The sequence below is a fragment of the Coregonus lavaretus genome (assembly GCF_964263955.1).
Source record: "Coregonus lavaretus genome assembly, chromosome: 1".
Taxonomy (NCBI): domain Eukaryota; kingdom Metazoa; phylum Chordata; class Actinopteri; order Salmoniformes; family Salmonidae; genus Coregonus; species Coregonus lavaretus.
The window spans coordinates 79834333-79906421 of record NC_139988.1 but is presented as its reverse complement, the minus strand read 5'-3'; the positions used below and the strand labels follow the sequence as shown (position 1 = coordinate 79906421).

Sequence of the window (72089 nt, the reverse complement as noted above, 5' to 3'; positions counted from 1 at the left end):
AGAGAGATTTAGCTTTAGCAGTGCGGAGAGCCTCCGTGACACAGAAAAGAGCAGTCTCAGTTGAATGACCAGTCTTGAAACCTGACTGGTTTGGATCAAGAAGGTCATTCTGAGAGAGATAGCAAGAGAGTTGGCTAAAGACGGCACGCTCAAGAGTTTTGGAGAGAAAAGAAAGAAGGGATACTGGTCTGTAGTTGTTGACATCGGAGGGATCGAGTGTAGGTTTTTTGAGAAGGGGTGCAACTCTCGCTCTCTTGAAGATGGAAGGGACATAGCCAGCGGTCAAGGATGAGTTGATGAGCGAGGTGAGGTAAGGGAGAAGGTCTCCGGAAATGGTCTGGAGAAGAGAGGAGGGGATAGGGTCAAGCGGGCAGGTTTTTGGGCGGCCGGCTGTCACAAGTCGCAATATTTCATCTGGAGAGAGAGAGGAGAAAGAAGTCAAAGCATAGGGTAGGGCAGTGTGAGCAGGACCAGCAGTGTCATTTGACTCAACAAGCGAGGATCGGATGTCGTCAACCTTCTTTTCAAAATGGTTGACAAGGTCATCCACAGAGAGGGAGGAGGGGGGGAGGGGGAGGAGGATTCAGCAGGGAGGAGAAGGTGGCAAAGAGCTTCCTAGGGTTAGAGGCAGATGCTTGGACTTTAGAGTGGTAGAAAGTGGCTTTAGCAGCAGAAACAGAGGAAGAAAATGTAGAGAGGAGGGAGTGAAAAGATGCCAGGTCCGCAGGGAGTCTAGTTTTCCTCCATTTCCGCTCGGCTGCCCGGAGCCCTGTTCTGTGAGCTCGCAATGAGTCGTCAAGCCACGGAGCAGGAGGGGAGGACCGAGCCGGCCGGGAGGATAGGGGACATAGAGAGTCAAAGGATGCAGAAAGGGAGGAGAGGAGGGTTGAGCAGAGGGAAGAGATGATAGGATGGAAGAGGAGAGAGTAGCGGGAGAGAGAGAGCGAAGGTTGCGACGGCGCATTACCATCTGAGTAGAGGCAAAGTGAGTAGTGTTGGAGGAGAGCGAGAGAGAAAAGGATACAAAGTAGTAGTCGGAGACATGGAGGGGAGTTGCAGTGAGATTAGTAGAAGAACAGCATCTAGTAACGATGAGGTCAAGTGTATTGCCTGCCTTGTGAGTAGGGGGGGACGGTGAGAGGGTGAGGTCAAAAGAGGAGTGGAAAGAAGGAGGCAGAGAGAAATGAGTCAAAGGTAGACATAGGGAGGTTAAAGTCACCCAGAACTGTGAGGGGTGAGCCATCCTCAGTTAAGGAACTTATCAAGGCGTCAAGCTCATTGATGAACTCTCCAAGGGAACCTGGAGGGCGATAAATGATAAGGATGTTAAGCTTGAATGGGCTAGTGACTGTGACAGCATGGAATTCAAATGAGGAGATAGACAGATGGGTCAGGGGAAAAAGAGAGAATGTCAGCTTGGGAGAGATGAGGATTCCTGTGTTACCACCCCGCTGACCAGATGCTCTCGGGGTATGCGAGAACACATGGTCAGACGAGGAGAGAGCAGTAGGAGTAGCAGTGTTTTCAGTGGTAATCCATGTTTCCGTCAGCGCCAAGAAGTCGAGGGACTGGAGGGTAGCATAGGCTGAGATGAACTCTGCCTTGTTGGCCGCAGAACGGCAGTTCCAGAGGCTGCCGGAGACCTGGAACTCCACGTGGGTCGTGCGTGCAGGGACCACCAGGTTAGAGAGGCAGCAGCCACGCGGTGTGAGGCGTTTGTATAGCCTGTGCGGAGAGGAGAGAACAGGGATAGACAGACGCATAGTTGACAGACAAGGGGAACAGAGGGAACACTTATACACATACTAATTAGGGGAATGAAAACCAGGTGTGTGTGATTGACAAGACATGACAAGTGGAGTGATGAGAATGGGATCGGCAGTAGCTAGTACTCCGGTGACGACGAACGCAGAAGCCTGCCCGAACCAGTAGGGGGGGCAGCCTCGGCGGAAGTCGTGACATCTTTGTTTATTTTGGGTACCAAACTTTAATTTAACAAGTGCTTCCTATTCCTCTGATGGAAGTTGACTGTGATGTCATAATCTACCTTTTTTTTTGTTAATATGGAGCTCATTCAAGGAAAAAGAAGTCGCGGTAACACTTATCTAATACTGTGAACTAGCAGTGGACTACTCTGCACCCCATACAAGATACTGTATATCTCTTAATTCTCTCAGACATAAGTCCACTGCATGCCAATGAGTGACTACATACGAGAGTACAAGTGTTCCAATTTTGTGGGGGATTTATTTAGAGGTAACCCTATATTTTTCGGAGCCATACTTGTGGGATTTGCTGATGGAGGGGAGAGGATGATGGGTAATGGAAGTCTGTTATGCTTCATGTGGCCTCGCTATTGACTGTGACTGACAGGGTTTCCATCTTATTTCACACCCAACATGGTCTACTCTCATTTTTGATGTACTGGAAAATAATGATGCTTAGAATATTGTGTGCCAAATGTGGCAAAATCTTGGTCTGCAGTAGTAAAGGCAGTTACTTTTTCTGAAGAATATTTCATTTTAATGATGAGGGGAAAATGAAGACTTTCCCTTGAGTTTATTCATTTTTGACTGTTAACGTTATTTTATGCTGTTATACCTGTCCACGGCCGACGTTAAATTACAAAACAATGTTGTGTTGAAGCTTGACTCTGATGCCCATTGGTTTTATTCAGACTTTTTGGTTGAATATTGTGAAATGTATGACTTTGTGTCAGACTGAGCTTTAAACTTGACCTATGTCTATATGACAAGGAGCTCTGTCTCCATGGGATTTTCTATGGCAACCGTCCTCCTCTGGCAAACGTCCACCTGCCCCGGTGGTCTTCCCCTACTGCCACAAACACCTCAGTGGTCCAAGGTTTCAGAAACGCTGTGGCAGGGACATACAAAGTGGCCAAACATTTCAGAGAGGACCAAGGAGGAAACAAGTCGAAGCTGTCAGGATTTTACATTTAAACAGCTCACAGAGGAGACGCTGGCAACCCTCAGTGCACGTCTGAGTCAACGTGTCATATAAAAAGGCAACAAGCATTTCATCTCCTCCACTTGAGAAAGTGCAGCTCCCACTTGGGTTCCCAAATAAAACACTGTGCGTTCTTAAAGCGCTGATACAGGGGGTTGAATAATTCATAGCAGTACAGACAGTGTCCTTATGTAGCGCTTCAATAAAACAGAATCCCATAACATCATCACACTCTACTCAGAGCTTGACACAAGTCACCTGGGAAAGTCAGCTGTACCCTAAAAGCGGATGACTCAACCTCACAACGTTATTTACAAGTTCCTATGTTTCTTCATTTGCATAAGATTCAATGTTCTGCAAGTCAGGTTTATTTGAGCTTTTTTTTTTTTTACTATAAAGTGGAGAAAGAGAAGTATTTCAAAAGTGGAAGCTAGGAGCAAGGAGACATAGGCCTCTGTTATGTCATTTGTAGATCAATTGTCGCAAAGATCCTAATTAGAACAGTGAGGAGGATACAGCAGGTATATATATGCCTAAGACAAACCTTTCCTTTTCAAATGTGGCTGTTTGTAATCTATCTGTTTTTACAGGGGCACAACTTTCACTGGGGACGGGGGGGACATGTCCCCCCACATTCTGAAATTGCATTTTTGTCCCCACCAGTTTTATCATTGGAATGTGATACAAAACAAGGCAACGGTGTGCTTTATGACCATGCGGACGCCTCAGAGCGGTCAGGTAGGCTGTTTGGAGTGTTTATCCTACTGGGTAAAAAAAGTAATAATTATTATTATGCCCCCCCCCCCCCACATACACACTTTTAAAACCAAAGTTGCGCCTCCTGGTGTTTTTAATACTGTATTGTAAAAAGAATAATCAAACTGGCACTATTTTCCATTTGATTTATTACTCCGGATTGGCTATGTATGATCATATAAGTAACCTGATTCAATGGAAATAAGAAAAATAACAATCCCATGATACTATGTAAAGAGGGAGAGGCGACAGACAAACCTCTGAGAACCCAACACAGAGAGAATGGCCCCCGTTAGGAATAAAGAGATGGTCTGTGTGTTTCTGTTTCTTTGAAATGAATGTGGCTTGGGTATGCTTCCAAAAAAGTGCTGCCCACTTGTTCTGGTTGATTTGTTACTCTTGGCAGCGTCACAGTTTCTCACCCCTCTCTTTCATGTGCTTCCAAAGTCAAGTCGAACAAATTCATTAAACAGAGTTAGCTCCCCCGGGAGACAGAGGGTGACAGCCGACAGGGATGATTACACGTTAAAGGATGAGAGGGCTGCTGGGAGGAAAAGGAGGGGGATGATTGATAACTCATTCAACTTGACAACATCATTGTGTTCATGCAAAGTGTACAGTTAGTTCAAGGTTCGATTTCACTCAGTCTGGGTGGAAAGACATGAAACAATGACAACTTGACACTTCCTGGCTTGAAGCCAGAACTTCCCTTTTGGTGCTGTTCTCCCCCATAGAGGATATTAACAGTGACCCTCCTTGGATACGCTTCCCCGACAACCACTCTGCTATAACGTTAAACTGACTCCGTTCCAGCCCGGCTACATGTTCCATACCCTGTTTATTGGAGTTATACTGTATGATTAGGATGATATGAACCCCTTAAAGTTAGGAGGAAATCATATGCTTTGAATTAAACCTACATGTATAGCTTGTGATACCGCTGATGGTATAGACTTAGGTGTAAACTCATAAATCTCACAAGTCACAAGTCTCACTAACAGAGCGAAAAACAAAGAACATTATACCAGTATTTACTATATTTAAGGCCATTTGAATTTATATGATAATTACTGTGATAGAAAAATACATCGATAGGAATGTACATTATTGCATGACATGCAGTGCATGACATTTCCCCATCCATCACTATAGTATACAAACATGGGGGGTAAAGTGGTGTGAAAAGGGCTTTTACAAGCATATAAACAGTGTAATGTTACAGCCTATTAGTGTTTGGGAGACAGCTGTGTTTGTCTTAATTAATGACCCATATCAACAGCCTTCATCCAGGTCAGGAGAAAACCACAGCACACTATCGCTGAACTTTGATTCACACAGAAGCTCCATGCCCCAAGGCAGGTAAGAACAATTTTTCAAATAGGATATCTACCATCTCATTACCACTCACACAGTTGAATAACATACATTATAGTATACTTGTAGATCCCTTTTTTGGTTCCCTTTTACATTTACATTTACATTTAAGTCATTTAGCAGACGCTCTTATCCAGAGCGACTTACAGGTAGTGAGTGCATACATTTTTATTTTTTAATACTGGCCCCCCGTGGGAATCAAACCCACAACCCTGGCGTTGGAAACGCCATGCTCTACCAACTGAGCTACATCCCTGCCGGCCATTCCCTCCCATACCCTGGATGACGCTGGGCCAATTGTGCGCCGCCCCATGGGTCTCCCAGTCGCGGCCGGCTACGACAGAGCCTTATGATTTCCATGTAGAACCTTTTCCACAGATGGTTCTACATGGAACCCAAAATAGTTCTACCTGGAACCAAAAAGGGTTATCCTATGGGGACAGCCAAATAACCCTTTTTTCTACGAGTGCAGCCATTATTATAAGCCGTCCTCCCCTCACCAGCCTCCTGTGCTTTAGATATTCTTCAAGTGGTGAAACTAAATCAACTGCTATGATAGCGATCCATTTCAATTATGATAATGATTAGATAATGTAAACCATATTTATCTTCAGAACAGTAGAAAGGTAAATAAAGAAAAGGACAAAGACTGTTTGAATTTATTCTGTTTATCTAAATTAGCAAGGATGGTTGGAGGCTTCAATAACACTCTGACAGATACTCATCCACAGACACACGCCCTGGCTACATGATGTCCATGTGTCCCAGGCCTCTGGGCAGATGCAATTTACCCTCCCTTTGTTCTAGCTGAAACCTGATTAGGAACATATACTGTAATTTCCTTATTAGACTGTCCTAACTACTTTCATCTGCTGGACGCTGGCTGAGCAGGTAGTGCCTTAATCTAATAACAATGAACCTGGATCTGGGTCCAGCTGACCTGACACATGTTGAAAGGGGACGTTGCACTTGGGTCATCCTTTTCCATACGCCACGGAAGAATTGAGTTAAGACTGTTCACAGAAGGATCCCTCACTCCTGTGGATGGATGGATCCGCTGGTCTGTCCATAGAGGCACTGTGCTGTACCTGCTATGACCCTCTGTAATATCTCCATATGTTATATGAAGGGACGTTAGGGTGACATAGAGAGGAGTGGTGGAAGATCCATTATGGAAGAAAATAGAGATGAAGCCCAAACTTGGGTGTTTTATTGAGGGGTTCTGACAAGTAGAATGAACTACTACCTACTATGGCTATCTCCCAGAAAAGGTGGGCACTTGGCTTACATGTTCTGTATTTTGTTAATAAAGTCCAGTACACATTTATGAGAATGTCATGCAAATAAATGTAGATACAGAATGTCTTTAGATGACAGCAGACATGGGCCCAGATGCGGCTCAACCAGTCCCTAAGCACCTGCCCTTTTCCCTCCTATGAAAAAGTGCATAGCGGGGGGGTGCATAGCGTTATCTATCCAAACATAAATTGTAAATACAAAGTCCAAAGTAGCCTACAGAGAAATCTGTAACCCCTGTAAAAGGTTCAGATAGTCATTCTAAAAGGAGACTCACCACATAGATATAAGCGTACATGATTGAGTCGTCATTTGTCTCTGGGCCCAAGTCTCTGAAGTCATGTTGGGTATTTATTGAGATAGTGGGCCCCCTTACGTTCCACGATGTGTGTATGTGTCTGTTCAAGTGCGTGTGTGTGCATATGTGAATCTCTGGGGTATACTAGTGGAATGCAGCCTGTATGGATTACACTTCCTGGGCCAGGAGCAGGAGGGCTGGGCGGCAGTATGTCAGTATGTGCCAGCAAACTATTGTCCCCGCTACCCCCCTGTCGGCTCCACAGGAGGTGGGTGGGAGAGTCATAATGGCCTTATCTCAGAGTTCCATCTCTGGGTTCAGTTCCTCTGACCTGTCCCGGGGCTCTCAGGACCTGCGAACCGCTGGGGTCAAGGCCGAACCAATAAACCCTCCCTATCTTCCATCCTTAATCACCCCCCCCTCCTCCCAATTTTTATTTTATTTTATTTTTCATACTGGCCCCCTGTGGGAATCGAACCCACAACCCTGGCGTTGCATACGCCATGCTCTACCAACTGAGCTACATCCCTGCCGGCCATTCCCCCCTACCCTGGACGACGCTGGGCCAATTGTGCGCCGCCCCATGGGTCTCCCGGTCGCGGCCGGCTATGACAGAGCCTGGATTCGAACCAGGATCTCTAGTGGCACAGCTAGCACTGCGATGCAGTGCCTTATACACTCCCTCTCTAAATAAGGGCATGTTGAGTCTATTGGCATTCAGGTATATTCAGCCCTCTTCATAAATCAGGGGCGGGTAAGTTTAGGGCAGGGGAAAGTATTCTTGGAAACACTGGTTTTATCTAATAGAAGGGAGTGTAACTGAAATTCCTTATTGACTTGTTTTCCAAGCAAGATTACCAGTGCCAGCACAAACCGAGACCTGGTGAAGGACCATAAGGCCTATAAATAACTGCCTGTTTTGACTTTAGTCGGTTGCTGACAGACAATGAAGATCTTCTCTGTTATTTGTGCTTGTCCTGTATTTGTCAGAGGGTTGTTTTCAAACATACTCCTTCTCCTCTTCCTCCCCCTACACCCCCACCCTGGTTTCCTGAAGTTATTCTTTGGGTCGAGCCTGTCCTTCGTGTAATTAATAAAGTTGAGAAAGCGAGCGCAAATAGACTTTGGGGTTTTCTCTTTAATGGCTTATCAATATCAGGAAGAGGGGGGAACAATGGCGTCCATCAATCTCCCAGCATTCCTTTGTGAGGGCCGTCGGTCAGGAGGGCGGTGGGGCTCTTGATGAGTGATGGATGGAGGGAGGGAGGGGGACTGATTGACTAGCGCCACCGCCACTTCTCCCCCAAATTCCTCACCCACCGCTCCAAATTGGTATGGTAACAACCAGTGAAGCGTCTCACACACACATACATTTACCTATAGAGGCAGGTACAGTATAAATATTTAGTGCTGCTGTCACACTGGCCATTGGTGTTTGTGTGTAGCTACAGGGTTTATGTGTGTGGAGTTTAGTCCAGTCGAACAGTAGGGCTTTTAGCAGAACTCTGGAGGTGCCCTCGGTTAATCAATCCAAGCGGTGTTTTCAGGCCGGACTCTCCCTCCTCCCTCCCTCCCCCTCTCTCTACATGCCAGTGTAAACTGTGTTCTCCTAACTCACGACCAGAGCCCTGCGAAGAAACCAAAATACTTAATGTTTAATGTTCAAATAATTATAACGCAACCCCGTGCTCTGTTTGGGCTTAATGTTCGATCACTGTTGTTTTGCGGATTAATGGGAGTAAATGTTCCAAATGCCAACCAGGGCATGTTGTCAATGTGAATTACACGTCATGGCTCCGATTTAGCTCTCCCTTTGGTTCCAGAGGGCCAGTAAGCTGGCCTGAGACCGGGCCTTCCTAGAAATGCTGTTGAACCATCACAATTCTCAAAGTGTTTGCATTCAAGGCATTACTGGTCAGCCCTATCAATTACCATTCTTGGCAGTCGTCTGAAATGGAGCTGATTTATTAAAGGGTGGTGCCCAAGTTGAGATACTCGGCACGGCTTTGTGGGCTTTGCAAAGACTTCAAGATACAGGGGGGCTGGGGGGACGGAGCTTTGAACCTTATTTCATCTCAGCTTAATAACATTTATTTGAATACCGGCAGACATAAACTGCAACGTTTTTACATCTTATAATGATTATGGGGCTAAAGAGCGCTGTAAATATTGGAAATAGCAGTCCCTATGTATCTTCATGGGCCTCCCTGGAACAAGAAACATGGCATCCCACTGCATAACATTACTGTTAAAGTCTGGAAGTCGCCATTGGGATTCCTCATGCTTTGTGTTAATGTGTGTAATCACAGGGGGCTACAGAAGGCCGCTTTTACAGACAGCTGAAGTCAGAGTACGCAACGCTGCACATTAATTATGTTTCTTTACACCCTCACCTGATCGCCGCATAAGAACCTAACAGCTTCACTAACAGCTCCTCTTGCCCCTGTGAAAACGTACTCCCAGACAGCTTTTGTTAATTATTATGAAATGCCTGGTGCCGACCGGGTGGGTAAATGAGAGAGAGAGGGGCAATGAGGCTTGGACGGCTTGGGCAGCAGTTCATTGAAGTACAACGGGCCGCTGACTGCCATGTTTCAGATGTGGTGACCTGACACTTGAATGGTGATGACTCTAAGATCTTTGTCATGCCTTTCCACTGTGTGTTCCAATGTTATCCATTCCCAAACAACACCCATGATGTCTCCTTCCAACTCAGTGTGTTTGGAGTGTTTCTCTATGTTTCTATGCCTTCATGATGCCTGTACAACTCCTCAGGCTCTCCAGACACCTGAAGCACATTTTCCTCTTCTCTCTGTTTAAAGCTGTGTTTATTTGTCACTGGGGAGAGTCAGAGAGAACAAACAGTCTACTGTCCCTGCCCTGGATTGTGTCTCCTCTCCTTCCCTCTGCGACTTCCTCCCCCTCAACGTGTGTTTGCTCTTGTGACTGTCAATGCAGAGTGTATTTGGAGAGCAGAGCACGTCCTATCCTGTAACCTGGCTGGGAGCTTTATCTCACAGTGCCCTCCTCCCCCTTGCCATGCTATTGACCAGGGTCCATATGTCTCTGGTTAAAGGAAGCACTATAATAGGAATAAGGTGCTGTTTAGGACGCAGCTTAGAACTCTTTGCCCTCTCCACCTTTAGAAGAAATATCTCCCTCCGAAGCCTTGGCTTCACCTCTTGACAACTCCTGAGCAAACTTTCCCAGACTTTTCATTTTGCTAAAAGCCAAGAATAACTTATTGAGTTTCTAAATTATATAAATGATCTCAAAGTGATCTCCAATGTGGTCCTGTGGTCATTTACGCAAGTCAATTAGGTAAAGTATTCAGCATCTATTACTGGAGTAGGAACAAATCGTCCCTAAATGATCTAAATGATTGATTTCTATAAAAATAATAATTTTAGAAGTATAACGCAATGGGATCCATTGGAACTCCATCATAAAGTGCAAAGCATGGCTGACCTATAGAGAATAGATCTATTCTGCTACTTTCTATAAATAGATTGTTTCTGTTTTCTCCCGAAAGGTCATCCATGGTCGCCTCCATAACATCTTAATTGATGTTTGTGTCTCCTGGAAGCTCAGAAATGTCAAGTCATTGTGCCCCTGTTAAAACAAGATTCAAGGATAGAGCCTGCCCTCCTTCCATTGTGTTCATTATACAAACAAATAACACGGCTCAGGTCAGCTCGCTCTGTTTTCCTGTACTGCGGCGAATTAAGGAATTCCCATTTTTTATGATTCAACAACATGGAGGCCTTATGATATTATGGCCTCCCATCGGACTTTGATTGGCTTGTAAATATTTAGACTGCTGTGGCAAAGATGGAATCATCTCCCAGTGCTCTCTGAGACACGCACATGCACACACATACACACACATGCACGCACATACACACACATGCACGCACATACACACACATGCACGCACACACATAGACACACACACACACACACACCACTGTGGGAACAGAATGTGACCAGGGGCCTTCTCCCAAAAAGCCTTCTCCCCAATTTTGGTCCCGGCAGGAGGAATGCTATTTGTTTAATTACGTGTCCCTGAGTGGCCCCATGGGAAGAAGCATTTTTTATTTCTCAGCCCCTAGCTGTCTCCCTCAGCCTGGCTGTCTACTCTTCTGGCTGGTCTGGGGTCTGTGCAGTGGGGGCTGAGACGCTGCCTGCCAGGGGTTACCGGGGCCCACTGGTTCTCAGACTAGCCGAATGACATGCAGGGCTAACCCTCTCCCCAAAAAAACATCACAACCATCACAACTTACCCTCCTCACCAGGACTCTCATCAGAGGGCCCTGTGGCTCTATACCCACCCTGGGCTACCCCTTTGCCCCTCTACCCACCAGGCAATGGCAAGTGGGGGCTCTTGAAATAGGTGAGGAGAGGTTAGAGGCGTTCTATACTGATCACATGGATCATATGTTTTGTCAATCACCCTCGTAGTAATGATGAACAAGCAGAAAATCATCCATAATTGTCTCTGCATGGTGACAACATATTATCTCAGGGTCAAATGTGACACACTGGCCCTCAAAACTCTCACACGCATGCATCCATACACTCACAAACAACAAACTCTATGCCTCTAATACTGTTGATGAGGCACAAGACAACAGCACATGGCAATGCAACAATTGATCATAGAACTGTCAGAGCTTAAGGTACGTGTACAGTGAACAGGATAATGTGTATCCTGTTTGTGTGTGGCACAGAGTGGGATAGAAGTAGAGAGAGGGGAAATACTAGAGTCTGAGTTACCGTTACAGACAAGGGTGCTCCTTCCCTTAGGGGAAGACATGAGATATTGAGGAAGAAGAGGGAGAAAGAGAGGGAGAGGGAGAGAGAGAGGAGTGAAAGGCTGCCTTCCTCCGTGTCCTACACAGACAGACACACCAAGGACGGCCTATTCTAAAAGGCCATCGCCCCGATACAATCGAGGAAGGGATGTGCTGCTGCATTAGCAGACTGTAAACTATGGGAGATAAAACAGCCCCATCCATCTATGGATATACCTCTCCTATGAACACACCAATTGTTCTGCCTCAGAAAACACTGTTTTATGGCTGAGGGCCACAGTGTTTCAGGTAACAGGTTGTTTGTTGTGACTGAGATCCAAGAGACACTGTAGGCACAGGTGAGGAAAAAGAGAGAAAGAGAATAGATAGATAGATAGATAGATAGATAGATAGATAGATAGATAGATAGATAGATAGATAGATAGATAGATAGATAGATAGATAGATAGATAGATAGATAGATAGATAGATAGATAGATAGATAGATAGATAGATAGATAGATAGATAGATAGATAGATAGATAGATAGATAGATAGATTGATAGATTGATAGATAGATTGAAAGAAAGATAGATACAGTTGAAGTCAGAAGTTTAAATACACTTAGGTTGGAGTCATTCAAACTCGTTTTTCAACCACTCCACAAATTTCTTGTTAACAAACTATAGTTTTGGCAAGTCGGTTAGGACATCTACTTTGTGCATGACACAAATAATTTTTCCAACAATTGTTTACAGACAGATTATTTCACTTAGAATTCACTGTATCACAATTCCAGTGGGTCAGAATTTTACATACACTAAGTTGACTGGGCCTTTAAACAGCTTGCCAGAAAATGATGTCATGGCTTTAGAAGCTTCTGATAGGCTAATTGACATAATTTCAGTCAATTGGAGGTGTACCTGGGGATGTATTTCAAGGCCTACCTTCAAACTCAGTGCCTCTTTGCTTGTCATCATGGGAAAATCAAAAGAAATCAGCCAAGACCTCAGAAAATAAATTGTAGACCTCCGCAAGTCTGGTTCATCCTTGGGAGCAATTTCCAAACGCCTGAAGGTACCACGTTCATCTGTACAAACAATAGTACGCAAGTATAAACACCATGGGACCACGCAGCCGTCATACCGCTCAGGAAGGAGATGCGTTCTGTCTCCTAGAGATGAACGTACTTTGGTGCGAAAAGTGCAAATCAATCCCAGCATAGTACCTTGTGAAGATGCTGGAGGAAACAGGTACAAAAGTATCTGTATCCACAGTAAAACAAGTCCTATTTCGACATAACCTGAAAGGCCGCTCAGCAAGGAAGAAGCCACTGCTCCAAAACCGCCATAAAAAAGCCAGACTACGTTTTGCAACTGCACATGGGGACAAAGATCGTACTTTTTGGAGAAATGTCCTCTGGTCTGATGAAACAAAAATAGAACTGTTTGGCCATAATGACCATTGTTATGTTTGGAGGAAAAAGGGGAATGCTTGCAAGCCGAAGAACACCATCCCAACCGTGAAGCACGGGGGTGGCAGCATCATGCTGTGGGGTGCTTTGCTGCAGGAGGGACTGGTGCACTTCACAAAATAGATGGCATCATGTGGAAGGAAGATTATGTGGATATATTGAAGCAACATCTCAAGACATCAGTCAGGAAGTTAAAGCTTGGTCGCAAATGGGTCTTCCAAATGGACAATGACCCCAAGCATACTTCCAAAGTTGTGGCAAAATGGCTTAAGGACAACAAAGTGAAGGTATTGGAGTGGCCATCACAAAGCCCTGACCTCAATACTATAGAAAATGAGTGGGCAGAACTGAAAAAGGCCTACAAACCTGACTCAGTTACACCAGCTCTGTTAGGAGGAATGGGCCAAAATTCACCCAACTTATTGTGGGACGCTTGTGGAAGGCTACCCGAAGCGTTTGACCCAAGTTAAACAATTTAAAGGCAATGCTACCAAATACTAATTGAGTGTATGTAAACTTCTGACCCACTGGGAATGTGATGAAATAAATAAAAGCTGAAATAAATCATTCTCTCTACTATTATTCTGACATTTCACATTCTTAAAATAAAGTGGTGATCCTAACTGACCTAAGACAGGGAATTTTTACTAGGATTAAATGTCAGGAATTGTGAAAAACTTAGTTTAAATGTATTTGGCTAAGGTGTATGTAAACTTCCGACTTCAACTGTAGATAGATAGATAGATAGATAGATAGATAGATAGATAGATAGATAGATAGATAGATAGATAGATAGATAGATAGATAGATAGATAGATAGATAGATAGATAGATAGATAGATAGATAGATAGATAGATAGATAGATAGATAGATAGATAGATAGATAGATAGATAGATAGATAGATAGATAGATAGATAGATAGATAGATAGATAGATAGATAGATAGACAGATAGAGATTAGCCAGCCATCATGGAGCAATGAGGGAGCCTTCTTCAAACCACCTGACCCATTGGAAAGCTCTCATCCTGGGCCAAACGGACTGGACCGGAGGAGGTGTGGGTATCACGCAGTACAGTCCTGTCTTGTACAACAATGATGTGCACAATACTCAAGGAACGGCCCATTCTTATGACACATTATCTGTTAAAACTGTCTGGTTGGTTGAGATCCAAGAGTGTAATGTCCAATGGATGCCCAAGAGGAAATGAGGTCAGAGTTGTAGAGGATGTGTAGTAGTTATAGAGGATGGAGGCCTTGTCCATCCAATAGGCTACATTGTTATTGGACTAGTCTTCCCATCCACCCTTCAGAACATGATTTAGAATTTTAACAGTCGGATGACTCATCCAATCACCTCGACTTTGAACACCCACCTCCGATGTGCCCCGATCCCACCAGCCAAAGATCTCACGCTTGGAGGAGAAGGACCTGAGGACCTCCACATCTGTCCTGTTAAAGACTTTGCTGAGGCTCAGCTAGCACAGAGCGCTCCGCTCCGACTCACCAGAGTCTGTGCAGCATCCAGGGAACAGGTTCAGAGAGGAGTGGGGAGGAAAAGGGAGGAAATTAGAGGTTGCATCCCAAATGGCCCACTATTTCCGATCTAGTGCGCTACTTTTGACCAGGGACCATAGGGAAACCCATAGGGATCTGGCCAAAAGTAGTGCACTATATAGGGAATAGGGTGCCATTTGGGATGCAGCCAAAGAGGGGCTGAGGTGGATGAAAGGAGAATGCGTTGTTCCTCTCCAAACTATGACGTATTTTTTTCCTTCTCTTCCCACAGCATCCACCAACTAAACCCAGGGCCCAGGCAAGGCAACATATGGCCTGGAGGAGAGGAAGACAATCGAAGCAGATGATGTTTGTTTCATCATAACCACAGAGATGGGGAAATGGTTCCAAATGACATGGGGACGGGTGCATTATCAGATCGAAACGGTGATTAAAAAAACACATGCGCATTTCCTGTTGTTGTGATTTACGAGTGTTGCTTTTCCAAATCACGTCAACAGATATTATGCGTTTGGGTATGTCTAACTATTTTGGCGACAGTACAGTACTGATTGTAAAATGAGTAAGATTGAATTATGATAATTGCTATGAAATCATATTTCTAGAGGGAGCATCTTATTGCCAGACATTACACTGTACTACACAGTTAAGGTTATGGATGAGCGTGTATAACGTGGAGCGAACTGGAAGTACTTGTTGGATGCAGATCCTTCGCTGAAATGGGATAGGATCAGATTCCTCATATGCCAAAGAGGTTAAACATAACAATGAAGTACAGTAGACCTCAGCAATAAAATAATAGCAATCTCTGGTGGCATTCAAATGGTTAAGCATTTAATCTTAACTGAGGGGGAAAGGGTAACCTAATGCATGTTAATAAGGTTTAAAAAGGCTTCTAAAGTTAGTAATTTCCACTTTAACATTTTAGACTTGATTTGCCCTAATGAAAAATGTATCAACCCCTACACAAAATGTCCATTAATTACAATCCACATTGTTCAACACTGACTGCATCAAACAAATATGGCTACTTATAGTTTCTGGGCGGTATGGCAACAATATCCTTTAGTTAAGAAGAGAGTGCAACTGCTAAAGATCAAATGTATAAGTCTTTATGACACAAGTAAATCACAGAAAGACTATATGTGTCACAACTCCCTCCGAAGCTGCCTCATCTCCTTGTTCGGGCAGGCTTCGGCGTTCGTCGTCACCGGCCTTCTAGCCACTGCCGCTCCTCTTTTCATCATTCCATTTGTTTTGTCTTGTTTTTCACACACACCTGGTACATATCCCCTCATCAGTCGCTGTATACTTGGTACATATCCCCTCTGCTCCTCCATGTCTTTGTGTGTTATTGTTCCATGTGGAGGTGTCACTAGCTCGTGTTGAGCATTATGTTACTTTTATCGCCGGGATATTCACCTGTGTGTTTTGTTTTCCCAGTACGCATTTAAGTCGCACTGTATTTGGTTTACGCATTGCTGCGGACTGCTGTATTGGCCGATTAAACCCTACTCTTTGATTCACACCTCCTGCGCCTGGCTCCGTCCTACTCACCTTGTTACAATATGCAGCATAAATGTCTACCTGGTTGACCTTAAGTTGAAATTCAGAACTTCTGTGTGTTGTTAGAGCAGCTTTGGACAGCCAGTTCAAATGAACCTCAGGTATATAGAATTTCCTTTGACACTGTGTGTGTAGGAAGTGCATGAAAGAGTATACATGAGCTTCTTTATGTGTAAAAGCACAAAGCAAAGCATACACTTTATAAAAATATACTGTATGTCATTGAGCGGAAGGCCCCACCCAACCCTTACCTGAATGCCCATTCAAAGAGCGACTGTAAAACAGGATATCTTTACCATTAAAAAGTAAACGAGGCTTAACAAATCCTAACAACCATCTATTAAAAATATGAATACTTTATTGTGTTGGTGGTCTGACTAGAGATCTTTAAATAACAGGTTCCACATGCCATCAATTCCCCAAGGCAGGCACTATAGCTGCACTTGACTTTGAAAGATTTTCACTTTCAGCATGTATCGACGCCCTCTCTCGCACACAAAAGAGAAATGTAAAAAATGCCCTCTTACCCCTCAATTAGCATTCTATGAGTCAGACAAACGCAGGATTAATCGTCTTAGACACTTTCGACTTCCTTTCCAAAAACCTATTTGATTCTATGGGGAGGTTCGCAGGGTGATGATTAAAAAGTAAAACAAAACTTAAAGGCATGCTGACAGTGCAGCTCCCCAGATAGAATTCTTCATTAGTAACACTGTCTAGTCTAGTGAGATACCATATGTCATAATCTATAGCTTCTGCTCCCATTGGGTGCACATTACTGCCCAAATTACAAGGTATTTATCACCTCTAACTTTAACCCAAGACGATGAGTTGCAAGACAAATCCAGTGTAGATGGCCAAATCAAATCATTGAGATTATGTATCATGGTGAGTTTTTCTACAAGCTGTCTCATTATATGATTAGAGTATAAACCTGGCGGCCTGTGATTTCAGTGAGATATTATTATTCCACAACATAGTGTTGGGGGTTGATCAGAAGTAAGTATGGCAAAGATTCACAAAACAGATTACTAATTTCAACCTTAAATATTAACGTGATACAGATGCATCAGAAAATATTGTATTGCTTCGCTGAAGTAAAGGCCATTGTTCCTTGCATAATCCAACATTTGTACTACTCATTTGTAATTACTATATTTCCAAATTCCCTTTTGCTTAAATTAAGTTAATGAAAATGGATTGAATAAAGTTCGGTTGAACTTCATCTGTGCTTGCAACAGAGATACTGTACTGTGGGCCAATGTTGAAGGCAATCCCACAGCTGGATGCAGTGAGTCTGTGTTTTGGCTGCTTTGCCTCCCTGCCTGCCTTCCCTCCACATTTCTGTTCAGCTGTCAAATCAGACAGACCCAAACCTCAAGAATTCAAATTACACAACCAGGGTTGGGCTCTCCTCTCCTCTCCTCTCCCCTCACCTCTCCTTCCCTCTCCTTGCCCCCCTTCTCCTCCCCTACCTGCCCATTCCCTCCTCTCCTCTCTCCTCTCCCCTCCTCTCCTTCCCTCCTCTCCCCTCTCATCTCCTCCCCCCTCCTCTCCTCTCCTCACGGTACTTACAGGCGGTTCAGTGGTTTCTCACATCTCCCTTCCTCTGCCAATCAGCCGTATGTAAACACTGCTCTCTCCCAGCTGGTCGATGAGCCCCGAGACAAACCGCGCCACACATAAACAGGAAAGCCAATGAATGGGGGCAACCTTCATTTCCCTACATGCCAACCGCCTGTCGCTTGTCAATCGAGATGCATCTAGCTGCAGCCCCCGCAGCAGCCTGTGACTTAAACTAGCCTGTCACTAAAACAAACCTGTCACTACAGCCAATACTATCACAATCTACTGGCTGTGGTTAATCCCTACCACATACACTGAACAGAAATTTAAACGCAACATGTAAAGTGCTGGTCCCATGTTTCATGAGCTGAAATAAAAGATCCCAGAAATGTTCCATATGCACAAAAGTTTAGTTCTCTCAAATGTGCACAAATGTGTTTACATCCCTGTTAGTGAGCATTTATCCTTTGCCAAGATAATCTATCCACCTGAAAGGTGTGGCAGCTGGATACTTGATCTTCATGTGTCCTGGCATTTTATAGAAATGGAATGGAATAAGAGATGGCAGGGTAGTATCTGTCATGAGAATGTACATGTCCATCACTGTGGTGAAAGACAGAGGGAAGTCCCAGTATTACGTTTTTCCAACAACCAGACTCCCATTATCTTCATTTGGCATTTTGGGGCATTATTTGGAAACAAATAACTCTTGCCGTTATATATTTTTCAGGTTTTCTGTTTAGGGTTAGACATACTACAGACACAAATCTAATTTGTCAAATGCTACATAAACAACAGGTGTCGACTAACAGTGAAATGCTTACGGGCCCTTCCCAACAATGCAGAGAGAATGAAAATAGAGAAATAATAGAAAAGTGATAACACATAATAATAAAAGTAATAATAAATACACAATGAGTAACGATAACTTGGCTATATACTGTACACGGGGTACCAGTACTGAGTCGATATGCAGGGGTACAAGGTAATTGAGGTACATATGTACATATAACTAGGAATGAAGTGACTAGGCAACAGGATAGGTAATAAACAGTAGCAGCAACGTATGTGATAAGTCCAAAAAGTTAGTGCAAAAAGGGTCAATTCGGATAGTCTGGGTAGCTATTTGATTAACTATTTAACTAACTATTTAGCACTCTTATGGCTTGGGGATATAAGCTGTTCAGGGTCCTGTTGGTTCCAGACTTGGTGCATCGTAACTGCTTGCTGTGAGGTGGCAGAGAGAACAGTCTATGACTTTTCAGCCTCCTGAGGGGAAAGAGGTGTTGTCGTGCCCTCTTCACGACTGTGTTGGTGTGAGTGGACCATGATATATCCTTAGTGATGTGGACACCAAAGAACTTGAAACTATCGACCCGCTCCACTACAGCCACGTCGATGTGAATGGGGGCGGGCTCGGTCCTCCGTTTCCTGTTGTCCATGATCAGCTCCTTTGTCTTGCTGACGTTGAGGGACAGGTAGTTGTCTCTGACCTCCCCCCTATAGGCTGTCATTTCGTCGTCGGTGATCAGGCCTACCACCGTCGTGTCGTTAGCGAACTTAATGATGGTGTTTGAGTCGTGTGCGGCCACGCAGTCGTAAGGTGAACAGAGAGTACAAGAGGGGACTTAGCACGCACCCCTGAGGGGCCCTCGTGTTGAGAGTCAGTTTAGGCGGATGTGTTGTTGCCTACCCTCATCATCTGGGGGCAGCCCATGGGTCCAGGGTGTCTGTGATGATGGTGTTGATGTGAGCTATGATCAGCCTTTCAAAGCATTTCATGACAACAGATGTGAGTGCTAAGGGGGATAGTAATTTAGACACATTATATTGGCGTTCTTGGGCACAGGGACTATGGTGGTCTGCTTGAAACATGTAGGTATTACAGACTGGGTCAGGGAGAGGTTGAAAATGTCAGTGAAGACACTTGCCAGCTGGTTAGTGTCCTGCTCCTTGAAAGCGGCAGCTCTAACCTTTAGCTCAGTGAGGATGTTGCCTGTAATCCATGGCTTCTGGTTGGGATATATACGTACGGTCACTGTGGGACGATGTCGTCGATGCACTTATTAATAAAGCCGGTGACTAATGTGGTAAACTCCTTAATGCCATCAGATGAATCCCAGAACATATACCAGTCTGTGCTAGCGAAACAGTCATGTAGCTTAGCATCCGCTTCATCGGACCACTTCCGTATTGAGCGCTTCACTGGTACTTCCTGTTTGAGTTTCTGCTTGTAAGCAGGAATCAGGAGGATAAAGTTATGTATATGTATATCCAGATGGATTTTTAATAATAAATTGGCCTAGATTCTTTCTTCGTAAGGTATGTTAGAGATTAGAGAACATTTCTGGCGCTGTCCCACCCAAAGACCTATGGAGCCACATATGATACACAAACTTGAGCTAATGTTTGCAAATAAAAAGGGTGTGCAGACTGATCTTTATCAAATCCACCTAATAAAGTAATTTGACAGCTTTTTTTTCATATGATTAGTCATTTTTGGTGGAGGGAAATGGATTATTATTATTTGGGCCAAATATTTAATGTTCCCATTATCTGAGTGTGCGCATAAACAAATGCGTCATGAGCATTGCGCGTACAATAACACATAGACATTTTCCCACACTGAGGCCAGGCCTGGCAGCGAGGACTGAACCTCAGAGCTCCCGACATCAAGGGAATTCAAACCATTGCAGTACAGAACACCATAGTGCATACATACTAGCATGGATCACTAGAATACAGTAGATCACAAAAGCAGATACTGCTAGTAGTAGGGCCTATGCAACATAACTTCAGAATAGATCACCAAGGAGAGGGCTGTTCAGAAAAGATATCCAAAACAGATAATATCATAATGGGGCCACCACAGAAAATATTGTACAACCACAGGTTACAGAGTAGAAACCACCACAGAACAACACGACCACCAAACAAACATGTACAGTGCCTTCAGAAAGTATTCATACTCCTTGACTTATTCCACATTTTGTTGTGTTACAGCCTGAATTCAAAATTGATTCAATAAAAAAATTTCTCACCCATCTACACACAATACCCCATAATGACAAAGTCAAAACATGTTTTTAGAATGTTTAGCAGATTTATTGAAAATGGAATACAGAAATATCTCTGAGTGAATACTTTGTAGAAGCACCTTTGGTGGTGATTACAGCTGTGAGTCTTTTTGGGTAAGTCTCTAAGAGCTTTGCACACCTGGATTGTACAATATTTACCCATTATTCTTTTTAACATTTCTTCAAGCTCTGTCAAGTTGACTGGATGTATTGATACACCATCCAGTGTAATTAATAACTTCACCATGCTCAAAGGGATATTCAGCGTCTGTTTTTTGTTTTTTTTACACATCTACCAATCGGTGCCCTTCTTTGCGAGGCATTGAAAAACCTCCCTGATCTTTGTGGTTGAATCTGTGCTTGAAATTCACTACATGATTGAGGGACCTTACAGATAAGTGTATGTGTGGCTACAGAGATGATGTAGTCATTCAAAAATCATGTTAACCACTATTGTTGAACACTGAATGAGTCCATGCAACTTATTATGCGATTTGTTAAGCACATTTAAACGTATTTAGGCTTGTCATAACAAAGGCGTTGAATACTTATTGATACTTATTGATACTTAAGACACTACTAAGGTATATGGCATTGTTTTAAGAAAGTCATAACAAGGATCATTTTTCTCTTTGATTTTGAATTTGAAGACTCCTTGAAGTACAAAAAAAGATCTAATTTTTTTGTTATTTAACCCCTTATTTTTGTCACTGAACAGTCTCCATATATGCACTACATGACCAAAAGTATATGGACACTGCTCGTCGAACATCTCATGATGGTCTGGGGCTGTTTCTCATGGTTAGGGCTAGGCCCCTTAGTTCCAGTGTAGGGAAATCTTAACGCTACAGCATACAATTACATTCTAGACGATTCTGTGCTTCCAACTTTGTGGCAACAGTTTGGGGAAGGCCCTTTCCTGTTTCAGCATGACAATGCCCCCGTGCACAAAGTGAGTTCCATACAGAAACTGTAACATAACCAGAACACCGAACCCACTCGGGATTGGCTGAGCCACAGCGGTGAACCTAGGGTCACCAGTTAGACGTAAATCATTGGTGTGAAGAGAATCTGTCAACAGAACCACTGCAATTCCACTTAATAGGAATTGAAGCACACGGAAATGGCGTTTGATGTGAAAACATGATGTTAGTAGCTCGTTATGATAGAACCGTATGTGATCTGGTGATTCGTCATATCTGACGGCCTTGGATCTTGAGCGGAACAGGCAATGGATCATGAAAAATATGATCTGTGTAGCGTTTCAGGAAGCCATTAGTGAAACTACTGATGTAGATGATTGGAGAAGGGTTGTTTCCTTTTACTGGCGCAGCGTGGGTTGCTATTTACAGAGCTCTGATAATGTCTGTGAGGGCAAACGTACGCCAGCCTATAGTACCAATACCTATCACTATGATTGGTGCAGGTCCAGGGCATAGACATGCATGCCCTTTTGCCTATATCCAGGCACACAGGCACACTTACAGAATATGCACTCACACACACGTATGCAACAGACAAATAAAAGCTTCTGCAAAGACACACCTAAACATGCACTGCATAGACATACACTCTCTCTCCCTTTCTCTCTCTCACACACACACACGCACACAAACACACACAATCTTCAAAGACAGACACAATCTCTCTCTCTGTCTCTCTGTCTCTCTGTCTCTCTCTCTCTCTCTCTCTCTCTGTCTCTCTCTCTGTCTCTCTCTGTCTCTCTCTCTCTCTCTCTCTCTCTCTCTCTCTCTCTCTCTCTCTCTCTCTCTCTCTCTCTCTCTCTCTGTCTCTCTCTCTCTCTCTCTCTCTCTCTCTCTCTCTATCTCTCTCTCTCTGTCTCTCTCTCTCTCTCTCTCTCTCTCTCTCTCTCTCTCTCTCTCTCTCTCTCTCTCTCTCTCTCTCTCTCTCTCTCTCTCTCTCTCTCTCTCTGTCTCTCTCTGTCTCTCTCTGTCTCTCTCTCTCTCTCTCTCTCTCTCTCTCTCTCTCTCTCTCTCTCTCTCTCTCTCTCTCTCTCAGTCTCTCTCTGTCTCTCTCTCTGTCTCTCTCTCTCTCTTCTCTCATACACACACACGCACATGTTCACACTAATGCTCATCAATCACCCTTTCTCCACGGGGGGTATCCAGGACAGAGCCTAATGTCCGTTATGCAACCGCCCCTGTGTTGTGGTCCAATATTGGTTTACACTCCCAGGGATACGGCCTGCCTGGCTTGGTACTCTGCCCAAGCACTCCTCAAAATCAAAGCCATTTATAATGAAGTGGTGCACGGACGTTTGCTTTCCCTTCATGAGGAGAATAAGGGGTCTCTGTGCAGATGGGACTACTTTTTCACATCACTGAGTGGCCCCCCTCTGCTAGCCTCGGGCCCCGGGGACCAAGACGCCGATCCATCAGCCTCAGAGCCAGAAATGTGGCAGGGAAGTGGGGAGCAGAGGCAAGAAGGTGGGCTCCGTTGGGGGGGGGTGGAGGGGGTTCAAGTCCATGAGTCTGACAGCAGACATTTCCATCAGATTTACATGAAGTTGGAGGTCTGTGTCGTTAGCATAATATATGTTGTCCAGCAGCTGTCTCTCTAAATATACAAAGCCAAGTGTAAGGAATGATGTGATAAGCTTGCAGGAGATATTATCCCATGTGGTCATCCTAGGGCATGTCTTATGTTTCTATGATTGGTGGGTTAGCAGTGTGTGTGTGTGTGTGTGTGTGTGTGTGTGTGTGTGTGTGTGTGTGTGTGTGTGTGTGTGTGTGTGTGTGTGTGTGTGTGTGTGTGTGTGTGTGTGTGTGTGTGTTTGTGTGTTGTGTCTATACGTCTATGTCCATGTGTATGAGCTGTGTGTACTTTCACCCCACACAGATAGAACTCCTGTGGGGCCTTGTTCTTCCTCTGGGTACCTTTAAAACGCTCCCTCCCTGACACTACAGAGGATAGGTTCGGCTTTAAGAGCACAGGGAATGACTTGGATCAAATGCTATGCAGTGTGACATCTGCAAACCATAACACCCCCTTAAAAAACAGAGTACAGTATAAAACAAAGAACGTGGCTTCAGCTGTTTTTTCTTTGTAAAATAATGAGGCCACAGGGTAAGCATCTTCACAGAAACTGGTGGGGCGAGAGAGCAAGAGGTGCCTTGAAGTTCATTGCGATTGTCGGTTTTGCTTTAGTTACACTTCTGAAGATACTGCATTCTTACATCGTTGTTAAATATTAACTTGACACTTTATGTTCGTAGTTATATTTATGACATAACATATGCCATCCCACACATCTTTATGACTTCCAGTATGTTTGGAAGTCCTGAAAGTTTGACTTCAGTGCTTTAGTACACTTTATCATCCTTATTGTTGAACGAATGTTGTTTATCAAAAGTAGCGAGGTCAAATCAACTCATTGTGTTGTGTTGATTGTGCTGTTTGTATCGTATGTTTTAATTGTATCATTGTATACTTGCTGCTGCTTTATTGGCCAGGTATCCCTTCTAACTAACTTCTTTTTTTTTTTTTTTTATTACAAAATAGGCCTACTGGTAAAAACGGTTTCACCTACAGTAGTACAACATGTAACAGTGACTAACAGGAAGTACAGCTCAGTTACTGGATGGTATTGGATAGTATGACCCCTGAAATTCCTGTGCTACTTCCCCCCGTAATTATTTCAATTGGGTCTGTGCTTCTAATGGAGGCAGTCGCGACTCGGCTGCAGTAGTCTGGCTCCTTCAAGGATGAACTGCTGCAGTCTGCAGTCTAACAGGGATGGACTGGGACCAGAAATCGGCCTGGGTATTTCTAACACACCGGACCATTTTTTCCTTGAGGCCCCCACACCTGCCCATTTTCTTTCCTCAAGGCCCTCATTTTTCAGCCTGGTCTCATAGCCTAGACGTAACATTGTCAATGTTCATCCAGGACACTCAAATTAGTGTGATATGTTACGTCTACCAACCCAAAGGTTGCAAAATCGAATCTCATCACGGGCAAATTTAGCATTTTTGCTAATTAGCAGCTTTTCAACTACTTACTATTTTTTTTGCTACTTTGCAACTACATAGCATGTTAGCTAACCCTTCCCTAACCCTAACCTAAACCCCTTTAGCTAACCCTTCACCTAATCCTAACCCTTTTAGCTAACCCTTCCTCTAACCCTAACTTTAACCCTAACCCCTAACCCTAACCCCTAGCCTAGCTAACATTAGCCAGCTAGTCACCTAGCTAGAACTTGTAACACATTGAAAAGTTGTAAAATATAGTATGTTTTGCAAATTTGTAACATATCGTACCTTTTGCAAATTCGTAACAAATAATACGAATTGTATTTCCTAACATCATACATTTCCACAAATTAATACATACCATACAAAACATAACATATCATACTAAATGGAGCTTCTTGGATTTTACGTACAGAATAATATGAAATGCTCTGAGACCAGGTTGCATTTTTTGCCAAATAATGATAATTCAGCACAAAACCCCCAATTTAGACAGGTCCACTGGGCTAAAGATGGACCAGCCCATCTGGAATTTTCCGGAACTGCCTAATGGCAAGTCCGTTTCTGCAGCTGCTTTACAGCCGTGCATTCAAATATAGAGCTCTTTCACTCATGCCTTTACTGGAAATGAGATGGAATCCTACGAAATGACTTTAACTTCAGATAACAGACATAACGTAATACAGAACATAAATATAGCAGATAAATGCCTTACAATTTTCAATGCTATGCTAGAGTAAAAACATAGAAAATGCATTACTGTATGAGGGGAGCCTTTAAAACATAACCATTGTCAAAACTTGGAGCACCACACAACATCAAGAGAAACCTGCGTCTCTATTTCATAAATTAGCAGTTATAGACCTGGAAGATCTATCTGATGCTTAACCAAGTCAAAGTAACAGGACACAAACAGCCTGAGGACTTGAGTCCTTATCTAACCCATACAGTATATCATTAAATCCCAGCCAGCCAACAGAGTCAGACACTGTGACATCCTATCACGGTGAACCTGGATACAGTTCACACACCTGACCCAGTGAGGAGAGGGCCCAGATGTCTTATCTCTGTTAAGCAAGGAGGGTCATTGTCAGAAGTGGCAGTACCCAACACAACACCAGTGCCCCTTGGAATCTGAGAGCAACTCTACCTCGCTGGCCGACTTAGAAGGAAAGCAAAGATTGTGCTCAGATGAGGGGAATTCTGTCTCCTGAGTGGTTTTTTAAACAAACTTTTTGTAATTTTAGTGTACTTTTCCCCCCTTTTCCAACTGTGACAAACAACTGAAACAAGGAAAGCCCAGTGGATTCATAGGCATTGAACCCTAATTGGACTAATGATGGTGATAGACCTAAATACTTCAGTCTCAGTCCATCCATGAGGGCCAATGTTTATGTCTGCAGCCATGGCTGAGGAAATCTCCCCCATCATTTATGGGGGCGCTTGTTTGTTGTAGAATGCAGCTCTAGAAGAGATCTTATCCCTATGTTGTAGCCACTAGACCAGATCAGACCAGACCCACTCAGTCATTATACTAATACCAGTACATAGTACAGCAGCAGTCTAGTACTAATACACACCATGACTCCAAGCATAATGGTAACTGATTACACAACAGTGTTTTTTTCTGCTCTAATGTTTCCTCATCCTTCACTGTAATCGACCCAACCCAATTCATTCCATAATAGAGATTGAATTCCATTGCCCATGGCTGATTCACGAAGGAATTGTTGATACATTTGCTAATACTCGTCTATATTACAGTCAAATACACTCACATTAGTCTGAAGGCACACTAATGCCCAGCTCTTTTTCCCACAATACAGAAGTTCTGTTTATTAATGTTGACTAAATGATAGCCCAAATAACACTCCTGACCTGTGTGAGAATGAAAATAAAGGTGTGAAAGCTAGCCAGCATGCCTTAGCATGGGTCACGCGACATGGTCATTGTAACCACTTCCCACAGCAGTAGCACCCTCTGTTGCATTCTATACAGTAGTTTGTATGTCAGTGTCTATAGGCCGAGCTCTCCTGACAGACGGGTTCTATGGGCCCGTATCAGCATCAGACATGGTTAGACTGCACCACCACCAGCACATCCTCCTGCAGCACTTGTCGTTGACCTGGAGTGACCCTGTCCCTCTCCTCTCCACAGGATCCATGTCAACACACAGTACCTCCACGGATCCCACCGCTGACACCAACTGACACCAGGAACAGTCCTGTTCCACCAAATTGGGAAAATAATAAAAGGTCTTCGTTAAAAAGTATGTGCTTCTGGAAATATTCCGTAACCCCGTTCTCACCAATACTATCCCACTTTATTTCCTCCTTCTTTTCCCACTGCTTTGGATGCAAAATGAAAACAAACAAGGCCAATTTCCTTTTTCCTGCCAATGGTTTGAATCCTGAATATTTCAATCCAAATGAAAAGTTGCATTTGTCGAATGTTGCTTCGGCAATGAAGGACATGGATGGAGAATACACCAGCTTCGTGTGTGAAACAACGGGTCAGAGAAAAGGGGACTCAAGTGAAATGGGACACTTCCAGGGGAGGGAGGAAGGAGGGTGAGGGACCTGACGAGTCCAGTACAGAGGTGTGTGAGGACTCATTTACAGCGCTGCACCACTCTCCTTTCCCCTCCTCTCTTCTGCGTCTCCCCAGTACCTAGACCTGCCCTAGGCCACAGAGTCCCAGGGAGAGGGTCCCCCGTAGAGCCAAAGGTCTCCAGGACACTGCAATTGAAACCATGTGAGATTAAGCAATTTCTGGAATCGGCTTTCCATATGAGCTAACCCCCCAAAACCTTAGATGACAAAAATCTGGCGTGAATGGAGAGTCCCAGTGTCCCGCCCCGAGCACAAATAAAGATATAAAATTAAATTATTTTCATTCACATATACATGGCCAGCATGTACAGTACACTGGAACCACGTCCAAACGCACTAAGACACATTCACTTTGGTGAGATCTGTGGATGCACTAAGACACATTCACTTTGGTGAGATCCGTGGATGCACTAAGACGCATTTACTTTGGTGAGATCTGTTGATGCACTAAGCCACAATTACTTTGGTGAGATCTGTGGCCAGGTCTGTCGTAGCCGGCCGCGACCGGGAAACCCATGGGGCGGCGCACAATTACCCCAGCGTCGTCCAGGGTAGAGGAGGGAATGGCCGGCAGGGATGTAGCTCAGTTGGTAGAGCATGGCGTTTGCAACGGCAGGGTTGTGGGTTCGATTCCCACGGAGGGCCAGTATGAAAAATATATTTATAAAATATATATATATATATAAAAATATATAATGTATGCACTCACTAACTGTAAGTCGCTCTGGATAAGAGCGTCTGTTAAATGACTAAAATGTAAATGTAAATCTGTGGATGCACTAAAACACATTCACTTTGGTGAGATCCGTGGATGCACTAAGCCACATTCACTTTGGTGAGATCCTTGAATGCACTAAGGCACATTCACTTTGGTGAGATCCGTGGATGAGGTGAACACTAACAAACACACGCAAACTATTGTATACTGTAAGTCGGAAGCAGAAAAACACAGCTGAGGGGTGGCATCTTTGTTGTTCAGGAAAAGTAGCAAAATGTATGATTTTTCTGCATCACAATAGAGATTATATTTCTATGGTCACCACCCACTTTCCAATAACACACCCAGTCCTGACTCCTGACAGTCACCTTGTTACCTGAGTTTCCAAGACACCCTAATGTCATTGACTGTACTATGGAACCATTGGAACCTGATTTTCAGTGTTACATATTTGGAGAGCAGGTGAGTCTGGTGAATAAAGCCAACAGAGGATTCATCTAAGCCCTGTCCCAGTTTCGGAGAGGGGATATCCATCTATCAAAATGTGTATGTATGTGTGTGTGTGTGTGTGTGTGTGTGTGTGTGTGTGTGTGTGTGTGTGTGTGTGTGTATGGGTGCGAGCCGCTAGGATCCTCGGTGGATGTCTGTCTCTCTCTCTCTCTCTCTCTCTCACACACACACACACACACACACACAACCCAATCTTTTTATTTGTTTGTTTTGGGTGTAACCCTGAAACCATGGTGCTGGGTCACACATCACTTCAGTTTGGATTTTGAATGGCAGTCAGACAGACTGATACCATGTCATATTCTCTCTCTCTCCCTCTCTCACCACAACCAGCTGTGAATGCTAAAAACACATTTCAGCCCTACACTATCACAAATATGTTCAGCTTTTGGGCGTTGAGACATCTTTTAACCGGGTCGAATTACGTTCAAGATAAGTTAGGTTTAGTGCCCTGTTCAGATATCAGATGTTAAGGTTATGGAGACCAGATCCATGAGAACGTAATCAATCCATTGGGTTATGGCATTCCTGTTCCTCATCCACTACCCTTCTCAACCAGAGAATTAGTTCAAGATGGTTTGCGATGATTTAGGCTGCTTTGAGGTGGTGGCTTGTTGGTTCACCACAACACAACATGTGGCGGATTCCTTACCACGGACCGCCAAGTCCTGCTGGTTTGGGACTGGGTGGTGTGTTGAAGGAGAAAGCCAGAAAAATACATGTAACTGACATTCTTTCATAGCTGATCTTTCATGGAGTACACACAGACCCATTTACTTTTTCCACATGTTGTAACGTTACAGCCTTATTCTAAAATTGATTTTTTTCCCTCATCAACCTACACACAATGGCCCATAATGACAAAGCAAAAACAGGTGTTTACAGATTTCTGCACATTTATAAAAAATAAATAAAATGAAACATCACATTTATATTCAGGCCCTTTACTCAGTACTTTGTTGAAGCACCTTTGGCAGTGATTAAAGCCTCAAGTCTTCTTGGGTATGACGCTCCAAGCTTGGCACTCCTGTATTTGGGGAGTTTCTCCCATTCGTCTCTGCAGATCCTCTCAAGCTCTGTCAGGTTGGATGGAGAGCGTCGCTGCACAGCTATTTTCAGGTCTCTCCAGAGATGTTCGATCGGGTTCAAGTCTGGGCTCTGGCTGGGCCACTCAAGGACATCCAGAGACTTGTCCTGAAGCCACTCCTGCATTGTCTTGGCTGTGTGCTTAGGGTCAATGTCCTGTTGGAAGGTGAAACTTCGCCCCAGTCTGAGGTCCTGAGCGCTCTGGAGCAGGTTTTCGTCAAGGATCTCTCTGTACTTTGCTCCGTTCATCTTTCCCTCAATCCTGACTAGTCTCCCAGTCACTGCCACTGAAAAACATCCCCACAGCATGATGCTGCCACCACCATGCTTCACCGTAGGGATGGTGCCAGGTTTCCTCCAGACGTGATGCTTGGCATTCAGGCCAAAGAGTTCAATCTTGGTTTCATCAGAACAGAGAATCTTGTTTCTCATGGTCTGAGTCCTTTAGGTGCTTTTTGGCAAACTCCAAGCGGGCTGTCATGTGCCTTTTACTGAGGAGTGGCTTCCGTCTGGCCACTCTACCATAAAGGCCTGATTGGTGGAGTGCTTCAGAGATGGTTGTCCTTCTGGAAGGTTCTCTCATCTCCACAGAGGAACTCTGGAGCTCTGTCAATGCTCCCTGACCAAGGCCCTTCTCCCCCGATTGCTCAGTTTGGCCAGGCGGCCAGCTCTAGGAAGAGTCTTGGTGGTTCCAAACTTCTTCCATTTAAGAATGATGGAGGCCACTGTGTTTTTGGGGACCTTCAATGTTGCAGAAATGTGTTTGTATCCTTCCCAAGATCTGTGCCTCGACACAATCCTGTCTCGGAGCTCTACGGAAAATCCTTTGACCTCATGGCTTGGTTTCTGCTCTGACATGCACTGTCAACTGTGGGACCTTATATAGACAGGTGTGTGCCTTCCCAAATCATGTCCAATCAATTGAATTTACCACAGGTGGACTCCACTCAAGTTGTAGAAATATCTCAAGGATGATCAATGGAAACAGGAGGCACCTGAGCTCAATTTCGAGTCTCATAGCAAAGGGTCTGAATACTTATGTAATATATATATATATATATATATATATATATATATATATATATATATATATATATATATATATATATAGTTTTTTTTATACATTTGTAAACATTTGTAAAAACCTGTTTTCGCTTTGTCATTATGGGGTATTGTGTGTAGATTGATGAGGAAAACGTTTATTTAATCCATTTTAGAATAAGGCTGTAACGTAACAATATGTGGAAAAAGTCAAGGGGTCTGAATACTTTCCGAATGCACTGTATACGTATGGAGACTGTCTTCTTCATCAAGGGCATCATCATTATTATTATTATTATTGTTATTTATATTATTATAAATTATGAGGCAACTCAATTGACTCAACTGAACTCAACAAATAATGAGGCGACTCAATTGAAAACACCGAACTGTCTGTTCAAACAGCTAACACACAGCTCACCCATACATACCCCCCACAAGACATGCCACCAGGGGTCTCTTCACAGTCCCCAACTCCAGAACAGACTCTGGGAAACACACAGCACTACATAGAGCCATGACTACATGGAACTCTCTTCCACATCAAGTAACTAAAGTGAGCAGTAAAATCAGATTTAAAAACAGATAAAACAACAACTCACCGCACAACGCAGACCGTGAAGAGACACACACACACTCTACACACACACACATTGTAATATTGTGGTATTGTAGTATTGTACATTTTATATTTGTAATATTAGAATAATAATGTAATAAAGTATTGTATTATCTATTGTTTTATTTTATGATGTAGGCTGTTGTTGCGTTTCTGTTGTGATGTCAATGTTTTAATCCTGTTTAGACACCAGGAAGAGTAGCTGTTGCTTTGGCAGCAGCTAATGGGAATCCTAATAAATCCTAATACAATACACAGACAACAAGACGGAGATAGAATCTATTTCAGAGGAACACTATAAACACCAAAAGGGTGAGGCTATTTTGAGGAGGAAACACGCGCATACCATTGGAGATACATATTTTTTTCCTCACGAACACTGCCATCCTTTTCATCGACATAAGTAGTTCCTCCTCCTGTTAAACCCATCCATTCTAATGAAGTCAACAATAATAGTGGGTGGAGGTTAGGAAGGGAAGTCTGAGTGAACAAACTGGAGGTGGAAGAAAAAAAATGTCCTCCCTCTATCAGAGGGTAAACAGCGTGATTGGAAGTCGGCAATTAGAGGTCGTGGAGATAAAGAGCTATATTGTGCCACGATTTGGCTCAATCTCAAATCCCCCAAAGGCCTGCTGTGAATGCACCTCCACACGCAGAGCACACGCGGTTTACAGAATACATAAACACACATGGGCCATGCCAGCCACATTCCTCATGTAGCTGTATCTCACCCAGTAGTCCTAGGGCTAGGGAGACATACAGTGTATTCGGAAAGTATTCAAACGCCTTGACTTTTTCCACATTTTGTTACATTACAGCCTTATTCTAAAATTGATTAAATTGTTTTTTCCCCCTCATAAATCTACACACAATACCTCATAATGACAAAGCAAAAAATAGTTTTGTTAGAATTTTTTAAAAATGTGTTGATAATAAAAAACGGAAATATCACATTTACGTAAGTATTCAGACGCTTTACTCAGTACTTTGTTGAAGCACCTTTGGCAGCGATTACAGCCTTGAGTCTTCTCGGGTATGATGCTACAAGCTTGGTAAACCTGTATTTGGGGAGTTTCTTCTCTGCAGATCCTCTCAAGCTCTGTCAGGTTGGATGGGGAGCGTCGCTGCACAGCTATATTCTGGTCTTTCCAGAGATGTTCAATCGGGTTCAAGTCCGGGCTCTGGCTGGTCCACTCAAGGACATTCAGAGACTTGTTCTGAAGCCACTCCTGTGTTGTCTTGGCTGTGTGCCTAGAGTCGTTGTCCTATTGGAAGGTGAACCTTCTCCCCAGTCGGAGGTCCTGAGCGCTCTGGAGCAGGTTTTCATCAAGGATCTCGCTGTACTTTGCTCCGTTCACCTTTCCCTTGATGCTGACTAGTCTCCCTGTCCCCGCCGTTTAAAAACATCCCCACAGCATGATGCTGCCACCACCATTCTTCACCATAGGGATGGTGCCAGGTTTCCTCCAGACGTGACGCTTGGCATTCAGGCCAAAGAGTTCAATCTTGGTTTCATCAGAACAGAGAATCTTGTTTCTCATGGTCTGAGAGTCCTTTAGGTGCCTTTTGGCAAACTCCAAGCGGGCTGTCATGTGCCTTTTACTGAGGAGTGGCTTCCATCTGGCCACTCTACCATAAAGGCCTGATTGGTGGAGTGCGGCAGAGATGGTTGTCCTTCTGGAAGGTTCTCCCATCTCCGCAGAGCTCTGTCAGAGTGACCATCAGGTTCTTGGTCACTTCACTGACCAAGGCCCTTCTCCCCCGATTGCTCAGTTTGGCCGGGTGGCCAGCTGTAGGAAGAGTCTTGGTGGTTCTTCCATTTAAGAATGATGGAGGCCACTGTGTTCTTGGGGACCTTCAATGCTGCAAAAAGTTTTTGTTAGCCTTCCCCAGATAGCTTGGTTTTTGCTCTGACATGCACTGTCAAATGTAGGACCTTATATGGACAGGTGTGTACCTTTCCAAATCGTGTCCAATCAATTGAATTTACTGCAGGTGGACTCCAATCAAGTTGTAGAAACATCTCATGGATGATCAATGGAAACAGGATGCACCTGAGCTCAATTTCGAGTCTCATAGCAAAGGGTCTGAATACTTTTGTAAATAAGGTATTTCTGTTTTGTAATTTTAATACATTTGCAACATTTTTGAAAACCCTATTTTTGTTTTGTCATTATGGGGTATTCTGTTTTTTATTTAATCTTTTTTAGAATAAGGCTGTAACGTAACAATATGTGGAGAAAGTCAATGGGTCTGAATACTTTCCGAATGCACTGTATGTAGAATAGAATGAGGTTCCATACAGTACAATGCGGATATGTTCTGTGATCTTAACACTGTTTTGTACATACAATGTTTTGTAGATACTGTATGTAGACATATTGTCATTCCAGAGATGCTTTCAGTGACTCAGTCCTTTTCCAGGAATCTATTTTTCATTGTGCCAATGTGTGTCTGTACACCCTTCCCCTGTGACCACCACAGTTGTGTATTCTGGAGAAACACAGAAAAACATTATGTCTCACACATAATTATGTTTTATAAACACAGGCATAATCATTCTGGAGTATTTACACAGGATTCAATGGTAAGGTTATACCACAATGGATTCTGATGCTATCATAAAGTGTGTTTTCTGTCTCCACGTTTGGACGAATATTGAAATGGTGAAACATCAACAGTGTTTTTTTTTGTATCATTAATTGCTTCTAGACAATAATACAGCTAGGTCTGGTTATGCTATTAGGTCCATTGTTGAACATTGTTAGGTTTGAAGGGGTGCCACAATGATATAACAATCATTATCTAGGTTTGTCTACGAGGTGAATAACTCCATGTTTATTTAATAAATCACTTCTGTGGACAAATCCAGGCACAAACAGTCTCAGGGACGGGGGAAGTGTGTGTGTGTGTGTTTTACAAAGAGAGAGAGAGGGAGAGTTTCTGTTGGCATAGTGCCTCAAGCTGCTCAGCCCTGCCAGAATAACCACACACGTAATCTCTCACTCTCCTCCTTCTGGTCTCACTCTCCTCCTTCTGGTCTCACTCTCCTCCTTCTGGTCTCACTCTCCTCTTTCTGGTCTCACTCTTCTCTTTCTGGTCTCACTCTCCTCCTTCTGGTCTCACTCTCTTCCTTCTGGTCTCACTCTCCTCCTTCTGGTCTCACTCTCCTCCTTCTGGTCTCACTCTCCTCCTTCTGGTCTCACTCTTCTCTTTATTTTGTCGGTCCCTCCTTTCTCTGTGAGAGAGACCCATTTAATCAAAGACAAAAGAGGCTCTCAAGGCCTATGTAAAATAAGACACTCTTCACACGTTTACAAACTTACAGGAGTTGTTTCTGAGACCTCAGGGTGGTAGAAAATACATAGATTGGCCTTTGATTTGTTTTTCTTTTTGTTAGAACTAATTCCAAAAAAAATATGACCAAATTCAATTTGAGTGGCACTGTATTGCACATCATCGTTTTCACAGAGAACTGGATAAAAACCCACTCAATCTGTCTGGTTTTCTAGTATCTGGACATACAATCACTGGACAAATTAGGTCTGTTGTTCCCAATAGAAAGTTCAAGGCTAGGAACGCCACGTTTCAAGTGATGTTACATAGCGGTATTACGACCAGCCATAATTAACAGTGGATAATTTATTTTGCACATACTGTAAATAGTAATCAGGTTTATGGGAGAGAGAGAGAGAGAGAGAGAGAGAGAGAGAGAGAGAGAGAGAGAGAGAGAGAGAGAGAGAGAGAGAGAGAGAGAGAGAGAGAGAGAGAGAGAGAGAGAGAGAGAGAGGAGGAGGAGGAGGAAGGAATAAGACTCTTGTGAGAACAAATGACCCAGGAAGCAGACCAAGCTGAGACAAGAACACTCAATCACTGAGAACCTGCCCTCCACACCACCCCACCCCTCTATCACAAACCCATCGCCCTCCACCCCAACAAACCTCCTCCCTCCTGCTCATGACCCTCGCCTCGCCGCCGGAACTACAGGGCATCTGTCTGCCAGTTAATCATCCCTAATTGTGTGCTAATTAAGAAAGCAATTAAGGAGGAGAGGAGCATGGGAAGAAAATAAACAAGTGCAATATGAAGGGGAAAAGGCCATTTCAACTGAAAAATATTAATATAATCAAGGCAAATTAGTAGGTTTGGGATAATATTCCATTGGTCGCTGTGTTTACTTTGCAGGCAAGCAATTGAAAGTGTGCAGGGTCGAGGGTCGGAAGGAAGGCAGGTTGGTTAGTCAGAATGCATACACTTTAATTACCATTACTCCCTGTTCTAAACTGTAGGGCCGATCTGTTTATGCAATCTATACAATACATTATGTACAGGTGGAGACTGTGTGTATTATGCACAGGGTGAGTGGAGATTTTTATATTTCAATCAGTACGGTGGGTCATATCTGTAACACTGAGAAATAGATCAAATTCACCACCAGCTGGCTTACAAGTCACAGACCCTTCAAATGTGGTTCCAATTAGAATGGGTATGTTCTACTCATTCCAATTCTATGATTCAAATAGTGGTTAGGGTGAGAGAGCTGGGGGTGTTCAGACAGGAGCAGTAATGGTTTGCCTAAGTGGGCCATGTTTCAGGAGACACACAGTTCTGTGCACCCCTGTCAGATAGACAGGAACGAAAGCTGTTAAAGTATTGATACACACACACACACATATATACTGTATATATATATACCCACACACATACAGTAAACATTCTGGTGAGCTTGGACACACAAACACACACACACACACACACAGGTCGTGCATGGATCGGTTCAGCCTGTGCTGTGAGCTGATTTACTGACTGGTGTTTACTGTGGATAATGTTAGACTATACTGCTGTGTAGGCCGGGGAGTCTCCCAAGTGTTGAAACAGACTTAGTGCTGTATAAAATATGTCCAAATATGCATTAAACTACACACGAGAGAGAACCGTGTAAGAGCTTGACCTGGCCACTGCACCAGACTTGAACATTTTCTCTATCCAGAATAGAGCACTATGAACATACCTTATTAGTTATGACTGGTCAGAGTAAGAACCTGAAATGTAGATATGTCCTCACAATATTTAATCAATTGAACGTCCTTCATACTGTATATGTCAATTACTCAATGAAATGGCACAGCAAATATTGGAATATACCTATAAACATATGTAAAAACACTACATTCTACCTGAGAGAATAGTCTAGTAGCCTATGTCTTGTGAGGGAAAAGTAAATCCATTTCAGGCCATTTTCTCATGCTACAATTAGAAAACAATGTAGTCATATAGCGCCCACTTGTGGTTGACACTGAAACTGCATCACCACCTTGTCCAAAGGCTCAATTCGGTATATTTAAGCCCTGAGGGCTCATTGACCATCACTACCACACTCTCCTAGTAATGACTGTGATCATGATTTTGTTACTCAGGCCTATTGTTTCTGTCCAAATCAGCCAAGTCACCAACTCTTAACTGAAGACGGTTTAGAAATCAACCTCAACAAATGTTTTATAATGTGTCCTATTGAGGGCGGGCTGATTTGGGTCCTTTGTCCTGATTTTGTCTACATTTTGATTGTGCCCACGTTGTCTGTTAGCCGTCCACTGTATCTAAATTGTGACCAGATTTTCTGGTCCCTTCCTTTATGCAAATACTTTCACAGCTACTTTTTCCAAATAATATTTATTTATTTATTGTAAGACACATATTGATATAATCAATGGTGCCACCTGTCAATGATTTTAGAGGGTGAAATAATGATGATTTAAATGGTTTCTCTGTCCAGATTGTCTACACTTGTAAGATATCCAGACACAATGTGTGTCTGACTACCTCCGGAGGTGGGCAGGATGATCTGATCACAATCAGATCACAATGTGTATTTTGATTGTCTGCACCTGTCTAAAAATGTGGGCACAATCAGAATGTGGACAAGATCAGGATAAAAGACACAAGTTAGAACCAGCTATAAACGGGGCTTCTGTCTGTGAATATTCAGGAGGGCTGGTTGGCTGTGGATTGGAGACAGATGTGCTTGTGGAAACCGCTCGTGGGTGGTGCAATATAGGTCAACTGCCTCACATGGGGTTGGAAAACCAAAACAGTGGTTCATTCCAAGCCTCCCATGACTGTGTTCCTCTAACGGTCAGGTCATTCACAGAGTTAACTGCAACCGCTCTCAATGGCAAACACTGTTGGTTTACGTGACAAACGAGAGAGTCAATGTCACTCATTTTCTAAGGCCACCACTGTTGTGACGTTAATAATAGCCACATTGAATAGCAACTGTGTGACACATACAGTTGAAGTCGGAAGTTTACATACACTTAGGTTGGAGTCATTAAAACTTGTTTTTCAACAACTCCACAAATTTCTTGTTAACAAACTATAGTTTTGGCAAGTCGGTTAGAACATCTACTTTGTGCATGACACAAGTAATGTTTCCAACAATTGTTTACAGACAGATTATTTCACTTATAATTCACTGTATCACAATTCCAGTGGGTCAGAAGTTGACTGTGTCTTTAAACAGCTTGGAAAATTCCAGAAAATGATGTCATGGCTTTAGAAGTTTCTGATAGGCTAATTGACATAATTTTAGTCAATTGGAGGTGTACCTGTGGATGTATTTCAAGGCCTACCTTCAAACTCAGTGCCTCTTTGCTTGACATCATTGGAAAATCTAAAGAAATCAGCCAAGACCTCAGAAAACTAATTGTAGACCTCCACAAGTCTGGTTCATTCTTAGGAGCAATTTCCAAACACCTGAAGGTACCACGTTCATCTGTACAAACAATAGTACGCAAGTATAAACACCATGGGACCATGCAGCCGTCATACCGCTCAGGAAGGAGACGCGTTCTGTCTCCTAGAGATGAACGTACTTTGGTGCGAAAAGTGCAAATCAATCCCAGAACAACAGCTAAGGACCTTGTGAAGATGCTGGAGGAAACAGGTACAAAAGTATCTATATCCACAGTAAAACGAGTCCTGTATCGACATAACCTGAAAGGCCGCTCAGCAAGGAAGAAGCCACTGCTCCAAAACCGCCATAAAAAAGCCAGACTACGGTTTGCAACTGCACATTGGGACAAAGATCGTACTTTTTGGAGAAATGTCCTCTGGTCTGATGAAACAAAAATAGAACTGTTTGGCCATAATGACCATCGTTATGTTTGGAGGAAAAAGGGGCATGCTTGCAAGCCTAAGAACACCATCCCAACTGTGAAGAACGGGGGTGGCAGCATCATGCTGTGGGGGTGCTTTGCTGCAGGAGGGACTGGTGCACTTCACAAAATAGATGGCATCGTGAGGAAGGAAAATTACAGTGGGGAAAAAAAGTATTTAGTCACCTACAAACAAGCACGATTTCTGGCTCTCACAGACCTGTAACTTCTTCTTTAAGAGGCTCCTCTGTCCTCCACTCGCTACCTGTATTAATGGCACCTGTTTTAACTTGTTATCAGTATAAAAGACACCTGTCCACAACCTCAAACAGTCACACTCCAAACTCCACTATGGCCAAGACCAAAGAGCTGTCAAAGGACACCAGAAACAAAATTGTAGACCTGCACCAGGCTGGGAAGACTGAATCTGCAATAGGTAAGCAGCTTGGTTTGAAGAAATCAACTGTGGGAGAAATTATTAGGAAATGGAAGACATAGAAGACCACTGATAATCTCCCTCGATCTGGGGCTCCACGCAAGATCTCACCCCGTGGGGTCAAAATGATCACAAGAACGGTGAGCAAAAATCCCAGAACCACACGGGGGGACCTAGTGAATGACCTGCAGAGAGCTGGGACCAAAGTAACAAAGCCTACCATCAGTAACACACTACGCCGCCAGGGACTTAAATCCTGCAGTGCCAGACGTGTCCCTCTGCTTAAGCCAGTACATGTCCAGGCCCGTCTGAAGTTTGCTAGAGTGCATTTGGATGATTGGGAGAATGTCATATGGTCAGATGAAACCAAAATAGAACTTTTTGGTAAAAACTCAACTCGTCGTATTTGGAGGACAAAGAATGCTGAGTTGCATCCAAAGAACACCATACCTACTGTGAAGCATGGGGGTGGAAACATCATGCTTTGGGGCTGTTTTTCTGCAAAGGGACTAGGACGACTGATCCGTGTAAAGGAAAGAATGAATGGGGCCATGTATCGTGAGATTTTGAGTGAAAACCTCCTTCTATCAGCAAGGTCATTGAAGATGAAACGTGGCTGGGTCTTTCAGCATGACAATGATCCCAAACACACCGCCCGGGCAACGAAGGAGTGGCTTCGTAAGAAGCATTTCAAGGTCCTGGAGTGGCCTAGCCAGTCTCCAGATCTCAACCCCATAGAAAATCTTTGGAGGGAGTTGAAAGTCTGTGTTGCCCAGCGACAGCCCCAAAACATCACTGCTCTAGAGGAGATCTGCATGGAGGAATGGGCCAAAATACCAGCAACAGTGTGTGAAAACTTTGTGAAGACTTACAGAAAACGTTTGACCTGTGTCATTGCCAACAAAGGGTATATAACAAAGTATTGAGAAACTTTTGTTATTGACCAAATACTTATTTTCCACCATAATCTGCAAATAAATTCATAAAAAATCCTACAATGTGATTTTCTGGATTTTTCTTTCTCATATTGTCTGTCATAGTTGACGTGTACCTATGATGAAAATTACAGGCCTCTCTCATATTTTTAAGTGGGAGAACTTGCACAATTGGTGGCTGACTAAATACTTTTTTTCCCCACTGTATGTGGATATATTGAAGCAACATCTCAAGACATCAGTCAGGAAGTTCAAGCTTGGTCGCAAATGGGTCTTCCAAATGGACAATGACCCCAAGCATACTTCCACAGTTGTCGCAAAATGGCTTAAGGACAACAAAGTCAAGGTATTGGAGTGGCCATCACAAAGCCCTGACCTCAATCCTATAGAAAATTTGTGGGCAGAACTGAAAAAGCATGTGCGAGCAAGGAGGCCTACAAACCTGACCCAGTTACACCAGCTCTGTTAGGAGGAACGGGCCAAAATTCACCCAACTTATTGTGGGACGCTTGTGGAAGGCTACCCGAAACGTTTGACCCAAGTTAAACAATTTAAAGGAAATGCTACCAAATACTAATTGAGTGTATGTAAACTTCTGACCCACTGGGAATGTGATGAAAGAAATAAAAGCTTAAATAAATCATTCTCTCTACTATCATTCTGACATTTCACATTCTTAAAATAAAGTGGTGATCCTAACTGACCTAAGACAGGGAATTTTACTAGGATTAAATGTCAGGAATTGTGAAAAACTGAGTTTAAATGTATTTGGCTAAGTTGTATGTAAACTTCCGACTTCAACTGTAAGGTGTGGCATATTACTGTTAACTGTGTGACACATAAGGTGTGGGATATTACTGTAAACTGTGTGACACATAAGGTGTGACATATTACTGTAAACTGTGTGACACATAAGGTGTGACATATTACTGTAAACTGTGTGACACATAAGGTGTGTTATATTACTGTAAACGGTGTGACACAAAAGTTGTGGCATATTACTGTAAACTGTGTGCCAGAGGTATAGCAACAGTGTAAACACTGTACTGTAATATTGATACCAGGTGATGGATATTATCAGTAACATTAACACACTTGGTAACTTCACCTCTCCTCATTTGGCCTGAATGTTAATGTGCTTGACTGGGCTTGTTTACTTTGCTAAATGAAGTCTAGTAATCTAGTAGTTTACGTATAAAATGATAGACAGCATATGGATCTGAAAATCACATAGGAAAAGTAACAACATTTGGGGATAGCTCCTCCTCTGACAATTTACCAATGTAGCCCTTTCCTGCAGTCAAATGACCAAATCGCCCTCTAGTGGCCTCATGGGTGGAATATTATTAATATTTTTAATAATTTCATAATCTTTTTTTTGTTCGTTTGTTTTTTTACACCAGAAATCCGGTGTTTCTATGTCAAACCGTTTTGTTATATTTCAGTCTTCTGTGATGTACAGTGGGTAGAACAAGTATTTGATACACTGCCGATTGTGCAGGTTTTCCTACTTACAAAGCATGTAGAGGTCTGTAATTTTTTATCATAGGTACACTTCAACTGTGAGAGACGGAATCTAAAACAAAAATCCAGAAAATCACATTGTATGATTTTTAAGTAATTAATTTGCATTTTATTGCATGACATAAGTATTTGATACATCAGAAAAGCAGAACTTAATATTTGGTACAGAAACCTTTGTTTGCAATTACAGAGATCATACGTTTCCTGTAGGTCTTGACCAGGTTTGCACACACTGCAGCAGGGATTTTGGCCCACTCCTCCATACAGACCTTCTCCAGATCCTTCAGGTTTCGGGGCTGTCGCTGGGCAATACAGACTTTCAGCTCTCTCCAAAGATTTTCTATTGGGTTCAGGTCTGGAGACTAGCTAGGCCACTCCAGGACCTTGAGATGCTTCTTACGGAGCCACTCCTTAGTTTCCCTGGCAGTGTGTTTCGGGTCGTTGTCATGCTGGAAGACCCAGCCACGACCCATCTTCAATACTCTTACTGAGGAAAGGAGGTTGTTGGCCAAGATCTCGTGATACATGGCCCCATCCATCCTCCCCTCAATACGGTGCAGTCGTCCTGTCCCCTTTGCAGAAACGCATCCCCAAAGAATGATGTTTCCACCTCCATGCTTCACGGTTGGGATGGTGTTCTTGGGGTTGTACTCATCCTTCTTCTTCCTCCAAACACGGCGAGTGGAGTTTAGACCAAAAAGCTCTATTTTTGTCTCATCAGACCACATGACCTTCTCCCATTCCTCCTCTGGATCATCCAGATGGTCATTGGCAAACTTTAGACTGGCCTGGACATGCGCTGGCTTGAGCAGGGGGACCTTGCGTGCGCTGCAGGATTTTAATCCATGACGGCGTAGTGTGTTACTAATTGTTTTCTTTGAGACTGTGGTCCCAGCTCTCTTCAGGTCATTGACCAGGTCCTGCCGTGTAGTTCTGGGCTGATCCCTCACCTTCCTCATGATCATTGATGCCCCACAAGGTGAGATCTTGCATGGAGCCCCAGACCGAGGGTGATTGACCGTCATCTTGAACTTCTTCCATTTTCTAATAATTGTGCCAACAGTTGTTGCCTTCTCACCAAGCTGCTTGCCCCATCCCAGCCTTGTGCAGGTCTACAATTGTATCCCTGATGTCCTTACACAGCTCTCTGGTCTTGGCCATTGTGGAGAGGTTGGAGTCTGTTTGATTGAGTGTGTGGACAGGTGTCTTTTATACAGGTAACGAGTTCAAACAGGTGCAGTTAATACAGGTAATGAGTGGAGAACAGGAGGGCTTCTTAAAGAAAAACTAACAGGTCTGTGAGAGCCAGAATTGTTACTGGTTGGTAGGTGATCAAATACTTTTGTCATGCAATAAAATGCAAATTAATTACTTAAAAATCATACAATGTGATTTTCTGGATTTTTGTTTTAGATTCCGTCACTCACAGTTGAAGTGTACCTATGATAAAAATGACAGACCTCTACATGCTTTGTAAGTAGGAAAACCTGCAAAATCGGCAGTGTATCAAATACTTGTTCTCCCCACTGTATATAAAGTGTAATATTGGGATGCAAACTCAAAATGTATTACATGCCAACTCTATATCTGACATGGTACAGGTGTCTTCATTTTTTAAAAGCCCATAACCATGTGTGTGTGAGGTGTATACTTTTGTTTCAAATTTGATTTGTTTAAGACTACCAAGAAATAGTCTGTGTGACCGTGATTTAGCCCACTGCAGTAAAAGGATAAACCATGGCATTATAGTACTACTGTATTATGAGTTGTAGTCGAGAAATCTAACAGCTGTGAAAAAAAGTAGACTAGCCTACCTCTACAATCCATCTAGAGGGATGTATTTATACTATTTCAGACCGTCTCCAACAACCTGTGCTGCTGTTGTTTCCAAGCAATTGTATTGCCATTGCTCTCTCTCTCTCTCTCTCTCTCTCTCTCTCTCTCTCTCTCTCTCTCTCAAACACACACACACACACACACACACACACACACACACACACACACACACACACACACACACACACACACACACACACACACACACACACACACACACACACACACACACACACTGTGCCTGGCTTGCACTGAGGGGGGTTTCAGGTTTACAATGCGCTGCTGTTGATGTCCGGCCAGTTCCTCTCTCCTTGTGAGGTACATAGAAGGGTCACAAAGTAACCTTCTGGCACAGCTTTATATCACACTGCTCTGGCCTCCACAAGAACACCTAGCCTCTCTGGTGTACGCTAACACCGTCTCTCTACAGCTATGTAGCCAATATCGGTTCTGTGTGGTCTTCTCTGTCTTTGCAATAAGACTGTTAAATTACCTGGCAAGAAGAGCTGAAGCAGCTCACCAGATAAATGGCCCAATTCGCTACAGAAATTCCTTTGATATTGTTCTACTTTGAGGGGCATATAATGGATGAAAATCTCCCTTGTGCCACTTGAGTCCAATACACAGATTTTGAGCCATAAGTGAAAAACTGGTCAAATATCATTGGCAACGTTCTCCTGAAATACATGTGGGCCCATTTCACAAATAATTGTGTATGAATTTACTGTAACAATCATATTAATTATTGTAATTTCAAAATAGATGACAGAGCTAGGCTACTTGCAGGTGCAAATAAATGTGGACTGTGCTTACCATGGTTGCCATGTTCTCAGAAAGTAAGATATTAATGTTCTAGACACGTTTCAGGAACGTTTCTGTGTATCGGTTGTCAGGACTTTGCCTGATGGTCCCAAAGAAACTGTTTCATTACAAATCACACCTTGTTACTGTTTCCAAGCCAATCAAGGTCCCAATTCATGATCCACTGATACAGTATCTCTTTGTTTGTTGGCAAGTGATACTCACACAGTGTTTTTAGCACATCATGTTTGCAACTATACATATACAGTGGGGAGAACAAGTATTTGATACACAGCCGATTTTGCAGGTTTTCCTACTTACAAAGCATGTAGAGGTCTGTACATTTTATCATAGGTACACTTAATCTGTGAGAGACAGAATCTAAAACAAAAATCCTGAAAATCACATTGTATGATTTTTAAGTAATTAATTTGCATTTTATTGCATGACATAAGTATTTGATCACCTACCAAGCAGTAAGAATTCTGGCTCTCACAGACCTGTTAGTTTTTCTTTAAGAAGCCCTCCTGTTTTCCACTCATTACATAACATGACATAAGTATTTGATACATCAGAAAAGCAGAACTTAATATTTGGTACAGAAACCTTTGTTTGCAATTACAGAGATCATACGTTTCCTATAGGTCTTGACCAGGTTTGCACACACTGCAGCAGGGATTTTGGCCCACTCCTCCATACAGACCTTCTCCAGATCCTTCAGGTTTCGGGGCTGTCGCTGGGCAATACGGACTTTCAGCTCCCTACAAAGATTTTCTATTGGTTTCAGGTCTAGGGACTGGCTAGGCCACTCCAGGACCTTGAGATGCTTCTTACGGAGCCACTCCTTAGTTGCCTGGCTGTGTGTTTCGGGTCGTTGTCATGCTGGAAGACCCATCCACGACCCATCTTCAATGCTCTTACTGAGGGAAGGAGGTTGTTGGCCAAGATCTCGCGATACATGGCCCCATCCATCCTCCCCTCAATATGGTGCAGTCGTCCTGTCCCCATTGCAGAAAAGCATCCCCAAAGAATGATGTTTCCACCATGCTTCACGGTTGGGATGGTGTTCTTGGGGTTGTACTCATCCTTCTTCTTCCTCCAAACACAGCGAGTGTTTAGACCAAAAAGCTCTATTTTTGTCTCATCAGACCACATGACCTTCTCCCATTCCTCCTCTGGATCATCCAGATGGTCATTTACAAACTTCAGACGGGCCTGGACATGTGCTGGCTTGAGCAGGGGGACCTTGCGTGCGCTGCAGGATTTTAATCCATGACGGCGTAGTGTGTTACTAATGGTTTTCTTTGAGACTGTGGTCCCAGCTCTCTTCAGGTCATTGACCAGGTCCTGCCGTGTAGTTCTGGGCTGATCCCTCACCTTCCTCATGATCATTGATGCCCCACGAGGTGAGATCTTGCATGGAGCTCCAGACCGAGGGTGATTGACCGTCATCTTGAACTTCTTCCATTTTCTAATAATTGCGCCAACAGTTGTTGCCTTCTCACCAAGCTGCTTGCCTATTGTCCTGTAGCCCATCCCAGCCTTGTGCAGGTCTACAATTTTATCCCTGATGTCCTTACACAGCTCTCTGGTCTTGGCCATTGTGGAGAGGTTGGAGTCTGTTTGATTGAGTGTGTGGACAGGTGTCTTTTATACAGGTAACGAGTTCAAACAGGTGTAGTTAATACAGGTAATGAGTGGAAAACAGGAGGGCTTCTTAAAGAAAAACTAACAGGTCTGTGAGAGCCAGAATTATTACTGCTTGGCAGGTGATCAAATACTTATGTCATGCAATAAAATGCAAATTAATTACTTAAAAATCATACAATGTGATTTTCAGGATTTTTGTTTTAGATTCTGTCTCTCACAGTTGAAGTGTACCTATGATAAAAATTACAGACCTCTACATGCTTTGTAAGTAGGAAAACCTGCAAAATCGGCAGTGTATCAAATACTTGTTCTCCCCACTGTATAGTTACAGTGTGCATGTTCATTTATACATTAATTCTTATTCAACATGTCCTCACCTCGGATTTGAACTCACAACCTCTTGGTTCACAGTACTCCAAGCTTACCGCTACATCACCATGTCAGGTATTGGTTAGTTCAACTATTCTCATCATTGATTTGATTTACTTATTTCAGCACTTGAAAGGCTTTCTGTATAATTGTCTAATGTTGGTGGGGCATGTTAACCTGTTTAAATGATACTCCTGAATCACTAAAAGTTTTTCCTGAATGTACTTTTAACAGAGTACTTGTGTAGATCTTCAAGGTGCATTCACCCTATTTCTTACAGTCTTACGCCTATCAAGTTGTTTCAGAACTGCACAAGTGCCTAGGGAGGAGGGAGTAGGACTTTTTCTGGACAAGTCAGGGCCTAAGTCAACGTTTCTCAACCTCGGTCCTTGGGACCCCAAGGGGGAATTTTTTTTTCTCCTAACCCTCAGAAGAATTGACAGATGAATGTTCTTGAAACAATTCTAGAACACTAACATTGGATATTCTGAGAACATGGTAACCACGTTCTGTTTGACATTAAGGGAATGTTCTCCTAACTATAAAGCCAAAACATGCTAAAAAGGTTATCAGAAGGTTTTTGCTAACATTGATAGAATGTTCCCCTTACTAACGGAAAACTGGACACTCAAACATTAGGGGAACATTGCAGACAATATTACAAAAACGTTCTCTCTCCGTAGGATTGTTAGCTGAGGAGTCATGTCCCTTACCACACCACCATGGAGGACATGAGCGACTGTTGATTAGTCCCCGGAGCGGTGAGGGCAGCTATTTGTACAATGTACACGATCACTGCCATTCACTGTCATAGGCTCAATGAGAAATCAATGTGAGAGTAGTGGAAGGGAAAAAAGGCAAGAAAGTTGAGTTGCTCTGCATTTGATTTTAAGGCTCAGAAAGGAAGCAGAGAAAGCTCACCTGGTAAAAGATTAGAAAGCATCTACAGTATAAGTTAAGTGGAGATAATATACCGTTATTGAGCTATTTTTAAGCAATAAGGCCCAAGGGGGTGTGTATGTTTGTGTGTATGTATTGACATGTAGGCTACGTGTGCCTTTTAAAAAAATGTATGCCGTTCTGCTTATGCAACAGCTAATGGGGATCCTAATAAAATACCAAATACCAATACCAATATACCACGGCTAAGGGCTGTTCTTAAGCACAACGCAACGCGGAGTGCCTGGATACAGCTCTTAGCCGTGGTATATTGGCCATATACCACAAACCCCCGAGGTGCCTTATTGCTATTATAAACTGGTTACCAATGTAATTAGAGCAGTAAAAATACATGCTTTGTCATACCCGTGGTATACGTTCTGATATACCACGGCTGTCAGCCAATCAGCATTCAGGGCTCGAACCTCCCAGTTTAAAATGTCTAATAAACCATAGCCTCATTGAACATTGGCTCATAGTACATTGACGTCAATATTTTCCCCTCACTGCTATTGGCACTAATGGCACTTCCTGTTTCATGTGACAGACCTGGGAGGTGAACACTCAACTCAGAATGAGGGACCTCCTGAGGACCATCATTGGTCTGATAATAAATGTAGTCTTCAAAGGCCACCTAGAGGAAGACGTCAGCCTTCATTACTGGCCCCTCACAGATGACACAATCCACCAGCTGTCACTGTGTTGGGTCAAAGTCACGAAGAAAAGGGGCATGGCCAACTGGCATCTGGGCTGGGAACATATCCTTGAGATGGTGACAAACATCCATACCCATCTTCACCACTACAGTGGCACGGGGCTGGTACTTAAGTTTGCAACATCTGCCAGGGCCACCATGCTAATGAAGTACATGGTTCACCATGTGGTCGAGGAGCTGGTGAAGCTGAAGGACATGGATAAAGGGACACCAGCTTCAGGGAGCAGTGAGGTAACAGTGATTACAAGTGTTTATCTTTATGAAAGTCTGCTAATCAAAAATGTTTTCTTGTCGATGTTGGTAAAAATGAGATCTGCAATGTTGCAAATGTCATGTTAAATATTGTGTCCTTGTTGCTTTCAGTCAGTGGACTTGAACATGGCAATCACAGACCACTTTGTCCCTAACCCTGTCAAAGTGGTAGATATCACAACACCCCGCACAAAATACTATAGTACACTATGGTATAAATGCTATAGTATTCACTGTAGTGTTTTTGAGGACATTACTGTAGTATTTACCATAGGGTTTTTGTTTCATTATCTTTGACATAGAAGTGCAGGCTTTCTCCTTCAGGAAATACTAAAAGAGCACATTTTCCATAACCTGTCGGTAGGTAGGACTGGGGTCTGAACAGATAGTTAAACACTTTTGCTACTTTCTATAACCTGTAGGGAACACAATATATGGTCTAAACTAGGCGTGTAGGTTTCTCACTTATTGGTGGCATAAATTGCAGTATGTGGGAGGGGAATGGGCAAGTTATATGCAAATTAAATACTGTAGTTTTTAGTATAGTTTAAAAAGTGTAGTGTTTTTGCAGACTGTAGTGTTTGTTGTTGTTGCTGATAATACTGTATTTACTATAGCATTCTACAGTATACTACAACACTCTATAGTAATTACTACACATGATCGAGGGATACTACAGTGTGTAGTATAGCATTCTACAGTATACTACAGTTTACTATAGAATTCTATAGTAAGTACTGTAGTATTCTATAGTAAACTTTAGTATTTTTTCATGTGGGCCCTGACTACTAATCCAGTCAGGTGAGTTACAAAACATTATCACAGATCACTTTGACAGGTTATTTCTCACTGTAATGTAACTTATTGGCTAATGTTTTATAACTAGACAGTTTCATAATTAAGTAACGTTTTTATGTAAGACTGATCTTTGTATGCCACAACCAGGCTTTGCCCCGGCACCCTGCACCCCACCACCAGGCTTTGCCGCCAATGCCATGCCATCCTGAAACAAATGGTCCTGCTATTCTTGGAGAGGATCCCTCCTGCATCAGAGGACCTTGTGTCCTAGTGCCTCACTATCACCGATCGTATCTGCACGCTGTTTCAGAGCATCACTGCCAGATTCCGCAATGGGATTAATGAGGAGCTGGAGAAGTGTACCGACTCTGACAGTAAACAGTACTGGGTTTAAACTTTTTACCGGGAGTACATGAAGAGGTACCCATCACCCCAGTGTCTAGGGATTGAAGCCTTTACATGTGATGAGGATGTGATGAGGAGAGATGTTTAGTGGTGGCCAACTTGTTTGGAAAGAAAATGTACCCCGATGTGTTCCTCTCAGACTTCGACGAGGATGAGGATTTAGGGAGTAGTGGAGTAAGCAATGATTTGAGGTGTTTATCTTTATGAAAGTTATCTCTGATTCAAAAATGTATTGTTGTCGATGTTGTTTTTTTTTTAAAGTACATCTGCAACTTTGCATATGTTATGTTAAATAATACATATGTTAAATATGAAATATTGTGTCCTTTTTGCTTTGAACCTGGCAATCTCTGACGAATTTGTCCCTAACCCTGTCAACGTGTTAGAGTGGCTTCGACCCCTTTCACAGGCATCACAAAGCCCTTGACCACTACCCATGACAAAGTGGTGGACGACACCACAACACCCCTGACCACTAACCCAGTCAACTTCGAGGTTAAGGATGAACTAGTTGACCTCCAGTCAGATGAGTTACATTAAACACTGATCACGTAGACAGGTTAGCATTTAATACTGTAATATAATGTATTAGCTAATGTTTTATAACTAGACAGTTTTGTAACTAATTTAAGCTATTGTGTAAGATTGATCTTCTCCTTATAATTTCCAGAAAATGTTGTGATCATCAAACCGAAGAAAAGCAGAATCATGCGATTATTCTGTAGACTTTTCTGCTTCTGCTGCGTGTCCAAAGATGATTTCATGGTGTGAACCTGAACAGCTTTTCAGCTGATGACTTACACACAAACACACATGCACATGTACACCCGCACGCGCAGACAGACACTCACACTTATACACACACACTTACTTATGGTAGTCTATCATGTACGATGATGAACTTCCACTTCTGCCTCTATTTGTGAGTCTTTGTGTGACTTTAAAGTCCAGTCCTTGACCCACATCATCTGTTGCAGACAGGGCATGTGAAGTCTACGATTGGGGGTGTAGGTGCATTTCTGGCTTCATGTCTCTTGAGACGCATTATTTTCCTAGCTCACTCCTGTCTTCCTCGTGCTTCTGGACTCCTTGCTGGCAGAGCTGGCGCCAGATGGGGCATTCAGCAGCAGTGTCCTCCAGCTGGGTAGGGTTAAGGCTTCACTTTTTCATGACAGTCTTTAGTTAGTCCTTGTAACGCCTTTTCTGACCCCCTGCAGAACGGCGGCCCATGTGAAGCTGGCCATAGAGGATCTTACTCCTTCGGCATCCTGGTTTTGCAGAGTATATCAGTATGGGTCACTCGGGCATGCCAGATTATCCCCAGGATGCACTGGAGGCACCTGATGAGAAAGGCCTCAAGCATCCTGATGTGGCGACTGTACATGGTCTCGCAGCTGTAGAGGAGAGTTGTGATGATCACTGTCTGGTTAACTGATATTTTCGGGTGAATGTTGAGGTCTTTGTTCTGGAAGACTCAGAACAAAGCCTGCCAAATGAGGATGATGCTTGCGTTATCCGGTTTGTAGTTCTCTTTCGATACTGCAGTCATCAGAGAGGAAGCTGCCCAGGTATTTGATGGATTCCACGATTGTAAGTGTCTTGTCGGAGATGGTGAAGGTTGGTGGATGAGGTGGAATAGCAGATTCCACTGACATACTACCTCGGTCTTCACGGTGTTCACCGAGAGACCCAGTCTGCTATAGGCGCTTGCAGCAGCTGCAAGGGTAGCTTGCAGGGCCTCTGGTGTGTGGGCCACAAGCGCACAATCATCTGCACACTGCAGCTCCAGGACATGCTCAGAAGTTATTTTAGTGGCCGATTGAAGCTTCCTGACGTTAAACAGGTTTCCGTCCAGTCTGAAGACTTTGCCAGCAACAGCCAGTCGTAAAACGCCAAAGCTGTTGCCACAGGTGGACTTGTCACCCTTGCCTTTGTAGATGGTGATTACGTTAGCGTCCCTCCACTGCTGGGGGACAGTGTCATGCTCCCAGACTTGAGCGATGAACAGATGTGGTCCTCGGGTGCACAGGTAGCCTCCCTGTTTGAAGATCTCAGCAGGGATCCTGTCAGGGCCGGGGGTATTGTTCTTCTTCAGGGATTTGACAGAGGAATGGATCTCTGAAAAGGTTGGTGGGAGATCCAGGTCTTGAATGGTGGGACGGTCAAGTAGTTCTTCCAGGACTGAGGGGTCAGATGGGGAGGGCTAGTTCAGAAGGGCTTCGAAGTGTTTGGCCCATCTTTGTGTGATGTGCTTCTGGTCCTTTATGAGTGTCAAGTAGATTTCAGGGGGGAGACAGAGCAGTTTATTGTGACGTAGATGGTTTTCAATGCATCGTAAAAGTTCTGCATATCGTTCTTATTCACATATGACTGTATTTAATTTGCCTTTGATACCCACCACTTGTTCTGCAGGGTATGCAATGTGGATTGCACCCCTCTCTGTGATGCTCACCATCACTGCCGATGTATGTCTGGTGTAGGTTTGTTGAGTGTAGTGCTGTGTGTTTTGTGAATGTCTTTGAGTAAGGTTGATATTGCTATCCCACATGCACACACACATGCACACACACACACACACACAGATACACACACACACACAAACACACCACAGGTGTTACTTTTTTTTTTGTTTCCAATGTTCAAAATGTATCATGATTTTTTTCCTCATTAAATATTTTAAGTTATTTTGTCTTACTATTTTTACTATTTACTGTACAGTATCAATCAATCAGTATTGTTATTTTTTTAATATTTACAGTATCAATTTACATTACAAATTTAAATGACAGATTATTCAACAACAGTGGTGGATTGAATGTGTGTTTAGATTTAGTTGACCCATTTCCTAAAGCTTGTTAACTGTATTTCTTTAGTTTTCCAGAAGAGGGCAGTCATGTCTAATATCTGAAGTCATGTAATACCACTTCACAGTAATTCTGATGGCCTTGTGTCTTGGTAAATGTGTTTTTAGTCATTGTCGTGCACTGTAAATAAATTACATATAATAAATTGTAAATTGACAACCATTACCACAGTACAAGGAAGAAAGGTGTGTACTTGTATAGCTAGTAAGCTATTAGTCTGAAAGAATGGACCACATCCAATAAAGTATTTGGCATGCAGAATGAGTCATAAACATATTTGTATATGTTGCCTCTTTGTGGTTGTCTGTCTTTCTGTGATTGTAAAATATCTGTATGGGAAATCCACAGGGGCCCCTGTTGGACTAGATAGATTAGAGAAACCATAGAAAGCCTTACGGTCTACTCCACAGCAGGGATCAGGTTCATTTCAGTTTAAAGTGACTATGATGACCATGTTCCAACTTGACGGGTGGGGGCTGTGGTGAGACTGGGAGCAAGACCATTGGAAGAACTAGAAGGAAAACGTTGAGACTCATCAACTACAGTAACATGCAGTACATCCTTCGAGAGTGGTGCCTTTAAAAAAAGAACTGATCGAAGATGCTGTACTGCATTTAGACTTCAGTCAGATTCCCACACCTTTCAGCAACAACAACAACAACACGCCCAAGACCCATGTAGGTGCAGATCAAGAGCTCCCGCCAATGCCCTCGGTCCAGGTTTCCCACTTCTACTCTGTGATACACACAAACTCTATCTCTCGCTCTCGCTCTCGCTATCTCTCTCGCTTTCTTGCGCTCTCTCGCGCTCTCTTGTGCTCTCTCTGCTCTCTCTCTCTCTCTCTCTGTCTCTCTCTGTCTCTCTCTCTCTCTCTCTCTCTCTCTCTCTCTCTCTCTCTCTCTCTCTCTCTCTCTCTCTCTCTCTCGCACCTCTCCCTGTCAAATTAGCAGTTGTTCGCAAGGCTGGGGGAGAGAAAGGGAGAAGGGAGAAGAAGCCTGGCACGGAGCTCCAGTGAGAGACAGCGGAAGGACTGATTGAAAGGCTTCCGAGAATTCTCTGGTTTTGTTGTGTGGTTCCCTCCACAGTGTACAGGAGACGGGTAATGGCTTTAGCAGGGCCAGGTACACAAAGCTCCTGTGGCCACAGACCGGAGCTGGACAAACTTTACTGTTGACATCTGGAATTTCTTTCCTCCCTTCACTTATTTTTCTTTGCTCCTCTCACCTCTTTATTTTGATTGAAGGGTGACTCACTGGTGTTCCAGCTCGTACTGTATCCATCATCGTAAAGGCATCAGCGGGCTAAATGTAGACGTTTTTTTTTTGTACTGTACTGTATGGCTTTATCAAATCAAATCCAATTTTATTTGTCACATACACGTGTTTAGCAGATGTTATTGCGGGTGTAGCAAAATGCTATCATGTCCTCTTGTATGTTTGACTGAGGAGAACAAATTGCAGCTGACTGTGTGATATTCCTTCATGCTAATCCACTATAACATGTCTCTCTGTATACATGTGACTGTTATGGATGCTCTCATCATACAGAAAATGACTATGACCATTTCTATGGCTCTCATCCACTTTTCAGATTCTAATGTCTTTCCCGTGTGAACAGTGCTGCTGTACTCGTTCCAGCTTCTGTAATAATCATGGCTACTATATCAATGTACAGGCTTATAGGCCTATCGTACACTCTAAAAAGAAAAGGTTCCTGGAGGATCGTTCAGGATAATTTGAGGTTAAAAACCTGTACTCCGCCATCAGTTCATTTTTGAACCTTTGTAGACTTAAAGGGTGCTTTGAATAACCCTTTTCAAAAGAGGGGTTAGCAGTACGCTAGTGAGTAAAGGGTGCTCGTGCGTATAATTCAAATTGAGAACATTGGTCAAAAGACAACTGGTAGCGGGAAGCGCACAGATGGTTGGAGAGACGCAACAGATAAGAGATGGCTTGCAACGGATCGACGTGAAAGGTGAGTGAACCTTAGCTATTCGCTAGCTAAGATAATAATTAATCAAACTACTATCAAATAACAAAAAAACGATACATAATGTTATATATATATTCGTTTTTCATCAGCTAGCCAGGCTACATAGCCTGTATTGTTAGCTGGTAATTGTTGTATAAGTGTTGGTATGTTATCAAATCAAATCAAAATCAAATCAAATCAAATTTGATTTGTCACATCCGCCAAATACAACAGGTGTAGACCTTACCGTGAAATGCTTACTTACAAGCCCTTAACCAACAATGCAGTTTTAAGAAAATTGAGTTTTAAAATATTTACTAAGAAAACTAAAGTAAAAAATATAAAATAAGTAACACAATAAAATAACAATAATGAGGCTATATACAGGGGGTACCAGTACCAAGTCAATGTAGCTAGCTAGTTAAAGTTATTGTAACATTAGCTAACTTTAGCTAACTAGCTAGATTCAATATTGAGAATTTTTTGTCCTTATTTAAACCCATGATACACTCTCTCACCATCTCCTTCCATCCTCATTTACATTTACATTTTAGTCATTTAGCAGACGCTCTTATCCAGAGCGACTTACAGTTAGTGAGTGCATACATTTTTTTTTTCATACTCCTCCCTTTAGTCCCTCCCTTTAGTACCTGGCTCATCCTGCCCCTGTCCAGTTAAGTGGTGGAAAGTTTGGGAGCTGTGAGCTCTGATAGAGAAATATATCAACCTCCATGAACAGGTAAGACACACACACGACCCAATTTAGGCTATGTTAAACTTGACAAAAAGAAGAATACATAAAACAGTTCAGATTAGTTAGATGCATTTGATATCGAATACTCTTGTTGTTTATGTTGTATTTGTGTCTAATTGATGTCTTTCAGGTTGGTGTATTGGGGCGGATTGTTCTGTCCTCTGTATTTCAGACCAAAGCAAGACAATGTTTAAAGCTCACTATGGATCTACAAACAGGTTAGCCTCTATAAAGTATTTGGATGTATTTACAGTATGATTATAGTGTGTTCTGTGTTTTTTTTTTTGTCTTTTCCAATACTAACTGAATGGTGAATGAATGTATTTACAGTCAATCAATCAATCAATCAATACGGTGTGATTATTGTGTGTTCTGTGTAATTGCTTTGTCTTTTCCAATGCTAAATGAATGGTGAATGTCTGGTGTCATTTTGTCTTATTTTTGTAGGTGAGAAGATACGTTTCTTCTTAGGGGAAGGGAAGGGAAATGTTTATTTTCCATTCTGTATATTTGAAAAAAATTCAACTCCAGTTTAAGAACTGAGATAAGCTACAAATCTCATTGTGGGGTAGGCTACATGTTATAAAGATGGTTAAAGCTCCTAAACTGAATTATGTCATCAGCATGTTTCCACATAGACAAAATGATTAGTCAGTTTATTTGGACTATTAAAAGGGCAAGGATTAACCTAGCTAGATTACAGGCAAATACTTAGAAGGGAGGATTAAAGCTCCCTAACATGTAATTATAGCAAGAAGCCTTTATAACTGCCCAAATAGGCTCTCTTTATTGAGAACTCTAATAGGCCAATTTGGGTTGACATGGAAGAAGAACTTAATGCCCCATTTGGAGCATCATATTATCTGAGTCAACACTTAAATGTGGGACTGCAGAATCCCATCATGTCCCATACTAAGAAATATGGCATCAGATAAATAAGAGAGAGACATCTTCACCTTTCCTGACAAGCTCTGCTTCATTATGGAACAACAATAAATACAAATTAGGAGGAAAGGTGGTTGTCTGGAAAGAGTGGTATAGGTTTTGTTTAAGCCTCAACATTTCATTTTTGCTTTTAGTGTCAACTTGAATTTGAGTGTGGCTGTGGAAGACTGGTCCCTTGATGATGTCTGCAAGTGGCTGAGTACCAATGATCTCCATGATTCCATTCCATATTTTTTATTTATCTATTTTTTACTTAACATTTATTTTTCTTAAAACTGCATTGTTGATTAAGGGCTTGTAAGTAAGCATTTCACTGTAAGGTCTACACCTGTTGTATTCGGCGCATGTGGCAAATAACATTTTGATTTGATTCGAAGGTTCACAATCTGTCTGAAGAATGCCAACTCTATTCAATTGTCCACATAGCAACAAACATACTTTCTCTGTGTCCAGACTACTCACACATATGGCCTCTATTACCAGCATGAACCACATTTTCTAATTACCTGTGGACTTAATGGGTGTGGGAAAACAAATAGATGTTTCAGCGCCTATCGGTCACACATCAACTGAAACCACAGAGAGCTTTTAAGCGACAACTTAGATGAGAATTGCCCTCATGTTGAATTTGAGACTGGGACTGATCCCATTGAAGATGGTGTGAGCGATGTAGAGAGTCTGCCAGAGGCTGAACATGTTCCAGCCACAGACATCAACAATGAGCAGCTAATTTAAGGTCTCCAAAATAATATCAGTTTTTTTTATTTTGAAAATCAGGGAAGAACACTGCAGCCCAGCTACAGTACAGATTAGCATTGTTGAGGACCTCAGAACCATTCTTGATGCATTTATGACACACTAAAGTGATGCCCTCAGGTTTCACCTTACAAATAAGCAAATAAATGTGGATGAAGATGACGATCTCAGGAACTTGCTGAACAACTCTGCAGTATTTGAGGAATGCATTAGATGTATAAGCTCTGAGTGGATGCTGGAGCATTACTGTGTGGAAGAATTGGGCAAGGTCAGGCCAAGTGAAGTACCCCTGAGCAACAAAGAAGGTAATAAAACAAGGTAATTTCAATACATCCCATTGGTCAGCAAAACCTTCCAAGGCACAATCAAAACAATCTCAGCCAATAATCTCTCCGCACAGGCAGTTGCAGGGTTGAGCAAAAAGTTTTCCTCTGGTCGCATTTGTCGCTTCTGCTTGGCTACAAAGGGGGACATTTGCTACAAAATCACTGAAGAGGAATTTACCATGCGTGACCCAGACAACTACAAGTACCATCTGCAGGCTGTGGAAGAAAATCCAGACAATGCATCAATGTATGGCATCAAAAAAGCCTGTTGCTTCTCTCAGCTGAATCATGTGCCATCTCCAATTACCTATCTGTTTCCACCAGACGTATTGCATGACCTTCATGAGGGCATCATACCCACAGTGATCAGACTAGTGCTGCAACAACTGGTTCAAGAGAGGCAAATTACTCTTGCCCAGATTAACTTTGAGACTGATAACTTGTTTAATGGCAAACGAGATGTCTCTTCTAAACCTGTGCCACTATCCGAGAGAGTCCTAAGGAAGAATGGCCATCTATCCGGAAGTGCATCAGAAAGATTTACACTTTTCCATTTACTTCCCTAAATGATTGGTAGTCAAATACAAAATGGCAGTGCTTGGGATCTCTACCTCCTGCTTCGAGAGATATCCGACATCATCTTGGCCCCATATCTTGGACATCATCTTGGCCCCATATCTGGCCGAAAAAATCACTGAATTTCAAGCTCCTCTTCCAGGAGCTGTTTCTAGGGAAGGCAATCCCAAAGATGCACTACCTCGTCCACTACCCTAGCCTGCTACTTGCCTATGGACGTTTGATCCACCAGTCCAACATGCGATTTGAAACGAAACACCAATATTTCAAGAGGCTCTCAGCAGTTGTGGGAAACTTAAAGATATATAATGAAGACCCTGGCAAAAAGACATCAGCTCAGACAATGCTGGGAACAATTACAACCTTAACATTCCCTGGAATTGTCCTCAGCTGCCTTGGCAACACAATAACACACCGTGCGGACACAAGAGACGTCCCACTGCAAGCACTTCCAAACTCTGCCTGTGCAGAAGCCATCAAAGCAAAATGTGTCACCAAGACAAAGTCCATTACATAGAACAACGCGCATTACAACGTAGAAGACTATCTGGTCATCGACACTGCTCATTCAGAAGAAATACCTGTGTTCATGGAAGTGTGTGGAATATACAGTTTCCTTGGTGCTTGTGTGGTAAAGTACTACTACTACCAGCTAGTTTCAACAGTCATACATGGCTCAACACAGTCAACAATACATTTCTATAAGGCCTGCTGAGGAGATCGATTTCCATAGGTTAGATGGATACAGGGACCAAGAGGGAAGAGTGTCCATTCCACTCCGCCACTGGATTACAGTTAGTGAATATTAATTGATTTATTAACTTATTAAGCACAACACACTTTTGTTTCTATTCTGATATGCACTGACCAGAACACTGACATGTAATTTTTATTTTGGGTCTTCCCACAGAACACCAAATTGATGGAGAGACATTGATGTCATTGGACCAAAGAATGGTGGAGCGACTCGTTCCAATAACCTAAGTTCGAATCAAATTCACAAAATTAATAGAGAATTTAAAAACTAAATAATGTATGACTGTTATCTGCATCATTGATTCTATCACATTGATCATATTCCAATTCTCAGCTCTTTTCGTTTGCTTTCTGAGCCTGAAAGCACAAAACAACTGTATTATTGTTAGTTCACAGCTGCCGCAAACAGCCCAGCACAATGACCCAGCATCTTTCCTGCAAAATGACAAACCAATTGGCCTTCAGAATGACATATCAACTGGCCAGCAACAGGACACATCAATCAGCCAAAGAGTCTAGCCATCTGTGTTTAGACTTCCAGAATTTCCAGCCGTATTAAAATAAAAACTTGTGATGATGATCTTCATCGCCCTACTGTGGACTCGAAGTGGAGGTCTCAGATTGTGCAGGTGTTGTTCAACTTCATGTGTACCTACACTTGGTGAGTATAGTTACAGTTGAAGTCGGAAGTTTACATACACCTTAGCCAAATACATTTAAACTCAGTTTTTCACAATTCCTGACATTTAATCCTAGTAAAAATTCCATGTCTTAGGTCAGTTAGGATCACCACTTTATTTTAAGAATGTGAAATGTCAGAATAATAGTAGAGAGAATGATTTATTTAAGCTTTTATTTCTTTCATCACATTCCCAGTGGGTCAGAAGCTTACATACAGTCAATTAGTATTTGGTAGCATTGCCTTTAAATTGTTTAACTTTGGTCAAATGTTTTGGGTAGCCTTCCACAAGCTTCCCACAATAAGTTGGGTGAATTTTGGCCCATTCCTCCTAACAGAGCTGGTGTAACTGAGTCAGGTTTGTAGGCCTCCTTGCTCGCACACACTTTTTCAGTTCTGCCCACAAATGTTCTTTAGGTTTGAGGTCAGGGCTTTGTGATGGCCACTCCAATACCTTGACTTTGTTGTCCTTAAGCCATTTTGCCACAACTTTGGAAGTATGCTTGGGGTCATTTTCCATTTGGAAGACCCATTTGTGACAAAGCTTTAACTTCCTGACTGATGTCTTGAGATGTTGCTTCAATATATCCACATAATTTTCCTCATGATGCCATCTATTTTGTGAAGTGCACCAGTCCCTCGTGCAGCAAAGCACCCCCACAGCATGATGCTGCCACCCCCGTGCTTCACGGTTGTGATGGTGTTCTTCGGCTTGCAAGCCTGCCCCTTTTTCCTCCAAACATAATGATGGTCATTATGGCCAAACAGTTCTATTTTTGTTTCATCAGACAAGAGGACATTTCTCCAAAAAGTACGATCTTTGTCCCCATGTGCAGTTGCAAACCGTAGTCTGGCTTTTTTATGGCGGTTTTGGAGCAGTGGCTTCTTCGTTGCTGAGCGGCCTTTCAGGTTATGTCGAAATAGGACTCATTTTACTGTGGATATAGATACTTTTGTACCTGTTTCCTCCAGCATCTTCACAAGGTCCTTAGCTGTTGTTCTGGGATTGATTTGCACTTTTCGCACCAAAGTACGTTCATCTCTAGGAGACAGAACGCGTCTCCTTCCTGAGCGGTATGACGGCTGGGTGGTCCCATGGTGTTTATACTTGCGTACTATTGTTTGTACAGATGAACGTGGTACCTTCAGGCGTTTGGAAATTGCTCCCAAGAATGAACCAGACTTGTGGAGGTCTACAATTTTATTTCTGAGGTCTTGGCTGATTTATTTTGATTTCCCCATGATGTCAAGCAAAGAGGCACTGAGTTTGAAGGTAGGCCTTGAAATACATCCACAGGTACACCTCCAATTGACTCAAATTATGTCAATTAGCCTATCAGAAGCTTCTAAAGCCATGACATCATTTTCTGGAATTTTCCAAGCTGTTTAAAGACACAGTCAACTTAGTGTATGTAAACTTCTGACCCACTGGAATTGTGATACAGTGAATTATAAGTGAAATAATCTGTCTGTAAAGAATTGTTTGAAAAATTACCTTTGTCATGCACAAAGTAGATGTCCTAACCGACTTGCCAAAACTATAGTTTGTTAACAAGACATTTGTGGAGTGGTTGAAAAATGAGTTTTAATGACTCCAACCTAAGTGTATGTAAACTTCCGAATTCAACTGTATGTAGTATACTGATCTTAGCTTAATGTTAATGAAATAAGTTCCTCAAATATGAATCATAATGCTTGTGTGTATGTGTGTGTGTGTGTGTGTGTGTGTGTGTGTGTGTGTGTGTGTGTGTGTGTGTGTGTGTGTGTGTGTGTGTGTGTGTGTGTGTGTGTGTGTGTGTGTGTGTGTGTGTGTGCGTGCGTGTGCGTGTGCGTGTGCGTGTGCGTGTTCGTGTGCGTGTGCGTGTGCGTGTGTGTGTGTGTGTGCGCGTACTCTCCTCCATAGTGTTGTCATAATCGCTGCAGCTGATAGCATAGCACATATTCAACTTTTACATGATGATAATCAACGCCATCAATCAATGTGATTTGTATTACAAACAGAATTGTTAGTCTAAATGTAATGTTGTATGTTTCTTGTTTGCTTTAGGTACCCCACTGCCCGGCAATACATGGATGTGTGCACAGCGCTCATTCAAAAGTACCCGTCGTTGAGAGACCAGACAGTTTTCCTACTCACATTACTTCACACTAATAACCTTTTTACACCATTGTGCCTACCCAGACCATAATGTGCTTGGATCTCTTCTTCTCACACTGTTAAACCATCACAGCAGCATAACAAGACCATCTCTGGTCTGCTCCTCTGACCTCGGTCCCAATAATCCATCATGACATTTCTCCTCTCTACATTTGTATCATGGCACGGCATGATAAAGAATAAATACAACAAAGAACGGCAGCATTTTGCTCACGTTGCACAAGTACAGGAAATGCAGAAGATGTTTGGGAGGCAAGGGAAAAAAATAAGGCCAAATCACACCAAAAATGAAGACCCGACTAAAATAGCCAAGGTAACTGCATACAAATAATGGCCCATATTCAGTGTGTCAAAGTCAAACCGCTGATCCCGGATCCGTTTTTAAGATCATAAATAAGATCGTATGGACAGGTGGGGACCTGACCCTAGATCAGCACTCTGATATGCTTCGTGAATACGGGACATTTTGCCTTTTCTATGGACCTTGATCGTGTTTGATGATGTATGTACCAATATTTGATCATATTTATATTTGATTTTCAGATTGAGATTGGTGAGGATTCCTTCAGTCAGAAGTTACATGTTGAAAAGATGTAGGTGTGATGCAGAGTGACAAAAAAAAGGGACCGAACGTAAGTTCCCTACAAGACAAAATGAAAAGGACTGAAAAAGAGAGATAACTTTTTATAAAATAACAAGGCACCAAGGACATCTTAAAACAGTACCCAGCACTCCGTTTGCCAGCCATTGTAAGTAGACAAAAAGTCTGATTGAGAGAAATGGTAAAAAGCACAACTAATGTAACATAGCAGCACAACTAATGTAACATAGCCAAGTACTGTCATCTGAATCCAAGAGATATTGATGATGCATTATAAACAAATTGACTCAGATTTTCTCAGAGATGAAAAGCAAATTCGGTATGGATGTGTACTGAAACATTGTGGACTGAAACATTGTGGACTGAAACATTGTGGACTAAAACATTGTGGACTGAAACATTCACTACAGCCATTTTGTTCCTCCCCAAGTGGGCTGTACGTCACAGACAGGGTATGTATTTCCCAGCAGACAAATAAATACATTCAAAGTTAGAAGTACTGTGTAAGGTGTACTGTGCTCAGTTGTTAACCTACTGTTTGAAATATGACTTAATTTTACATTTTTTTCCCCTTCTTACAGTGTGTAAAGTTCCCACCACCTACCATAAGAATAGAGGGGAATCCCTTTGCGGATAAGAGCCACATCCAGCTCTTCCTTAATGGAGAGGAGCTACTCACTGAAGAGCCAGAGGACATCTTCGTGGGATTGGGAGTGGTAATGGGGGTCCATTTCCTTTTTAATATTGAGTATGCAGCATCAGTGAAAAGCACTATACTATTCATTCAGAAATGTGTTCTGGGAATTGATGAGGGGGGTAAATTACCAACAAATGTTGTACGAATGGTAAACTTTTTGCTGTAGGGAGACCAGAAATAAGGGAGACCAGACATTTCTGTGATGTCTGTAAGTGAGATTTCTGTGACGTTTAAAGTGAATCAAATAAATGTGTGACTTTACAAGTTCACCACTCGATGTTATTTGTATAATTATTGTTAATATAATAATAATAATTGTTAATATTATTATTATTATTATTATTATTACAATACATGGGACATAAAATGTTCCTATAGGAACCTTAACACCCTAATAGGTTCCTCGGGGAAAAGGTTCCTGGAAGCACCTTTACGGGTTCCACCGGTGTTGCAATCTGAGGAACCCCTAAAGGTGCCTCCAAGAACCTATTCTTTTTAGAGTGTAGGCTATCATGTCTCTGTGTCAGGGAGTATGTATGGCCAGAGTTGATCAGGACAGATAGAAGAATGAGAGGCACAGAGCCAGTCTTAGAACTGAGAGAGAGAGAAAGAATTGAGAGAGAGAGATTTGAGAGAGAGAGAATTTAGAGAGAGAGAATTGAGAGAGAGAGAATTGAGAGAGAGAGATTTGAGAGAGAGAGAATTTAGAGAGAGAGAATTGAGAGAGAATTGACAGAGAGAGAGAGAGAGAGAGAGAGAGAGAGAGAGAGAGAGAGAGAGAGAGATTTGGTTGAGAATTGAGAAAGAGAAAGTGAGAGCGAGAGAGAGAATTGAGAGAGATAATTTAGAGATTTGAGAGAGAGAAAGAATTTAGAAAATTGAGAGACAATTGAGAGATGAAGCGATCCAATGCATACTGTCTCAAATGATTTGATAGGTATTTGACACATGCAGGATTTTCAAACAGAAAATCACCTAGTGGCACGCAATAACCTAACGTCCAATCATGTAGAAGAAATGCATATACAGTAATCTCCTTCCCTTCAGCTTCAAACACCTTCTAGACCTAAAGAAGGACTCTATCTCCACCCGAACTAGTGACCCTTCAAGAGAAGGCTTTTACAGACACTGTTCCTGTTTCAGTAGATATCAAAACTATACCACTAAAGTGAAGCACTGACTGTCTACACAGAGCAGGAGATGTATCCCCCTGGACAGACACACAGACACACAGACCCAAGTCCACAGAGACATCAACAGGATGTTGCAGCTCTGACACGGCAGCCTCTTTACACAGCACTCAGATGTGGAGATAAAAATATGACATGTGCTGTTGCTACAGTAAACAATGAAGGAGGGGATTATTGGGAGTGGGAGGAGAAGGAGAGAGAGAGAGAAAGAAAGAGAGAGAGAGAGAGAGAGAGAGAGAGAGAGAGAGAGAGAGAGAGAGAGAGAGAGAGAGAGAGAGAGAGAGAGAGAGAGAGAGAGAGAGAGAGAGAGAGCGAGAGAGAGAGAGAGAGAGAGAGAGAGAGTTTGTGTGTGTGTGTGTGTGTGTGTGTAATTCTGTGTGTGTGTGTGTGTAATTCTGAGTGTGTGTGTGTTATTCTCTCTCTCTCTTTCTCTTTCTCTGTGTGTGTGTGTGTGTGTGTGTGTGTGTGTGTGTGTGTGTGTGTGTGTGTGTGTGTGTGTGTGTGTAATTCCGTGTGTGTAATTCCGTGTGCGCACAGAATTACAGCATAGCAGGAAACCTGCACTGAGGGCATTGGCCTGGGAGCTAGGCCAGCTCTTCCCATGCATGGGTCTCGTGGGGTGTAAACCCAACCCCACGTGTTTGTTAGTGTTTAAATTAAAGAAGTGTTTGACCCAGTGAGGGTGTTCCCTTTTGGGCTATTTGTTGGCCCAGGCTGATCCTGAGAACTCTCTGGGGAGCACTCTCAGTCCACCTCTTCAAAGTGTCCGGCCCCCAAGCAGGAAGTCCAGCCCGGTGCTGTTTGGAACATGACGAGAACAGACAGACACAGAGACAGGAAGGAAGGAAGGTATTCCATGAACACGTAATGCTACTGTCCACAACACCCTCGCACCCCCGCCAGCCAGGCCAATGGGGGGATTCCAAAGGGCCCACAGCAATTTATTGTGATTTATTTAGCATTTCAAGCTGTCCTACAGTCAATGTGATCAGAACCAGCTGAGGTGGGATGGCTCTTGTTTCCTGTGAGTGCATCCCAAATGGCACCCTATTCCGTACAGTACAGTGCACTCTCTCTTCCTCCACTCTCTGTCCTCATACTGCTCTATGGGCCCTGATCAAAAGTAGTGCATTAAATAAGGAATGGGGTGCCATTTGGTACGTAGCCTGTGTGTTGGAGGCTGGAAGAAAGAGGTAGCGGAAACCACTGAACAGATCTGAGATCAGACTGACACTGACACCTACCCACACCATGACATGAAATAGAGCCAGAAATGTAAATACTTTTTGGTGTAGGTTGTAAAGTTTGATAAATGTGATTGTATGTTTTTTTGTATTTTGGACGATTTGTTCCATCTGCTTTAGATACAGGAGTGAGTATAGACACGATACTGTACATCTATATGTTTCCATTAACTCTATGTACAGGGTACCAGTTTCACAGACTTACTTTACATCATCCACTTTCATGTAAAATATTTGCATTATGAATAATATACTGTTCAAGAAACAGCATCAACACTCAGCACTGCACATCCAACCAAGGATAATTCCTCCTGCCTTGGTTTGGCAAAGGCGCCCTTCATATCAAAGCATCCTTCAACGAACATTCAATATTACTGAGCTAATCAAGTTGCCTGGAATTGTCCCCATTTAAAAAGAGTTGAACTGTCAGTCTGTCCGCTGTACCAGCTATGACCAGTAGAGGACACTGTTCATTTGCTTTGCTCTGTGACGCTCTAACTTCCAAAGACGAAGGCCCTGTCCAGTAACAACTCCTATCCCACTATCCACTTGGCACATGTATATTTCTGGGCCAGGTGGAACTAACATAACCTCTCAGCTCGAAATTGTCATAATTTTATGTTGTTTGGATATCATATTTGTTTGATATTCTCTAGGGTGGTTTGTTCCACTAGTATGTTTCCTCACTTTTTATTTGTCTGTCCTGAAGTAGCCAACTGTAGCAATGTGCTTAGACTCTCAAAGATGTTGTGTTGAATTGCGGACATACTTCTTAACCATTCTGAACTCTCATGTTATTCATTGTGTATGGTTTAGGTGACCTGTAGCATACCTGCTGTGTTGGATCTCTCGGCATGCAACCTCTGCGCCCTCTGGTAAGTGATCCTCTGGGACGTCAGTCAGTGTTGTAGACAGTGATAGGCTAATCTACTGTGTGTACGCTGTGGCTACCGTGTGAGCTGGCTTCACAGTGACAGTTTGGGTCAATATTCGAATGAGTTACAGGGTATGACATTATTACAATCTGATTTGATCTGATGCCTAACTCCACCCACTACCCACTTCATGTAGATATCAGGTATAAACCTGATTGTATTAGCTGATTGGTGTGACCACTACTCTACTACAGTAGCCTAGATAAGGCCTCTCTCAGAGGGCCAGCAGCAGAGATAAGGCCTTGGCTCCCACAGCAGGAAGCCCAGAGAACCTAGTGTAGCATGGGTCAGTATGGGTCATCCTGTCAGCCAGCAGGGACTGATGGAGGGACTAATCCCACTGTTGTCATGACGATGGGTCAGATGAAAACATAAAAACACCTGCTCCGCCCCTAACTGGTTTCATTTTACATACGCTCCTATCCAGAGCGACTTACAGGAGCAATTAGAGTTATGTGCCTTGCTCAAGGGCACATTGACAGATTTTTCACCTAGTTGGCTTGGGGATTCCAACCAGCAACCTTTTGGTTAATGGCCCAATGCTCTTAACCGCTAGGCTACCTCCTCGAGTGACTTGAGTGACTCAAGTGACTTAGACATGAACGCACACACACATACACACAGGCACACACACACACAATACATTTGCATCATGGGAATAGGAATTACGGGAATTAGGGTTGAAGCATAGTAGTTGGTTGATTTAATTAATCCAAATGGTACAGATTTAAATGGCTGCTATCTTTACACTCTATAAACAGTAACTAAAACCAATAGCTAAACGTACTTATTACACACTCACAGACAAACACACACACACACACACACACACAGATGGCACCTGGTCTGACCACAAATGCTGTCTAACCCTTGCACCCTGCGGTTCGCTATGGCCCAGATTGCCAGTAAAAAAGGGGAGGCTTCATGGCTCAACTATTCGCTGGGTAAATGGAAAGGGGTTGTATATGACCTAAAACACTTCACGGTCCCACTGAGGTGTGTGTGTGTGTGTGTGTGTGTGTGTGTGTGTGTGTGTGTGTGTGTGTGTGTGTGTGTGTGTGTGTGTGTGTGTGTGTGTGTGTGTGTGTGTGTGTGTGTGTGTGTGTGTGTGTGTGTGTGTGTGTGTGTGTGTGTGTGTGTGTGTGTGTGTGTGTGTGTGTGTGTGCGTGTGTGTGTGTCAGATGGTGGTGAGGTCTGCTGAGAAAGGTTGGGTCAGTATGAAGAGGAGGAAGAGAGAAGTCTCATCTCAAAACTATGAACACGTCAGGTTTACTGAGAAACATTCAGTTCTCTTCTGTGGACATGTGGTTGTGTTAGTGGCTTATGGAGAAGGTGAAATTGAAAGTGCAAATATGGTAGTTTGAGGTTGATTTGTTTTTAAATTTGATTAAATTAGTATTTCAATTACAATAATAACTCAGGAGATACAATACCATGATCAAGGGATTTGAGTGGTTCATAGATCTGGTTGAACTGATATTTAAATTGACTTTATTGAAAACAAACATACAGTACCAGTCAAAGTTTGGACACACCTACTCATTCAAGGTTTTTTCTTTATTTTGACTATTTTCTACATTGTAGAATACATTTACATTTTAGTCGACGCTCTTATCCAGAGCGACTTACAGTTAGTGAGTGCATACATTTTTCATACTGGCCCCCCGTGGGAAACGAACCCACAACCCTGGCGTTGCAAGCACCATGCTCTACCAAGTGAGCTACAGGGGACCACATTAAATAATAATAGTGAAGACATCAAAACTATGAAATAACACATATGGAATCATGTAGTAACCAAAAAAGTGTTAAGCAAATCAAAATGTATTTTATATTTTATATTCTTCAAAGTAGCCACCCTTTGCCTTGATGACAGCTTTGCACACTCTTGGCATTCTCTCAACCAGCTTCATGAGGTAGTCACCTGGAATGCATTTCAATTAACAGGTGTGCCTAGTTAATAGTTAATTTGTGGAATTTCTTTCCTTCTTAATGCGTTTGAGCCAATCAGTTGTGTTGTGACAAGGTAGGGGTGGTATACAGAAAAGAGCCCTATTTGGTAAAATACCAAGTCCATATTATGGCAAGAACAGCTCAATAAGCAAAGAGAAACGACAGTCCATCATTACTTTAAGACATGAAGGTCAGTCAACACGGAACATTTCAAGAACTTTGAAAGTTTCTTCAAGTGCAGTCGCAAAAACCATCAAGCGCTATGATGAAACTGGCTCTCATGAGGACCACCACAGGAATGGAATACCCAGAGTTACCACTGCTGCAGAGGATAAGTTCATTAGAGTTAACTGCACCTCAGATTGTAGCCCAAATAAATGCTTCACAGAGTTCAACTAACAGACACATCTCAACATCAACTGTTCAGAGGAGACTGCATGAATCAGGCCTTCATGGTCGAATTGCAGCAAAGAAACCACTACCAAAGGACACCAATAAGAAGAAGAGACTTGCTTGGGCCAAAAAACACGAGCAATGGACATTAGACCGGTGGAAATCTGTCCTTTGGTCTGATGAGTCCAGATTTGAGATTTTTGGTTCCAACCGCTGTGTCTTTGTGAGACGCAGAGTAGGTGAACGGATGATCTCCGCAGGTGTGGTTCCCACCGTGAAGCATGGAGGAGGATGTGTGATGGTGTGGCGGTGCTTTGCTGGTGACACTGTCAGTGATTTATTTAGAATTCAAGGCACACTTAACCAGGACAATGACCTAAAACACACCTCCAGGCTGTGTAAGGGCTATTTGACCAAGGAGAGTGATGGAGTGCTGCATCAGATGACCTGGCCTCCACAATCACCCGGCCTCAACCCAATTGAAGGAAAATCAGCCAACAAGTGCTCAGCATATGTGGGAACTCCTTCAAGACTGTTGGAAAAGCATTCCTCATGAAGCTGGTTGAGAGAATGCCAAGAGTGTGCAAAGCTGTCATCAAGGCAAAGGGTGGCTACTTTTTTCATTTGTTTAACACTTTTTTGGTTGCTACATGATTCCATATGTGTTATTTCATAGTTTTGATATCTTCACTATTATTCTACAATGTAGAAAATAGTAAAAATAAAGAAAACCCCTTGAATGAGTAGGTGTGTCCAAACTTTTGACTGGTACTGTATATCTTTTTTGTATATCATTCATTTTTATCTTTCACTCCTCAGAAAATACTGACCAAGTGTCACAGTGTGTCACAATTTTTTTTTTCATGTGTGACATATTGCACAGTGAAGCCACAATCAATCAGATGCCTTGAAAAAAATGAAACAAAAGCAAGTTGTAAAAAAGAAACCTACATCAATTACATTATTTTCCAAGGTAATACACAGTAAAAAAATTGTTTTATAGAAATAATTTGATAATTATCAATAATGGACCATTTAAAATCTAAAATACTGCTCTGAAATCCCTTATTCCATCTGACTACACTAAAGTATACTTAAGACGTGTGAGAGTTGTTAGCTACCAAATCCAACAAATGTATCACTCTAACACTAAGTGGAATCCTGCCAGGCCGATTAGGCTGCATAGTACACGCATCTCAAGGCTAAAGACATATACAGAAGCATGAAGCTAATTCTGAGAGAAAAGGTTTTTAGATTGTAGAAGACGGACTGGGACCAGGGGTGTAGAGTGAAGGGGTGGAGGTCAACTTTCGTCTAAAGAGTGTTGGGCTAAAATTATTAGTCAAAAAACGCTAAGGAGTAGAATGATTCGCCCGCCGGACCTTTACTCTTGTGTGTTTTACAGACAATGTCCCTTAAAAGAGCAGCACGTCTGGAAAGGCCATTAGATATGCATATAACATTTCTACTGTGATTAATAGTTGATGAGGCACGGTTGGTGGGGTTGGTCGCAGGGTACCCACATGTGGCCACCAGGGCTCCGCCTCTTCAAGCTCAGGTTACACTCTTACCCACCTATGTGTTTAAAAGGGAGGAGGGACCACTTGTCAGGAATGTCTTAGAACTGTGAAAACAGCCAGCCCAGTCAGCAGTGTGTGTGTCAGTGTGTGTGTGTTTGCCGACGCAGGGGCTAACCTAACACTCCTCTAGCAGCACAGCTAGTCAGATCATTTGTCCACTCGCCGGTGTGTGTGAGAGTGTGCATGAGTGTGTGTGGAGACTTGAGGAGCCGCTCTCTACGACGTCACACACGCGAGAGGGAGACCCACTAAACAGGGGAAGGTGTCCAACCTTACACATTGGACTGAGGACAGTCAACAAGCCATGGTCAGTGACAGCCAGACAGACAGACAGACAGAGTGAGTAACTTCTTCCAGAGTTGGATGTGCTGGGGAGATGATGTGCTTTTAAAACCGAAACGCTGAAGTGGCTAACTCTGTATTGACAGAACCGGAGAACTCTCTGAAGGGACTTTCAGCTCTCAGCAAGGACTTCACTCCAGGAGAGTGTGTGTGTGTGTGTGTGTGTGAGGGAGCATTTATTGGTGTGTATCGTCATGGATCAGCCAGCCAGCAGCTGCATGCGGAGCGCCCACCCCGGCAGCCCCATTTGGGGGTGCGTGAGGAACCCTCACCCCGGAGCGGGGCTCCAGTCACCTTACCAGCAGGCCCCCTTCTCCCTGCACCAGAAGCCTGAGTTCCTGGCCTACACAGACTTCTCCACCTCCTGCCTGGTGCCCGCACCCCATGCCAGCTTCCCCCGCGACGACAGACTCTACCCAGAGCCCCATGCGGGCTTCCAGAGGGCCGACTGGCAGTTCCCCCCGTATGAGATGCGGGGCCGGGGGCAGGAGGTCTGTCCGGTGGAGCCCGTGGCGGTGGGTGGTGGAGGGGTGGTGGGGGGCGTGGGGGGGGAGATAGACAGCACAGGTGGGGACAGCCTGCCAGGGGCAGTGGCCGGGTGTCTGGAGGGGGAGTACTCGCCACAGAGCATGGCATCGGCCGACACAGAGAAGAAGAGCTCCAAGAGGAAGAGAGACATAGCAGGTGAGTCAATGATACGCCAAGACGGGATGGGTTGGGGTGTACTGCTGGTAAATACCATGACTGGAAAAATGTGGAAAAAGACATGGGGGACCACTTCAGTAGGCCTACATAGAATGCAAATACAAGTCAAATGCCGTGCAGAGACGGAAATTAAATCATGCTTCCCAGATTTGACACATCCATTTCTACAAACCCCTTTTTGTCATGAATACACAAAAGAGATGTGATATTCTGCAGGGAAACTCTCACCAGAGTACTCTATCAGTGGACCATGGTATTACATTCACTAATGCCCATGTCATTGCTGGCAATGGGACAGAATCTCTGTATCTGTTTCCTCACCAAAAGACAGTCTTGCCCTAGAGCCTGAACGCATAGGTATATAAAAGGTGACGCAACTTTGTGTTCAAGACACATTCCGACTGGACCAGTTGCATCCTCTCATTGTTTTAAGGCTCTTAAAAATGTTGAAAAGACTAATGCAGCATCTACTGTAAATCTTTGTTGCATGTGTGTATCCTTTGTTTCATTGAGCCATGACAACTTTCAGGATGCTGCTGGTATAAATCAAATTTGATGTTTGTCAGCAAAAAACTTGCCATATCTCATATTCTTATGGATCACAGTCCATAACAGCAAATGTACCGTTAGATGTCTTTATAAGAAATATCAACATCAACAGGTAACTGTTTATTACTCGTAATTCCCCATTGATTATTGATTTACATTTCTCATCGGTATCAACTGGATACCACATTTCTAGTACAGTAACTGATATCCATGAAGTGCTAATTCCTTAAAGTCACACCATTTTTAATGACTGGCTGTTGAGTTAATAGCCATTGGAACTGTTGATATTTATCTTCTAGCTGTAGATGTGTTATTGAAATATACTCCCAATTTCATGCTAGCTGAATGAGAGGAAAAGCGAACCGGACTGTTTTCAGCACATCTGGTAAAAGCATTCCCTTCAGCTTTCAGCCACGCTATGGAAACCAAACCTACCCTCTCTAGAATGGGGGAAATCTTTTGCAGATAAATGTATTACCTCCTCGATCAGTATTCCAGTGGCTATATTAGGATGGCCAAAACTGCGATGCAATACTCACGTTAGGAAAATCACGTAGGGCTTGGAGACATTCGATAAACGTGTCTAATATGAGATCTCCTTCTCAGGGAAGCAGACACAGGCCTTAGTTGCTTAATTGGGGGAAATATAGATTTTTTCCCCTTTTCTTGGGTTACTGTATTGTAGCCCTCCCTCACTCCAGTGAAAACATGCCAGACCACGTCTGGTAAAATCTCTTGCCTGCAACCCCACTTTTACATTCTTATCCATTGACATTTTCCTGTCGTTAAGCTGTAACAGAATATCCCACTGAACACATGCAACACGGTTGACCACTGCATAGACCCAGTATTTAAAAGACGACCATTCAAACCTGCATTGAATACTTTGACCTAGTGTTAGGAAAATACCCTTAAGGCATTGATACAGGCTGCATTTCCGCTAAGGACTTACCACACACCAGGGTGTCACCAGTGTTTTATGTTAATATAAGCTCTAGTGTTATTGTGTTTCCATTAGGTGTGTGACACTAAAGACTT

General features: G+C 43.0%; 1 protein-coding gene across 1 annotated transcript in view; it reads left to right on the top strand.

Annotated features, from left to right (window-relative positions):
* Nucleotides 1-69991: 69991 nt before the first annotated feature.
* The window catches only part of LOC311128976 (homeobox protein MOX-1-like), a gene marked incomplete at both ends in the record, with an annotated part of 6684 nt that continues 4586 nt past the window's right edge, over nucleotides 69992-72089 (top strand). Inside the window, one exon of the mRNA XM_084161205.1 lies at nucleotides 69992-70481. Coding sequence (XP_084017331.1) covers nucleotides 69992-70481 — 490 coding nt within the window. The remainder of the gene's footprint in view (nucleotides 70482-72089) is intronic.